A 72,089-nucleotide genomic window follows, 5' to 3' on the forward strand; every position below is an offset into this window, starting at 1 on the left:
GCTAGAAAATGAATATAATGGGTTGGTTCCCCTATGGTACCAGCTTGTTAACGTTTGTTTCTCCAAGTGTAAACCACCCTCACCTGCTAACTAACCCTAGCAAGCTGTGGATATGCAACTTCTTTAGTTTGAGTAGCCTATAGGGAGGTCAGAGACCTGGCAGTGTGGTGCCAAGATGCCAAAGGAACTGGTAGTGGACTACAGGAAACGGAGGGCTGAGCCCTTCCCTGCCAGGAGGCTAAAAGGATTGGTATCAGCCCTCCGATTCTGAATTCTACACCATTGAGAGCTTTTTGACTGGCTGCATCACCACTAGGTATGGCATTTGACCACAAGGTGCTACAGAGGGTATTGCGTACCACCCAGTACATCAGAGGCCGCGCTCCCTGCATCATGATTTCGACACCGTGTTTCGGCAGGCCCTACATTGTCAATGACTCGCGCCACCCAAGTTATACTGGTCTCTGCTACTCCATAACAAATGGTACGGATGCACCAAGTCTGGAACCAACAGGACGCTGAACGGCTTCTACTTCCCCCAAGCCATAACTGCTGAATGACTACCCGACTATCTGCATTGACCCTTTTTGCAGTAACTTTTTTTGACTTGTCTCATATGCTGCTGCTGTTCGTTGTTAAATTGACATATCTAGCTCAATTAGCCAGCAAGAACATGGAAGGGAAGTATCTCAAGCTTATTTGATGCTTGTGCACTTAATCTGGTTTACCATGTTTCAGTGAATGGTAACTAGCTAGCGCAACTCCCACAGTTTTGTAGTGTTTATAGCCAATCTGACAGATGGCACAAACTGCACAGATTAGGTGTAGCGGGTTGACTTTATTTTTTCACCCGTTTAGGTCTAGCCAGCCAGTTTCCTTAAAATGTTAGCATTTCGAGAACTGCTCATAAGGAAGTGAAACTAAAAGGTAATGGTGGAAGATGACGCGCTTAACTTTTTGTACTTTGGTTCATGCTAACGAGTTTATAATGACTTTTAGAAAATGCACCTGAAATCAACATTTCCTGGTAGTGCCCATCACTAACACTTCACCAGGCTAATGTATGTCTTAATTTGTCTGGCCGGTGGTGTAACTCCTGTGTTGTCTTTGCAGTAAGCAGCATCATATGTGAAGGCTCTGATTCTCAACTACTATGTGGTAAGCTGGTCAACACTACCGTACAGTTTTAATCGTGTGGTGACGTGTATATTAGTCACTAGCCCACACCAACACCAAGGTTTGTCCTTTCTCTTCCTCAGATCGAGGTGAGATCCGTATTCAGCGTGCCAACTATGGTCGTCGTCAACACGATGTGTGTTCCATTGGGCGCCCACATCAACAACTCAAAAACACCAACTGCCTCAGCCAATCCACCACCAGCAAAATGGCAGAAAGGTACTGAAACCTTCAGTGTGCATTTAGCTGTTGGAAGTCATTGGCTGTGGTGTTAACCTCTCCCTGTTGACACACAGGTGTGATGGAAAGCGCCAGTGTATCGTCAAGGTATCCAACTCTGTGTTCGGTGACCCCTGTGTCGGAACCTATAAGTACTTGGATGTGGCTTACACCTGTGACTGAATGTGAGTTTTGTATAGGTGCACGTGACTGGGAACTAGAATTCGTGTTGTATTTTACCTTTATTTACAAATTCTTAATTTCAATGACTGCCTAGGAACAGTGGGTTGACTGCCTGTTCAGGGGCAGAACGAAATATTTGTACATTGTCAGCTCATGATTTGTACTTGCAACCTTTCGGTTACTAGTCCAACTCTCTAACCACTAGGCTACCCTGCTGACGATTTTGTCTTGCAGGACATCTTCCTGGGGAACCTGAAAATGTACAAGGCTTCTGGGATATCTTCATCAGGTCGTGCTGTTTTCCTCCAACCTCTAAATCAACTTCAATGACCATTGTAAACCTGTGTACATTGTGCTGAAGCATTACTTAAACAATTTCTGAACTGTGGTTGTTGGTCTGAATATAACGAAGCGGCAGGAAGACGATACTAGTTGCCTCTTGTACATTAATAAATGTCACACCAATATTACTGAACATGTGTCCTTTATTCTCTCTTACTGGTCCTAATTCGTATGCATCAACAGCTAATCTGGTCACAAAGCAGGCCTGGATGGGTAAACATTTTAATACAATGTGTAGACCCTACAAACCTTGATCGTTAAGTGGTTGGCTCATGAACCAAATGTTCCCTTGATGTGAAGATTCAGTTCGACTATTTAATCTGGTAATACACATACTTGCAGGGAAGCTGCCCAACCACATCACATTCGTCATCCAACAGCCTCTTAGCCAGAGACACAAAGGGTCAACGGCACATCGACAGATCTCCCACTGTCAAATGGGGACCTGACCGATACAGCCCTCAAGCGCTGCCCCTCAAGCATCAGATTCCACCCTGAGAAATACATTGAATTCCATTCCCTGCCCCATGCACCACCAATGAACGAGAAACATACAGGCCAATTTCACAGCAAGGCCAACGATGTATGGAACCATGTCCATCTATGAGCATTTTTGTTGGAGTTTATTTTACATCTGTCATTCTATCCTTCGCCCAGCAACTCCCCTCCCCCTTATCTCCAATTCCACATCCCAAACATCAGCTTCCCTTAGCCCATCCCACCTGTCTCTGCTGGCCATACACTTTGGATTTCTACGCAGCATATATTTCAACTATGCTGTGATTAACATACAATTTCTATTGAATAGAAACTATATATTAGTAATTGACCTGGTCTCCAGATCTCAAAGGATATTTAGTGTCAATTTTAGATCAATGTTTTGCATTTTCAACCATTCCTGAGAAGCTACTTGAGGGCAATACTAAAATAAATGGTCAATTGAATCTGTATTCTCACAACAATCTGCATTAGCTGAAAAGCACAAGTCTTGAATCAACTCATACACCCTGTCCCATGGAATCGGTAAATCAAATATCGCTTCCCAACTATTTTGCAATATAAATGACATATCAACATCCTGGTCCTCAAATGAAACTGGTAAACTTTCCTATTTATGCTATTTGTATTCCTCTGCAAGTTCTGATCATTTATATTGGGCAGACAGACCACTTCCCTACCTCCTCCTGTCTCCATTTTTGGGGTAATGCTGTAATCAATTGGTTATCATCTTGGACTGAGTAGACCTTTCCAAATAATTCTTATAACTCCATGAAAGACAAGTCAACCATTCCAATTTACAATATCATTTAAATACAAAATACCCTTTTCCAAACTTGTTTCCCATAAATACAGGTCTTTCATCACCCAGCACATTTATATTCAGCCATAATGTTTGTTCTATCTTTTCAGGGGGATGAAATTGAAATTGTAGCCAGCTCTGCAATGCTTGTTTGAAAAAGAGAGCTACTTTGAAAAAGGTATCATTTGCAGTCAATCAAAAATGAGACATCGAAATCTGTACACAGGCAAAAGGCTAAAAACAGTGAATTAGCTTTTCTTAGTAGTTTACTTGAGAACCATTTAGGGTTCAAATGAAACTTTTGAATAAGTGAAGATTCTAGAGATGTTTAGTGCTTTTATATTGAATAATCTCAAAACACCCAATTCATACTCATTATATAGCCAGCTAGTCCTGCATACCACCCATCATCCCACTGCTGGTTTGCTTCTAAAGCTAAGCTAAGCAGAGTTGGTCCTGGTAAGTCCCTGGATTGGAGAACAGATGCTTCTGGAAGTGGTGTTGGAGGGTCAGTAGGAGGCACCCTTTCCTCTTGTCTAAAACATATCCCAATGACAAAAGGCAGTAGGGTGCCGTCTTTGGACGTTAAAGGGATGTCCTGACTCTCTGTGGTCACTAAAGATCCCATGGCACTGATCGCAAGAGTAGGGGTGTTAACCACAGTGTCCTGGCTAAATTCCCAATCTGTCCTTCATACCGTCATGGCCACCTAATCATACCCGGTTTATAATTGGCTCATTCATCCCCCCTCTTCTACCCTGTAACTATTCCCCAGGTTGTTGCTGTAAATGAGTATGTGTTCTCAGACAACTTACCAGTTTAAATAAAAATATACAAATGTATAAATATAGATAGGCACACTGTTTCTTGTCTGGTTTGTTGGTTGTTTTATATACTACTTCACCGTCAGCCCATTTTAAATATGAACTGCATAGTTATGTACAAGTTGTATTTTTTTAACGATCAAATACGTAATATTGTACACTTATCATAATTAGGTTTTAGTCCAGAGAGTCCAGAAAAGTTATCTAGATCTTCAATGAGACATTGCAGGGATCTAGCTAGCAGATTAAATATAAAACTTGAATCATCGGCATACATGGACACCTTTGTTTTTAAGCCTTGGATTTATAATCCTCTAATGTTGCTATTTGATATGATTTAATAGCTAGCATTTCAATGGCCATAATGAATTGATATGGTGACAGCGGACACCCTTGTTTCACCTTTTTGGAATAGGGGGCAGCATTTTCACTTTTGGATGAATAGCGTGCCCAGAGTGAACCGCCTCCTTCTCTGTCCCAGATGCTAATATATGCATATTATTATTAGTATTGGATAGAAAACATTCTCAATTTCCTAAAACTGGTTGAATGATGTCTGTGAGTATAACAGAACTCATATGGCAGGCAAAAACCTGAGATAAAATCCAACCAGGAACTGGGAAATCTGAGGTTTGTAGTTTTTCAACTCAGCCCCTATTGAAGATACAAGGTGATATTAGTTATATTTCACTAGCGGAACCCCAGTCAGCTAGTGGAACCCCAGTCCTAGACAGGTTAAATCTTCTTGACAATTCAAAACACTCTGAGAAGTAGCCGCTATTGACTATTTTACACCTGGGGTTGCTATACAGTACTTTTACCCATTTCTAAGAGAATCACCGAAATTGTAAACATCCAGGCATTTTATGAATATATTTGTAGTCCGTAATTACCTGTAGACCCTGCCACATACGTCGCTTGTCTGGGTCATTGAATTGCGACTCCATTTTGTCCCTATACTGACATGCTGCTTGTTTGATTGCCTTGCGGAGGGAATAACTATACTGGTTATATTCAGCTTTATTCCCGACCTCTTTCCATGGTTGAATGCGGTGGTTTGCGCTTTCAGTTTTGCGCGAATGCTGCCTTCTATCCATAGTTTCTGGTTGGGGTAGGTTTTAATAGTCACAGTGGGTACAAGCTCTCCAATGCACATCCAAATAAATTCACAAACAGAGTCGTCGTATAAATTGATTTTATTGTCTGAGGCTTCCCGGAACATTTTCCAGTCCATGTGATCAAAACAATCTGAAGCGTGGATGGGTCAGACCAGCATTGAATGGTTTTAGTCACGGGTACATCCTGCTTGAGTTGCTGCCTATAGGGCGGTATGAGCAAGATGGAGTCGTGGTTGGATTTGCCAAAAGGAGGGTGGGGAAGGGCCTTGTATGCATTGCAGAAGTTAGATTAGCAGCAGTCGAGTGTTTTGCTCGAGCAGGTACGAAAGTCAATGTGCTAGTAAAATTTCGGTTTTCTTGTTCTCAAATTAGCTTTCTTAACATCCTCAGCTTCAATAAATGAGGCCTGAGGATATATTGTGGGGGGGTATACACAGCTTTGACTATAATCAAAGAGAATTGTCTTGGGAGATAATGCAGTCGGCATTTGATTGTAAGGATTTCTAGGTCAGGTGAACAAAAGGACTTGAGTTACTGTATGTTCATAAACCCCCGCCCTTCCACTTACCAGAGAGATGTTTTTTTCTGCGGGCATGAAGAAACCCGATGGCTGTATCGTCTGACAACATATCCCGACTGAGCAATGTTTCCGTAAAACATAGAATGTTACAATGTCTGATGTCTCTCTGGAAGGAAACTCGTGCCCTAATTTCGACCACCAATTACTGCATAATTTCCAAATGACTTGAAGCGAGGCGACCGTCTCTGTCTGCGCCATCTGTTGATCATTTAGCTTCCTAGTAATGGACATTATGGAACAAAACAACGATTTATTGTGGAACTAGGAGTCCTTGCACTGCATTCTGATGAAAGATCATCAAAGGTAAGGGACTATTTATGATGTAATTTCGTATTTCTCTTGACTCCAACATGGCGGAGAAATATATTTACGTCTTAGCGCCGTTTTAGATTATTGCATGGTATGCTTTTTTTGGTAACGTTTAAAAAAAATCTGATACAGCGGTTGCGTTAACTTCTTGCGTCGAGCCATCCCGGATCCGGTATCGTGACTACAGCCTCAAGCTCATTACCATAACGCAACGTTAACTATTCATGAAAATCGCAAATGAAATGAAATGAATCTATTTGCTCTCAAGCTTAGCCTTTTGTTAACAACACTGTCATCTCAGATTTTCAAAATATGCTTCTCAACCATTGCAAAACAAGCATTTGTGTAACAGTATTGATAGCTAACGTAGCATTTAGCGTAGCATTTAGCGTTAGCATTCAGCAGGCAACATTTACACAAAAAAAACTGAAAAGCATTCAAATAAAATCATTTACCTCTGAAGAACTTCAGATGTTTTCAATGAGGAGACTCTCAGATAGCAAATGTTCAGTTTTTCCTGAAAGATTATTTGTTTAGGACAAATCGCTCCGTTTTCTGTGTCACGTTTAGCTACGAAAAAAAACCTGTATCCAGGATTGTGTAAATCTATCCGCAAGCTCATTAGCATAACACAACGTTAACTATTCATGAAAATCGCAAATGAAATGAAATGAATCTATTTGCTCTCAAGCTTAGCCTTTTGTTAACAACACTGTCATCTCAGATTTTCTAAATATGCTTCTCAACCATTGCAAAACAAGCATTTGTGTAACAGTATTGATGGCTAACGTACCATTTAGCGTTAGCATTCAGCATGCAACATTTTCCACAAAAACCATAAAAGCATTCAAATAAAATCATTTACCTTTGAAGAACTTCAGATGTTTTCAATGAGGAGACTCTGTTAGATAGCAAATGTTCCGTTTTTACAAAAAAACATTATTTGTGTCGACTAATCACTCCATTTTGTTCATCACGTTGGGTAAGGAAAAAAGAATAATAATAAGTCATTAAAACGCAAACTTTTTTCCAAATTAACTCCATAATATCGACAGAAACATGGCAAACCGATGTTTAGAATCAATCCTCAAGGTGTTTTTCACATATCTATCGACGATAACTGCCACGATGGATTTTTACTTTCTCTTCTGAAGAAATGGAACGCCCATGGACCTACAGATTACGCACACAGGACACCGGGCGGGACACCAGGTAAATGTAGTCTCTTATGGTCAATCTTCCAATGATATGCCTACAAACACGTCACAATGCTGCAGACACCTCGGGGAATAGACAGAAAGCGCGGGCTCATTCCTGGCGCATTCACAGCCATATAAGGAGACATTGGAACACAGCGCCTTCAGAATCTGGGGCATTTCCTGTATGAAGTTTCATCTTGGTTTCGCCTGTTGCATTAGTTCTGGGGCACTCACAGATAATATCTTTGCAGTTTTGGAGACGTCAGAGTTTTGTCTTTCCAAGGCTGTCAATTCCATGCATAGTCGAGCATCTTTTCATGACAAAATATTGCGCATCAAACGGGCACGTCTTTTTATCCAATAATGACACAGCGCCCCCATAGGTTCAAGAGGTTAAGAACCAATGTATCTTTAATTATATGTAAAACATGTATCTTTCGTCAAAGTTTATGATGAGTTTTTCTGTTATCTGGCATAGCTCTCTGTAATTACTCCGGATATTTTGGAGGCATTTCTGAACATGGCATCAATGTAAACTGAGATTTGTGGATATAAATATTATCGAACAAAACATAAATGTATTGTGTAACATGATGTCATATGAGTGTCATCTGATGAAGATTATCAAATGTTAGTGATTCATTTTATCTCTAATTCTGCTTTTGTGACTCTATCTTTGGCTGGGAAAAAGGCTGTGTGTTTTTTGGATTTGCTGGTGATCTAACATAAATATATGTTGTGTTTTCACTGTAAAACATAAAACATAAAACATTTTAAACATTTTAAACATTTAAAAAATCGGACACGATGGTTAAATAGCGTGCCCAATTTCAACTTCCTGCTACTCATGCCAGGAATATAAGATATGCATAGTATTAGTAGATTTGGATAGAAAACACTCTGAAGTTTCTAAAACGGTTTGAATCTTGTCTGTGAGTATAACAGAACTTATGTAGCAGGCAAAACCCCAAGGACTAACCGTTCAGATTATTATTTTATTCTTAGGAACCTGTTTTCAGTTCCTACCACTTCCACTGGATATCACCAGTCTTTGGAATTTGGTTGAGGTTATTCTTTTGTGCAATGAAGAAGTAGGCCATTTGGGAACTGGGTAACACTGTAGAGAGTTGAGCAAGATGTGAAAAGTAGCAGGGTTTGTTATCTTCAGGTATTGAACACAGATAGACCGGTCTACAATTGATTGATTATTAACGTTTAAAAATACCTAAACTTGTATTACAAAAGTAGTTTGAAATATTTTGGCAAAGTTTATAGGCAACTTTTGAAATATTTTGTAGTGACGTTGCGTTTTTGGAAGCTGTTGTTTTCTGGATCAAACTCGTCAAATAAATGGACATTTGGATATATATGGACGGAATTAATCGAACAAAAGGACCAATTGTGATGTTTATGGGACATATTGGAGTGCCAACAAAAGAACCTTGTCAAATGTAATGCATGTTTTATATTTTATTTCTGCGTTTTGTGTAGCGCCTGCAAGATTGAAATATGCTGCTCTCTTTGTTTACTATTGGGCTATCATCAGATAATAGCTACCTATGCTTTCGCCGAAAAGCCTTTTTAAAATCTGACATGTCGGCTGGATTCACAACGAGTGTAGCTTTAATTGAGTATCTTCCATGTGTGATTTAACCCTTTAATGCGTGAGTTCCAAATATCTCTAACTGTCGCCCCAGTGTGAGTTTTTTTATGCACGTGATGTTAGAATGTTCTCTCCATTCCAGAATGTGATTGATACGTAAACAGTACATTTTATCCACGCTGCCCTCAAACTAAAGCACGCAGCCTGTTTATATTTATAGGTTGTTTTAACTTCAATTTCAAATCATTTTCTAACAAGTTTTTACTTTCTAAAAACAGTTTGAATTTAGGTGTGTTCAGCCTCCTCATTCATTCACATAAAAATAGTCATTTTTACTTTTGCGTATAATACAATTTTTGGGACATTTCTGACACCGACAAAATTCCCCAAGCACTTCCCAATTGTTTGTGCAGTTCACGTCTGCAGACATTTGCTCATCTCCCGTCAGAACAGGATCTGCACACGTGTTCACATTTTCCATTCCACATTTCTATTGTAGCGTACTGTATGTATGGAGCATAATATATTTGTGTATATTCTTTATCACCGCAGACACGTGAGGAAACGTTACTCATTTTATAACCTTTATGGTGTTATAGTCAATCGTGCTTATGTAGCCACATTCTTCTATTAGCTCTGTAAAACAATGCTAAATGCGTCAGAAGTATTATCTTGTGTAGCATTTTGAAGCTACCATGGCCTTATGACTCCCAAGTGGTGCAGCGGTCAAAGGCACAGCACATCAGTGCTAGAGGCGTCACTACAGACTCCCTGGTTCAAATCCAGGCTGCGTTTCTATCAAAGTAAGTGTCTTATTACGTTATAATAGTTATAATAATAGTTTCCGTATGCCGTTTCTGCTGTAGCTGTAGATCATAATATATTCCTTATAACTGCGGACACGTGAGGTAATGTTACACATTTTATAACCTTTATGGTGTTATTGTCAATCATGCTTACCTAGCTACATTATTCTATTAGCTCTGTAAAACAATGCTAGTTGCATCAGAAAACTATTAGCTTGTGTTGTATTTTGAAGCTACACTGGCGTTATGACTCCCAAGTGGCGCAGCGGTATATGGCACTATATCTCAGTGCTAGAGGTGTCACTACAGACACCCTGGTTCAAATCCAGGCTGTATCACAACTGGCTATGATTGGGAGTCCCATAATTTGTTCTTAAATTACTTGCCTAGTTAAATAAATAAATAATATGACCATGGTTTGTTTATTTGTTCTATTCAGCATAGCTCTGTGCTGCCCTGCCTTGCCCCCTTGTGGAGCTCAAAAGTTAGTTTCTTACTGTTATAACTCAAATCTGTGATTTTGTCAATGCAATAAACTATTTTTATAGCAGTGTTTATTATGTTACTTCTTTGTAGTATTGTTTTATTGCTATATCCTTATATTGTATTCTAATGAATAATTCCTCTTTATTCTGTACTTTCAGAAACTAGAAACATTTTTTGCCAATATCATAACTGGAGCTGGACATCTTTGGAGCTGAAGATTGAGGACAGCTTTTGTATGCTAACGTACACTCTTTAACAGTTTTACTGGATGAAAACACAGCAAGAAAACACATATGCCAATATGTATTAGTCATCTATTTTATTGCAGTATTGGTAGTTGGTTCAACAACTTGTTTTACTAGAGGACAAAAAACTGAATATGCATAACCCATATTTAATATCCATGCAGTGACTGAACAACAACTGCATTTCCACCCCCATCTCTAAAGGCATAGTATCATGCCAGGTCACCTGTCAGGTCAGTCAGTCACTTATTGCTGCAGATGTGCTCAATAATGCTTGAGCATGTGATTCTCCTCAAAGCATGGTGAAATACATAGAGGTGTATCACAAGCTAAACACATGTATTTTGTCATCTTCCTCTGCTTACTTCTCCTGGCGCCAGACAGGCAGACTTTGCAATGCCTCCGTGTGAGACTACCTTGAGAAGCAGTTTGAGGGACTTTGCAGGGAAAATGTTTATCATGTCCGCCTTATCCACGGCCCCCATTTTGAGGTTATAATCAAGCACACAATCTGGTTTGATCAATCTCTCTCCGGTCAGGTGGTCCACCTTCCCTGTGACCGACATGGTTGCTGTATGGACAGTGGAGAGGACATGGACGTCTCGCTTGTCATGCCACTTTACTGCCAGCTGTTGACCGTTGCCGAGATGAGGAGCCAGCATGGTCATCACCACAGACCCTGACACCCCAAGCCCCTCATAATGTTTGATGTCAGTGGTGGACCCTGTGTAAACTATAATGTCCTGGACAAATCCTGTCTTCACGTCGCACATGACAAAGAACTTGACTCCAAACCTGTGCCTTTTGGAGGGAATATATTGACGGAACGCCAGCCTACCTTTCCATAACATCAGGGACTCATCAATGCATAGGTCCTTGTATGGCACAAAGAGCTGACCAAATGCTGATGTCAGGCTGATAAGAACATTTCCTATTTTGTGTAACGGGTCATTTAGGTTGGCAGTAGCATTGTTGACGAAATGCAGGCATCGCAGCAGAACTAGGAAGCGATCTTGGGAAAAGAGGGTGGCAAAGAAGGGAGTTGCAAACATAGGATCTGTGCTCCAGTATTCTCTTATGGAGTTCTTCTTTACTATCCCCATGAGAAGGACTGTCACCAGGAAGGTATACATTTCACTAACTGTGGTTGTCACCCATTTAGCGAGTTTCCCCCTCACTCCTGGCTCTCTCTTCTCCTGTAGCTCTAAGGCATAGCGATTGGTCTCCTCAACTATGTCTCCCACCAGCTCCTCTGTCAGAAACAACTTGAAGCACTCTGCCTCAGTTGGAAATGGCAAGGGCGTTGCACTCCAGACTGGGACTCATCAAAGCAAACAGCAGGGCCAGGAGGGGTGAAATGACTGGTGGCCTTCCAGCTACCACAGAACTCCTGTACTTTATCCACTGTCGGTCTGCCTCCATCACCACCAGCATCTTCAAAGGGACATGGTACTTCGTCAGTGGACAAGGGAAATTCAGATTCGGGGTTCTCAATGGCTACAAGGTTGGGGGGCAGCTCCTCACTGTAAGAATCTGATATGATCTGATCTCATACTCAGACTCATTGTCAGAATTTTAAAAAATCTCCAGAATTTCCACATTTGTGAGTTGTTTCCTTTTGAAAGACATTGTTAATGCTACAGCTTAGCTCACTAGCTACATACATAAACAACACTGAATGGCCCAGAGTGGGAGGTTACATGGTTGACTGCCGGCACGCGCCACTTGTATCAATAAATCACTATCAGAAAATGTTTTGTGTGGCAATTATTTGTGTATTTACGGTTTTATTCACATGTTTTCAATTCTAGGTGACAAATCATGCATTCCGATTCTTGCACAGATGGGCACATATTATGTGTGTAAAATACTTTTTTGAAGGTTGTACTGATTATGATGAGCTAAGCTAATTCCAGCTGTGTAGCCATGTTTGTTGACATACAATGCATTCTGGGATTCACGTATGTTTGACCAAAGATGTTATAACAAAATGAGGTGAGTAAGAGTTCACTAATTTTTGGAGGACTTCCGGAAATTAATGGTGGGATGTGAACGACGGTAGATGACACACCCCTTCAACATGCATACTATAAACAGACCAAACTCATCTCGTCTTCTCTTATTAGCTTCGGTTTCTGTGAGGAAAAAATGCATGGCTGCCTGCTGAAACTAATCGTCGGATTACTTTCGATTTCTATAATGTGTTTTACCTAGTTATTTCGATCAATGGTGAGCTCACCCGTGATGTGATTAATTATATATTGCTATTAGCTAATTCATATTGTAGTTTATGTCAGCCGAGAGTTAGAAAATATGACTGCTTGTGTTGGGTCAATCTTTCCTCAGCGCTAGGACAAATGTAGCCTACATTTTTCTGGTTAGGATGATTGTGTTATGCTATATTTACTTCTGTGATTATCTGAACAATGCATCCAAAAATAAACTGCTGACATTCTGGACATAACTTTGTAAGGACTGTGTTTGTGTAAATAGTTTCTGAAAAAAAGTGTGGCCAGCTCAAACGCTGATTGTTGCGTCATTCGAAACTGCCGTTCTAAACGAGCATTCTAAATGAGTGTTCTAAACACACGGGTGTGATCATACGCTTCAGGGACCACTGTAGAACGATCACATATCATTATATAATTTTTTTTTATTTGCCGCACTGCATTTTCACTGTTTTTTGCCCAAGTGGGACGCAACTGTCCCCTATACCATAAGAAGTTAAGGAGACAGTGACTCAACACAGGTGACCCCCAGGGGTGTGTCCTCAGTCCATGTTCACCCATGACTGCGTGACTTTTCACAACACCACGGTTGTAGGCCTGATAACCAGTAGGCCTGATAACCAACAACGACGAGTCAACCTGTATGGAGCAGGTGTGTGAACTGGCATTGTGGTGTCATGACAACCAGTAGAGAGAGTCACAAGTTTTAAGTTTCTCAGCGACCACTTCACTGCGGACTCGTCATGGACCAACATGACAACAGCGTCTCTACTAGGTGGCTGAAGAAATTTGGCATGCTGCCTCCTCTCTAAATACTACTACTGCACCATTGAGAGTGTCCTGAGCGGATGCATCATGGCCTGTTATGGCAATATCTCCGTCCACAACTGCAAGGCACTCCTGCACGTTGTGAAGATGGCACAGTACATCACTGGGACCGTGCCCTCACCCATCCAGGACATCTGCCAGAGGAAGGCACGCAGCATACTCAAGGACCCCACACAAATCCACCACAAACTCTCCCTTATCGTCGGGCAGACCGTATTGGTGTATGCAATCAGATTCCAACTGGCTTAGAGACCGTTTCTTTCTACTGACTACAGACATTTTGCAGATGTTATTGCAGGTGCAGCAAAATGTGCATGTTACAAGCTTTAGTTAAAGTGCTGTAACACCTAACAATACAAAACAATAAACACAAATCCCCAAAATGTTAATAAAGGAATTAAGAAATATCAGAATGAGCAATGTCAGGGTAAAAAAAAAATATGAATAAAAAATATATATATCTACAGTATATATACACTGAGTATACAAAACATGACATAGACTGACCAGCTGAATCCAGGTGGAAGCTTTGATCCCTTATTGATGTCCCTTGTAAAATCCACTTCAATCAGTGTACATGAAAGGGAGGTGATTGGTTAAAGAAGGATGTTTAAGCCTTGAGACAATTGAGACATGGATCAGCAGGACTCTGTGTAGTAAAAGGGTCCAGGCCAATTTTCAAAATATGTACAGTAGCCCCCAAAAAATGGTCTGATGAACTTCTTCAGCTAACAGTCCGGTGTGCTCTGGACAGCTAGCGAGCCACGGATTGCAGGCTAGCAGATGGGCATTCAGGGGACGTCGCGACAGCGGAGCCAGTTGAAACCCCCTCGGGCGGATTACGTCAGTTGTCCAGTCGTGATGGATCGGCAGGGCTCCATATCGGCAATTAAAGGGGTCCAGGCCATTTGGCAAAATAGGTATTGTAGCTTAAGGAGTGGCAGATTGACCTCTTCAGCTAGCCGGGAGATGGGCCTAGCATAGGCTAGCTCCAGGCTAATTGGTGGTTGCTTCGGGACAGAGACGTTAGCCAGGAGAAGCCAATCGGATAGCAGCTAGCTAGCTGCGATGACCTAGGTGAAAAGGTTCAGAGCTTGAGGTAGGAATCCAGAGATATGGAGAAAAATAAGCCCGATTTGCTCTGGTTTGATATGTCCTTGCTAAAGGTAGTTGATGACCACTAGCATTGGCATGCTGCCTCCTCTCTAAATACTACTACTGCACCATTGAGAGCTTCCTGAGTGGATGCATCATGGTATGGCACACTGCAAGGCACTCTAGCGGGTTGTGAAGTACATAACTGGGACAGTGCCCTCACCCATCCAGGACATCTGCCTGAGGAAGGCACACATCATTATCAAGGACCCCACAAAAATCAACCACAAACTCTTCTCTCTCTTATCGTCGGGCAGACCATATTGGTGTATGCAATCTGATTCCAACTGGCTTAGAGACCGTTTCTTTCTACGATCCATCAGACTGCTGACTACAGATATTTTGCACATGTTATTGCAGGTGCAGCAAAATGCGCATGTTACAAGCTTTAGTTAAAGTGCAGTAATAACTAACAATACAAAACAATAAACACACATCCCCAAAATGTTAATAAAGGAATTAAGAAATATCAGAATGAGCAATGTCAGGGTAAAAAAAAAAAGAATTAAAAAGAAAATATCCAGGTGGAAGCTTTGATCCCTTATTGATGTCCCTTGTAAAATCCACTTCAATCAGTGTACATGAAGGGGAGGTGATTGGTTAAACAAGGATTTTTAGGCCTTGAGACAATTGAGACATGGATCAGCAGGACTCTGTGTAGTAAAAGGGTCCAGGCCAATTTTCAAAATATGTACACTAGACCCCAAAAAATGGTCTGATGGACTTCTTCAGCTAACAGTCCGGTGTGCTCTGGACAGCTAGCGAGCCGCGGATTGCAGGCTAGCAGATGGGCATTCATGGGACTTCGCGACGGGGAGCCAGTTGAAACCCCTCGGGTGGATTACGTCAGTTGTCCAGTCGTGATGGATCGGCAGGGCTCCATATCGGCAATTACAGGGGTCCAGGCCAATTGGCAAAATAGGTATTGTAGCTGAAGGAGTGGCTGATTGACCACTTCAGCTAGCCGGGAGATGGGCCTAGCATAGGCTAGCTCCAGGCTAATTGGTGGTTGCTTCGGGACAGAGACGTTAGCCAGGGAAGCCAATCGGATAGCAGCTAGCTAGCTGCGATGACCTAGGTGAAAAGGTTGGATTACAGTAGACAGCAGAAATCTAGTCCCGATCCACTTCTACAGGGTCGCACTGGAGAGGACGAAAAGCTTCAAGTTACTCGGTGTGCACATCAAAATCAACCTGAAATGATCCATTCGAAGAGAAAATGTGATGAAGGCGCAACAGCACCTACTCAACCTCAGGAGGCTGAAGAAATTTGGCTTGTCCTGTAAGGCCCTCATGAACTTCTACAGGTGAACCATTGAGAGGATCCTGTAGGGCTGTGTCAACGCCTAGTACGGCAATTGCAACCAAAGGGCTCCCCAAATGGTGGTGCGGTCAGCCCAACGCATCACCGGGAGCACACTGCCTGCCCTCCAGGACACCTACAGCGCTCGGTGTCACAGATAGGCCAAGAAGATCATCAAGGACCTCAGCCACTCGAGCCATGGCCTGTTCACCCCGCTACCATCCAGAAGGAGGTGATAGTACAGGAGCATCAAAGCTGTGACCTAGAGACTGAGAAACTGGAGATAGAAGTTTCTTACTCCAGTCCATCGGACGTTAAAATCGTCTCCTCTAGCCGGCCTCATCCCAGTACCCAGCCCAAACTTAGCCACTGTTAAAAGCAGGGTACTGGGTTGATACCACCTGGTACTCTACCCTGTACCATAGAGACTGCTGCCATATATACATGGTCATTCAACACGGTTCAGTTTAATAATGTTTACAATAGAGTACCTCTACTGGGGTTCTGTGGTCACCAAACTGCCTTCAAGCGCAGCGGTCTCCTTCACAGGAGTGGCAACTGGGAACATATAAATGCACAAAATGACTAGGACCAGCCTTTCTGGTCCATGGCGGTGAAGCCTGATAAGTGCAACACCCAAAGGGCTGCAACGTTGACGGGCAAGGCACCTGTCCAGCAGCCCTGAGAATGGACAGTTGAGAGGAAGAGGACACACACTCAGCCACCAGAACAACACATCGTAGGGATCGGACCATAGAGAATGATAGTCACAGTATATCATCTTTATATGTGTCCCATTATGGCGTACGTGAGCGCAAGGGCAGCTCCATTCAAATCAAATAACAAATGTAATTCCATTAGAGACAATAGAGGCAATATTCATTTTATTAAAGTAGTCCATTGTCTTCTATAATTTCTATGAGTTGGCAAACAAACTTAAAGGCTGCACACCATCACAGAGTGTGTTGTTTGAAAAGGTACTGTATGAAGCCAAAGTTGGCAATTTAATGCCACCTACAGTTATGCAGTGTTTGCTCAAGAGTATAATTAATTGGCTGATCCCTCCTGATTACCCGGATTGAATAATGGGGAGCGTTAGGCAGGATGCAACCTTTTGGAAGGTTCAGATAAAAATATGCTATATTGAACAAATATGTCTCCCAGACATGGAGATTATTAAGGAAATACGTTGTCTCTATTCATGAAATGTATATCTGCAATGCTCAAAGGTTTTGCGACTGAAAGTGGCCCGTGTGATTCTTCCTTAACGAAGAAGCTCCACCTAGATGGCTACTTTGTTGGAAGCCCTCAGTGGCAATGTTCATGCCAACATGGATTTCATCCATCTAGAGTCCTCTATCTAACTCCATGAGACTGACTCAATAGCCAGGTTTTGACCGGCAAACCCTGGCCCCTAATTGCAATGAGGTGCACCTGGAGACAAATAGATACACCTGGGTAAATTAAGACATGTCACATAACATAAATACCAGGTGTATTGAATATTCTTATCATCAGTTGCATTTTCTCTGTTAGTACCACTCCTGTGCCTGGCATCATGCGCATGTTGAGACTGACGGTGGTCACATGTGAGTATACAAAATCTGTATCTGATGCAGATTAGAATTTAAATATATATATTATATTTGTGAGTAAAAATAAGTACATGTAATATGATTTGAGGGACATTCAGTTCCTTTTGGCCAAAAAGGTATTCAAAGCATGGAATATGAGACCAAATGCTGAACTTGACTATAATACACTTAGTATAACTGAAATGCTTGAGTATAGAGACCATTGCTGAGTTGTAGCTTCATGGTCCAAGTGCATATGATGTTGCTGAATGAGCTGTGTGATGTCGTTTCAGTGCTGGCTACAGCTTGCTGCACACTAACAGATGGAGGTACTGTATGTAATAATGATGATACTACTTAACCAAGCTAATGTGAGTGGTGTGTAATTCCTGTTTATTTGTCCTGGCAGCAATCAGCATCACGTGTGAAGGCTCTGATGCTTTACTGCAATGTGGTAAGCTAGTCCACACTGCTGAACAGTATACTCACTGACCACCTATGATCGTTTATACTGTAGATTAGCGTCATTAGCCCACACCATAGAGACCCATACTTGGCTCTCCTTCGTGCCTCACTGTTCTCCATCTCCCTCAGATGGAGGTAAGATCCATATCAAGAGTGCGAACTACGGTCGTCGTCAACACGATATTTGTTCTATTGGGCGCCCTGATAACCAACTCACCGACACCAACTGCCTCAGCCAATCCTCCACCAGCAAGATGGCAGAAAGGTACTAGAACCTGTAACTCCTTGGCTGTAGTGTAAACAACCACCAGCAAGATGGCAGAAATGTGCTGGAACCTGTTGTGTTTACCTGTATGAACTCATGACCTCAACATGTCTTTGAAACACAGATGCGGTGGGAAGAGCGAGTGTATTGTCCCTGCATCCAATTTCGTTTTTGGAGACCCCTGTGTCGGGACTTATAAGTACCTGGACACCAAATACTCCTGTGTCCAACAGCAAGAAACAAGTCAGTCTCAATGTGTGCTAATAATATTTAGTGGTGGGCACCGATATCCATATTTGGATTCGACGTAATGTCGGTATGACTGTGGCATGTTGGGATATTGTTTAATTCTCCTACCCACTTAATCTTGTAAAAAAGTAAGCTCAGCTGATTGCTAGAAAATGAATATAATGGGTTGGTTCCCCTATGGTACCAGCTTGTTAACGTTTGTTTCTCCAAGTGTAAACCACCCTCACCTGCTAACTAACCCTAGCAAGCTGTGGATATGTAACTTCTTTAGTTTGAGTAGCCTATAGGGAGGTCAGAGACCTGGCAGTGTGGTGCCAAGATGCCAAAGGAACTGGTAGTGGACTACAGGAAACTGGAGGGCCGAGCCCCTCCCTGCCAGGAGGCTAAAAGGATTGGTATCAGCCCTCTGATCCTGAATTCTACACCATTGAGAGCTTTTTGACTGGCTGCATCACCACTAGGTATGGCATCTGACCACAAGGTGCTACAGAGGGTATCGCGTACGGCCCAGTACATGCATCAGGATTTCGACACCGTGTGTCGGCAGGCCCTACATTGTCAATGACTCGCGCCACCCAAGTTATACTGGTCTCTGCTACTCCATAACAAATGGTACGGATGCACCAAGTCTGGAACCAACAGGACCCTGAACGGCTGCTACATCCCCCAAGCCATAACTGCTGAATGACTATCTGCATTGACCCTTTTTGCAGTAACTTTTTTTGACTTGTCTCATATGCTGCTGCTGTTCCTTGTTAAATTGACATATCTAGCTCAATTAGCCAGCAAGAACATGGAAGGGAAGTGTCTCAAGTTTATTTGATGCTTGTGCACTTAATCTGGTTTACCATGTTTCAGTGAATGGTAACTAGCTAGCGCAACTCCCACAGTTTTGTAGGGTTTATAGCCAATCTGACAGATGGCACAAACTGCACAGATTAGGTGTAGCGGGTTGACTTTATTTTTTCACCCGTTTAGGTCTAGCCAGCCAGTTTCCTTAAAATGTTAGCATTTCGAGAACTGCTCATAAGGAAGTGAAACTAAAAGGTAATGGTGGAAGATGACGCGCTTAACTTTTTGTACTTTGGTTCATGCTAACGAGTTTATAATGACTTTTAGAAAATGCACCTGAAATCAACATTCCCTGGTAGTGCCCATCACTAACACTTCACCAGGCTAATGTATGTCTTAATTTGTCTGGCCGGTGGTGTAACTCCTGTGTTGTCTTTGCAGTAAGCAGCATCATATGTGAAGGCTCTGATTCTCAACTACTATGTGGTAAGCTGGTCAACACTACCGTACAGTTTTAATCGTGTGGTGACGTGTATATTAGTCACTAGCCCACACCAACACCAAGGTTTGTCCTTTCTCTTCCTCAGATCGAGGTGAGATCCGTATTCAGCGTGCCAACTATGGTCGTCGTCAACACGATGTGTGTTCCATTGGGCGCCCACATCAACAACTCAAAAACACCAACTGCCTCAGCCAATCCACCACCAGCAAAATGGCAGAAAGGTACTGAAACCTTCAGTGTGCATTTAGCTGTTGGAAGTCATTGGCTGTGGTGTTAACCTCTCCCTGTTGACACACAGGTGTGATGGAAAGCGCCAGTGTATCGTCAAGGTATCCAACTCTGTGTTCGGTGACCCCTGTGTCGGAACCTATAAGTACTTGGATGTGGCTTACACCTGTGACTGAATGTGAGTTTTGTATAGGTGCACAATTCGTGTTGTATTTTACCTTTATTTAGCATGGCAGTTAAGAACAAATTCTTAACTTCAATGACTGCCTAGGAACAGTGGGTTGACTGCCTGTTCAGAGCAGAAAGAAATATTTGAACATTGTCAGCTCATGATTTGTACTTGCAACCTTTCGGTTACTAGTCCAACTCTCTAACCACTAGGCTACCCTGCTGACGATTTTGTCTTGCAGGACATCTTCCTGGGGAACCTGAAGATGTACAAGGCTTCTGGGATATCTTCATCAGGTCGTGCTGTTTTCCTCCAACCTCTAAATCAACTTCAATGACTATTGTAAACCTGTGTACATTGTGCTGAAGCATTACTTAAACCATTTCTGAACTGTGGTTGTTGGTCTGAATTAAACGAAGCGGCAGGAAGACGATACTAGTTGCCTCTTGTACATTAATAAATGTCACACCAATATTACTGAACATGTGTCCTTTATTCTCTCTTACTGGTCCTAATTTGTATGCATCAACAGCTAATCTGGTCACAAAGCAGGCCTGGATGGGTAAACATTTTAATACAATGTGTAGACCCTACAAACCTTGATCGTTAAGTGGTTGGCTCATGAACCAAATGTTCCCTTGCTGTGTAGATTCAGTTTGACTATTTAATCTGGTAATAAACATACTTGCAGGGATGCTGCCCAACCACATCATATTCGTCATCCAACAGCCTCTTAGCCAGAGACAAAGGGTCAATGGCACGTCGACAGATCTCCCACTGTCAAATGGGGACCTGACCGATACAGCCCTCCAAGCGCTGCCCCTCAAGCATCAGATTCCACCCTGAGAAATACATTGAATTCCATTCCCTGCCCCATGCACCACCAATGAACGAGAAACATACAGGCCAATATAACAGCAAGGCCAACGATGTATGGAACCATGTCCATCTATGAGCATTTTTTGTTGGAGTTTATTTTACATCTGTCATTCTATCCTTCGCCCAGCAACTCCCCTTATCTCCAATTCCACATCCCAAACCTCAGCTTCCCTTAGCCCATCCCACCTGTCTCTACTGGCCAGACACTTTGGATTTCTACGCAGCATGTATTTCAACTATGCTGTGATTAACATACAATTTCTATTGAATAGAAACTATATATTAGTAATTGACCTGGTCTCCAGATCTCAAAGGATATTTAGTGTCAATTTTAGATCAATGTTTTGCATTTTCAACCATTCCTGAGAAGCTACTTGAGGGCAATACTAAAATAAATGGTCAATTGATATTGTATTCTCACAACAAAATCTGCATTAGCTAAAAAGCACAAGTCTTGAATCAACTCATACACCCTGTCCCATGGAATCGGTAAATCAAATATCGCTTCCCAACTATTTTGCAATATAAATGACATATCAACATCCTGGTCATCAAATGAAACTGGTGTACTTTCTTATTTATGGTATTTGTATTCCTCTGCAAGTTCTGATCATTTATATTGGGCAGACAGACCACTTCCCTACCACCTCCTGCCTCCATTTTTGGGTTAATGCTGTAATCAATTGGTTATCATCTTGGACTGAGTAGACCTTTCCAAATAATTCTGATATCTCCATGAAAGACAAGTCAACCATTCCAATTTACAATATCATTTAAATACAAAATACCCCTTTTCAAACTTGTTTCCCATAAATACAGGTCTTTCATCACCCAGCACATTTATATTCAGCCATAATATTTGTTCTATCTTTTCAGGGGGGTGAAATTGAAATTGTAGCCAGCTCTGCAATGCTTGTTTGAAAATGAGAGATACTTTGAAAAAGGTATCATTTGCAGTCAATCAAAAATGAGACATCGAAATCTGTACACAGGCAAAAGGCTAAAAACAATGAATGAGCTTTTCTTAGTTTACTTGAGAACCATTTAGGGTTCAAATGAAACTTTTGAATAAGTGAAGATTCTAGAGATGTTTAGTGCTTTTATATTGAATAATCTCACAACACCCAATTCATATTCATTATATAGCCAGCTAGTCCTGCATACCACCCATCATCCCACTGCTGGTTTGCTTCTAAAGCTAAGCTAAGCAGATTTGGTCCTGGTAAGTCCCTGGATTGGAGAACAGATGCTTCTGGAAGTGGTGTTGGAGGGTCAGTAGGAGGCACCCTTTCCTCTTGTCTAAAACATATCCCAATGACAAAGGGCAGTAGGGTGCCGTCTTTTGGACGTTAAAGGGATGTCCTGACTCTCCGTGGTCAATAAAGATCCCATGGCACTGATCGCAAGAGTAGGGGTGTTAACCACAGTGTCCTGGCTAAATTCCCAATCTGTCCTTCATACCATCATGGCCACCTAATCATCCCTGGTTTATAATTGGCTCATTCATCCCCCCTCTTCTACCCTGTAACTATTCCCCAGTTTGTTGCTGTAAATGAGTATGTGTTCTCAGACAACTTACCAGTTTAAATAAAAATATACAAATGTATAAATATAGATATGCACACTGTTTCTTGTGTGGTTTAGCATCCCAGATAAAGCTAAATATTTTTTGCTCATACGATGTGAATTTTTTTTATCAGGAGTAGGCAGAGCCATAAGTAAGTGAGTAAACTGAGATATGACTAAGGAGTTAATCAGGGCAAATTTTCCATAAATAGACAGATATTTACCTCTACATTGTTGCAGGATATTGTCGGTTTTCTATTGAAATTCATTGTGTAGGGCTGATTTAATATTGTTTTATATACTACTTCACCGTCAGCCCATTTTAAATATGAACTGCATAGTTATGTACAAGTTGTATTTTTTTAATGATCAAATACGTAATATTGTACACTTATCATAATTAGGATTTAGTCCAGAGAGTCCAGAAAAGTTATCTAGATCTTCTATGAGACATTGCAGGGATCTAGCTAGCAGATTAAATATAAAACTTGAATCATCGGCATACATGGACACCTTTGTTTTTAAGCCTTGGATTTATAATCCTCTAATGTTGCTATTTGATATGATTTAATAGCTAGCATTTCAATGGCCATAATGAATTGATATGGTGACAGCCGACACCCTTGTTTTAACCTTTTTGGGATAGGGGGCAGCATTTTCACTTTTGGATGAATAGCGTGCCCAGAGTGAACCGCCTCCTTCTCTGTCCCAGATGCCAATATATGCATATTATTATTAGTATTGGATAGAAAACATTCAGTATTTTCTAAAACTGTTTGAATGATGTCTGTGAGTATAACAGAACTCATATGGCAGGCAAAAACCTGAGATAAAATCCAACCAGGAACTGGGAAATCTGAGGTTTGTAGTTTTTCAACTCAGCCCCTATTGAAGATACAAGGTGATATTAGTTATATTACACTCGCGGAACCCCAGTCAGCTAGTGGAACTCCAGTCCTAGACAGGTTAAATCTTCTTGACAATTCAAAACACTCTGAGAAGTAGCCGCTATTTACTATTTTACACCTGGGGTTGCTATACAGTACTTTTACCCATTTCTAAGAGAATCACCGAAATTGTAAACATCCAGGCATTTTATGAATATATTTGTAGTCTGTAATTACCTGTAGACCCTGCCACATACGTCGCTTGTCTGGGTCATTGAATTGCGACTCCATTTTGTCCCTATACTGACATGCTGCTTGTTTGATTGCCTTGCGGAGGGAATAACTATACTGGTTATATTCAGCTTTATTCCCGACCTCTTTCCATGGTTGAATGCGGTGGTTTGCGCTTTCAGTTTTGCGCGAATGCTGCCTTCTATCCACAGTTTCTGGTTGGGGTAGGTTTTAATAGTCACAGTGGGTACAAGCTCTCCAATGCACATCCTAATAAATTCACAAACAGAGTCGGCGTATAAATTGATTTTATTGTCTGAGGCTTCCCGGAACATTTTCCAGTCCATGTGATCAAAACAATCTGAAGCGTGGATGGGTCAGACCAGCGTTGAATGGTTTTAGTCACGGGTACATCCTGCTTGAGTTGCTGCCTATAGAGCGGTATGAGCAAGATGGAGTCGTGGTTGGATTTGCCAAAAGGAGGGCGGGGAAGGGCCTTGTATGCATTGCAGAAGTTAGATTAGCAGCAGTCGAGTGTTTTGCTCGAGCAGGTACGAAAGTCAATGTGCTAGTAAAATTTCGGTTTTCTTGTTCTCAAATGAGCTTTCTTAACATCCTCAGCTTCCATAAATGAGGCCTGATGATATATTGTGTGTGTGTGTGTGTGTGTGTGGGGGGGGGGGGGGGGGGTATACACAGCTTTGACTATAATCAAAGAGAATTGTCTTGGGAGATAATGCAGTCGGCATTTGATTGTAAGGATTTCTAGGTCAGGTGAACAAAAAGACTTGAGTTACTGTATGTTCATAAACCTCCGGCCTTCCACTTACCAGAGAGATGTTTTTCTGTGGGCATGAAGAAACCCGATGGCTGTATCGTCTGACAACATGTCCCGAGTGAGCAATGTTTCCGTAAAACATAGAATGTTACAATGTCTGATGTCTCTCTGGAAGGAAACTGGTGCCCTAATTCCGACCACCAATTACTGCATAATTTCCAAATGACTTGAAGCGAGGCGACCGTCTCTGTCTGCGCCATCTTTTGATCATTTAGCTTCCTCCTTTAAAATATAATTTTAGTAATGGACATTATGGAACAAAACAACGATTTATTGTGGAACTAGGAGTCCTTGCACTGCATTCTGATGAAAGATCATCAAAGGTAAGGGACTATTTATGATGTAATTTCGTATTTCTCTTGACTCCAACATGGCGGAGAAATATATTTACATCTTAGCGCCGTTTTAGATTATTGCATGGTGTGCTTTTTTTGTAACGTTTAAAAAAAATCTGATACAGCGGTTGCATTAAGAACCAGTGTATCTTTAATTATATGTAAAACATGTTTCTTTCGTCAAAGTTTATGATGAGTATTTCTGTTATCTGGCATAGCTCTCTGTAATTACTCCGGATATTTTGGAGCCATTTCTGAACATGGCTTCAATGTAAACTGAGATTTGTGGATATAAATATGCATATTATCGAACAAAACATAAATGTATTGTGTAACATGATGTCATATGAAAAATCAAATCAAATCAAATCAAATTTTATTTGTCACATACACATGGTTCGCAGATGTTAATGCGAGTGTAGCGAAATGCTTGTGCTTCTAGTTCCGACAATGCAGTAATAACCAACAAGTAATCTAACTAACAATTCCAAAACTACTGTCTTATACACAGTGTAAGGGGATAAAGAATATGTACATAAAGATATATGAATGAGTGATGGTACTGAGCAGCATAGGCAAGATACAGTAGATGGTATTGAGTACTTTATATACATATGAGATGAGTATGTAAACAAAATGGCATAGTTAAAGTGGCTAGTGATACATGTATTACATAAGGATGCAGTAGATGATATAGAGTACAGTATATACGTATGCATATGAGATGAATAATGTAGGGTATGTAACATTATATAAGGTAGCATTGTTTAAAGTGGCTAGTGATATATTTTACATCATTTCCCATCAATTCCCATTATTAAAGTGGCTGGAGTTGAGTCAGTGTCAGTGTGTTGGCAGCAGCCACTCAATGCTAGTGGTGGCTGTTTAACAGTCTGATGGCCTTGAGATAGAAGCTGTTTTTCAGTCTCTTGGTCCCAGCTTTGATGCACCTGTACTGACCTCGCCTTCTGGATGATAGCAGGGTGAACAGGCAGTGGCTCGGGTGGTTGTGAGTGTCATCTGATGAAGATTATCAAAGGTTAGTGATTCATTTTATCTCTAATTCTGCTTTTGTGACTATCTTTGGCTGGGAAAAATGGCTGTGTTTTTTTGGATTTGGTGGTAATCTAACATAAATATATGTTGTGTTTTCACTGTAAAACATAAAACATGAAACATTTTAAACATTTTAAACATTTAAAAAATCGGACACGATGGGTAGATTAAGGGGGCAGCATTTGGATAAATAGGCGTGCCCGATTTCAACTTCCTGCTACTCATGCCAGGAATATAAGATATGCATAGTATTAGTAGATTTGGATAGAAAACACTCTGAAGTAAAACGGTTTGAATCTTGTCTGAGTATAACAGAATTTATGTAGCAGGCAAAACCCGAAGGACTAACCGTTCAGATTATTATTTTATTCTTAGGAACCTGTTTTCAGTTTTTTGGAAGCTGTTGTTTTCTGGATCAAACGCGCCAAATAAATGAACATTTTGGATATATATGGACGGAATTAATTTTATATTTTATTTCTGCGTTTGCGTCCCAACTAGAGCTCTGAAAATGCAAATGCGCTACGCTAAATGCTAATAGTATTAGTTAAAACTCAAAAGTTCATTAAAATACACATGCAGGGTATCAAATTAAAGCTACACTCGTTGTGAATCCAGGCAACAAGTCAGATTTTTAAAATGCTTTTCGGCGACAGCATGAGAAGCTATTATCTGATAGCATGCACCAATACACTACAACAGAAAAGCACAGCAGGGGACGTAAACAAAATAATTAGCATTTCGGCGTTACACAAACTGCACAATAAAATAGAAAACAGTCATTACCTTTCACCATCTTCTTTGTTGGCACGCCTAGATGTCCCATAAACACTATTGGGTCTTTATTTCGATTAAATCGGGCCATATAAAGCCAAGATATCGTTATATGTAGACTGTGTGATAAACGAAAAAAACAGCGATTTCACAACGTAACGTCATTTTTTAAAATTCAAAAAGTAGACGATAAACTTTCACAAAACACTTCGAAATACGTTTGTAATGCTACTTTAGGTATTAGTAAACGTTAATAAGCGATAAAAATCATCCGTAGGCGATGTATATATCATTAGCTGTCGTCTTGGAAAAAATTTCAGGAGAGAGCTCTTCCGGAATGATCTGGGCGGAGACCGGAGGTAAGCGGTGCCCCTCTTTCGGTTCAACCAAGAATCAAAGATGATTAAATTCACAAGATACTCGACTACATGGGGATGCTGTGGGAGTTGAATGCTCGGTCTTATCTAATTCGGCTCACTGTTAACAATTGCTGGAAGTGGCGCAAGGATATTTATTTCCATTTTCTGTGATCAGGTTTTCCTGCGCTTTCCGATGTAACGCACGTTATGTAATAGCCACAGTCGTGATTTAACCAGTTTTAAAAACGTCCGAGGGTTTCCTATACACACATTCTAAACATATGAACGTACTATATTCCTGGCATGAGTAGCAGGGCGCTGAAATGTTGCGCGATTTTTAACAAAATGTTCAAAAAAGTAGAGGGTAGGAGCAACTAGTTAAAGGGGTCCAGGCCATTTGGCAAAATAGGTATTGTAGCTTAATAACTGGCTGATTGACCTCTTCAGCTAGCCGGGAGATGGGCCTAGCATAGGCTAGCTCCAGGCTAATTGTTGGTTATTTCGGGACAGAGACGTTAGCCAGGAAAAGCCAATCGGATAGCAGCTAGCTAGCTGCGATGACCTAGGTGAAAAGGTTCAGAGCTTGAGGTAGGAATCCAGAGATATGGAGAAAAATAAGCCCGATTTGCTCTGGTTTGAGTCGCGCTGTGCAGACTGGCGAGATATGTCCTTGCTAAATGTAGCTGATGACCACTAGCAGTGGCAAGCTAACTACTAGCTAGTTAGCTGGCTAGCTTCTGTTGGGGGTTCCGGATCAAATGTAAAGAAAATAGCAGAATCATACCACATCACCAAGCTTGGACAATTGGTCTCAACCCCGCCCTTTGCAGCTGGGCAGACATACCGACCTCGGGTGTGAAGGTAGGCAACAACACCTTCGCCACGCTGATCCTCAAGACTGTGGAACAACAAGGGTGTATGCTCAACCTCCTCCTGTACTCCCTGTTCACCCATGACTGAGTGGCAACTCAATCATCAAGTTTGCTGACAACAGTGGTAGGCCTGATATCCAACAACGACAAGACGGCATACAGGGAGGATGTGAGGACCCTGACGGAATGGTGCCGGGAAAATAACCTCTCCCTCAATGTCAACAAAACAATGGAGATCATAGTGGATTACAGTAGACAGCAGAGAGATAGGTGTGTGTTCCTTTTGTCCAGGTGGGAAAGGGCAGTGTGGAGTGCAATAGAGATTGCGTCATCTGTGGATCTTTTGGGGAGGTATGTGAATTAGAGTCAGTCTAAGGTTTCTGGGAGGAGGGTGTTGATGTGTGCCATGACCAGCCTTTCAACGCATTTCATGGCTACAGATTTGAGTGCTATGCGACGGCCATAATTTACGCAGGTTACCTTGGCGATCTTGGGCACAGGGATTATGGTAGTCTGCTTGAAACACAATTGCCTGGAACAGCTGGTGCTCTTATGCATGCTTCAGTGTTGCTTGCTTCGAAGCGAGCATAGAAGGCATTTAGCTCATCTGGTGAGCTTGCTTCACTGAGCATCTCACAACTAGGTTTCCCTTTGTAATCTATGATAGTTTGCAAGCCCTGTCACATCTGACAAGCATCAGAGCCAGTGTAATAGGATTCGATCTTAGTCCTGTATTGACATTTTGCCTGTTTGATGGAGGTCGTAGTGGGATTTATTATAAGTATCCAGCTACTGAAAGCTTCAGCCTTTAGCTCCATGCGGATGTTGCCTGTAAACCATCATTTCTGGTTGGGATATGTACTGGTCACTGTGGGGGGGACGTTGTCGATGCATTTATTAATTAAGATGGTAATTAATGTGTTATACTCCTCATTGCCATTGGATGAATAAGGGGAACATATTCCAGTATGTACTAGCGAAACAGTCCTGTGGCTTAGCATCTGTTTCAGTGCATCACTGATACTTCCTGTTTGAGTTTTTGCTTTTAAGCAGGAATCAGGAGTTGTGGTCAGATCAGGTCAGTTGTGGTCAGATTTGCCAAATGGAGGGCGAGGGAGAGCTTTGTACAGTACATGTTTCCGTGTGTGGAGTAAAGGTGATCCACAATTTTTTTCCCTCTTGTTGCATGTGCTGGTAGAAATGAGGTAAAATGGATTTCAGTTTTTCTGAAATAAAGTCGGCCGGGGTGCTGCCTCTGTGTAACGGCTTTCTTGTGGAGAAGGAGAAGCGGACCAAAATGCAGCGTGGTGGTTACTCATGTTCTTTAATGGAAAATGAACGATACATGAAATAACTTAAATCTACAAAACAACAAATGGAACATGAAAACCTATACAGCCTATCTTGTGACAACAAACACAGAGACAGGAACAATCACCCACAAAACACTCAAAGAATATGGCTGCCTAAATATGGTTCCCAATCAGAGACAGCGATACACACCTGCCTCTGATTGAGAACCACTCCAGACAGCCATAGACTTTGCTAGATAACCCCACTAAGCCACACACCCAACACCCCACAAAACCCCAAGACAAAACACACCACAATAAACCCATGTCACACCCTGGCCTGACCAAATAAATGAAGACAAACACAATATATTACGACCAGGACGTGACACTCTGGATGAACATTTTGGATGGATGAACATTTTCCAGTTTGCTTAGGGCCTTATATAGCTCGTTCAGTGCGATCTTAGTTTGTGTTGGTAAATAGACAGCTAAGAAGAATATGGATTAAAACTCTCTTGGTAAATAGTGTGATCTACAATCAATAGGTACTCTAACTCAGGCGAGCAAAACCTAGATACCTCCTTAATATTAGAGATTGCGCACCAGCTGTTGTTCACAAAGACACACATACCCCCCCCCTGATCTTACCGGAAGCTGCTTTTCTGTCTTGCCGATATCCTGAAAACCCAGCTAACTGTATATTATCCATGTCCTTGTTCTGCCACGACTCTGTGAAACATAGGATATTACAGTTTTGAATGTCCCGTTGATAGGATAGTCTCGAACGGAGCTCATCCAGTTTATTCTCCAGTGATTGTATGTTCGCCAATAAAACGGAAGGTAAAAGCGGATTATCTTTTTGCCGACGCAGTCTCGCCAGGCATCCGAGTAGTGGAGTTCTAGGGCAAAAAACAAAATGTGCACCCAGGGTGACAGCAAATTGGTAACATTCTTTGACAACAACACATAATTGACAGAGTTAGTACATTAGCAAGCAAGGGCCTTTGGCTATGGCCATTTTATTTCTCCAGAAAACATTAGTACACAAACTGAAATTTTGGTACAGTACGTTAGTGTCACGCCTTTAACATAGAGAACCTTTTTATTCTCTATTTTGGTTAGGTCGGGGTGTGACTAGGGTGGGTGATCTAGTGCATTTATTTCTATGTTGGCCTGGTTTGGTTCCCAATCAGAGGCCGCTGTTTATCGTTGTCTCTGATTGGGGATAATATTTAGGCAGCCATTTCCCCACAGTGTTTTGTGGGATCATGTTTCTGTGTAGTTGCCTGTGAGCACTGCTTGAGCTGCACGTATCGGTTATGCTTTATTGTTTTTTTTGTTCGGTTCTCTTATAATAAAAGGATGTCGAACCGATTCCGCGCTGCGCTTTGGTCTGAGTATGAATACAACAACGATCGTGACAGTTAGTTAGCTAATACTGTCTGCTAGGCTGGGGTTGGAGACACATTTACAAAAACTAATATTTTGCAATAAAATATTTAGATAATTAGCTAAATAATTAACATAGTGAAATATTATGTTAGCTAGTAGCTAGCTCCCTACCTGGAGGTGAAGACAGACAGACAACGTTTAAAAAAAATAGAAATTCAATGGCTGAGTTGAGACCTCAACAGGCAGACAGGACTGATATTTTTTTCCAATGTGCGAGCACAATGCAATGATTTCTTCACTTTAAAAACAACAAACGACTTCTAAACGTTATTCCATCCTAAACTAAATTGTAACATTTCTAAGATATTGATGCATTAGTTCCGTGCAGTTCTTGCTTATCTGCTGTGCTGTTAGCTAAAAGCTTTAAATATAACAATTAAGCTACATTCAGCTGGAAACATTGTAGCTGCAGGGGCAGAACCTTATTTTTGTATTTAGCATGTGTGGAATGTAAACTACATGGCTGAAAGTATGTGGACACCTGCTATTCGAACATCTCATTCCAAAAAAATGGGCATTAATATGGAGTTGGTCCCCCCTTTACTGTTATAATAGCCTCCACTCTACTGGGATGGCTTTCCGCTAGATGTTGGAACATTGATGCAGGGACTTGCTTCCATTCAGCCAGAAGCACTGATGTTGGGCGACTAGGCCTGGCTCGGAGTCGGCGTTCCAATTCCAATTCAAGTTCTTCCACGCCGATCTCGACAAACCATTTCTGTATGGACCTCGCTTTGTACACGGGGGTATTGTCATGCTGAAACAGAAAAGATCCTTCCACAAACTGTTGCCACAAAGTTAGAAGCACAGAATTGTCTGGGATGTCATTGTATGCTGTAGCATTACGATTTCCCTTCACAGGAAGTAAGGGGTCTATCCCAAACAATGAAACATAACCCCCGGCCTCCTACACCAAACTTTACAGTTAGCACTATGCATTGGGGCAGGTAGCATGGCATCCGCATGGCAACCGCCAAACCCATATTTGTCCATCGGACTGGCAGATCGTGAAGCATGATTCGTCACTCAGAGAATGCGTTTCCACTGCTCCAGAGTCCAATGGCGGCGAGCTTTACACCACTCCAGCTGACTCTTGGCACTGCGCATGGTGATCTTAGACTTGTGTGCGGCTGCTCAGCCATGGGAACCAATTTCCTGAACCTCCCGCCAACAGGTATTGTGCGGACATTGCTTCCAGAGGCAGTTTGGAACTCGGTAGAGAGTGTTGCAACCAATGTCCCATTCAGTGAGCTTGTATGTATATCACTTCACGGCTGAGCCGTTGTTGCTCCTAGACATTTCCACTTCACAATAACAGCACTGTTGACCGGGGCAGCTCTAGCAGGGCAGAAATTTGACGAACTGACTTGTTGGAAAGGTGGCATCCTATGACGGTGCCATGTTGAAAGTTACTGAGCACTTCAGTATGGTACATTCTATTGTCTATGGAGATTGCATGGCGGTGTGCTCGATTTTATAAAACTGTTAGCAACGTTTGTGGCTGATATAACAGAATCCACTCATTTGAAGGGTCCATATATTAACAGAGAAATTGAAAGTTACATCATACCATAGTTAAATATTTATTTTCTTAATTTATGGTTAGGCATTATACTAATTGATGGAAACATTGTAGCCTAGGTTAGCCAATTCATTCAAATAATCCAATAGCTGTGTATGGGGATACTTTATTTTATAATTAGGCTGCAATAAATAAATACAGACCTGATCCAGATAAAATGACAGCTTGTGTTCAGTTATTGGATTTTCTTTCTCCTGAATACATTAATTTAATTATATCATAATATCTCTCCTTGCTATATGAACACAATATTTTTTGGGGAAAAAAAGAACAACATAAAAGTGTTACAAAACCATTCACATCATGGTCATCATCCATGTATGAAACGCATGATTGAAAGTGTGTCTTTGTTTAATTATGTCAAAATGCCACCTTCCAAGTCCCTTGAAAATGAGGATGACGACAAAAACATATTGTCTGTTCCCTCATGGATCAGGGTACCGTCACAGGACAACAAATAATCCATATCAATTTTCATTGGATCGAACAATTGATTCCTGCGTTAACGATGACACGTGTCTTTGATCTCAGGTTTTTTAAATGACTTGAAAAATAAGTCCAAATCTAGCAGTATGTGATATACTATGTCATTTTGCAATATAACGTGCAATTTCTTCCAGGATAAGGTTAAACCTTCAGGACTTAAGAACCAATTGATGCTGTATATACAATGTAGTCGGAGACTCTGTAAGGAGGGTGTGAGGAAATAGCGGGGCATCTGGAGGCATGCAGAGGCCTAATTGAGCCCTGTACCTCCCAAATTTTGTAACATTGCGGAGGGCTCTGCATAGACATGATGGGTTGATGGTAATTGGGGGGCGGGAAGTCCTGTACAAACACAAACTTACTTCCTTGACAACTTCCTTCACACCAGCTCTGCTCAAAAGCTCTGCGCTGCTCCTCGAAGCTCAAAATGTATGAATGCCCGGACTTCTGCAGAGTCCGTATCACTGTAAAGGCCAATGCAGACTGCAGATTGACCATGTAGCGCCTTATACTGTCATTAATGTAACAGTAAATACTGACACCTAGTGGAAAGAAATAGATAATGGGTTAAGACGAATGTATTGAATTGAATTGTAAATAAACCCTGGATTGAGGATGCTATGTATTGGCCGTTGTGAGGCTTTGAAGCCACAGGTCGGCCATATTGTCACTCCCCAGTAGGAGCAGTCCTCCATAGGATTGAATGGAATTCTACAGTGTTTCAGGGATGAAATTACATATATTTAGGTATTGTTTTGCATAGCTCACAAATATAATTTCAAAGTATGCATTAAGGAGGCAAAAATTAATGTAGACATTAATACATGCATTTCTATAGCTTCCAAAATATTTCTTACAACGGTGGGTGAGTGCCAAGATGGAGGCACGGTGGCTTCAACACAGCACCCTCTATCAGTCATCTCTTGAACATACACTATATATACAAAGTATGTGAACACACCTTTAAATTTGTGAATTCGGCTATTTCAGCCACACCGTTGCTGACAGCTGTATAAAATCGAGCACACAGCTATGCAATCTCCGTAGACAAACATTGGCAGTAGAATGGCCATAAAAATAATCCTCCTCGGTTGCAACACTCACTACTGAGTTCCAAGCTGCCTCGAAGTAACGTCAGCACAGGAACTGTTCGTCAAGGGAGCTTCATGAAATAGGTTTCCATGGCTGAGCAGCCCTACACAAGATCACCATGCGCAATGCCAAGTGTCGGCTGGAATGGTGTACAGCTCACTGCCATTTGACTCTGGACCAGTGGAAACGCGCTCTCTGGAGTGATGATTCACACTTCACCATCTGGCACTCTGACCGACAAATCTGGGTTTGGAGGATGCCAGGAGAACGCTACCTGCCCCAATGCATCGTGCCAACTGTAAATTTCGATGGTGGAGGAATAATGGTCTGGGGCTGTTTTTAATGGTTCGGGCTAGGTCCCTTAGTTACAGTGAAGGGAAATCTTAACGCTTTAGCATACAATGACATTCTAGATGATTCTGTGCTTCTAACTTTGTGGCAACAGTTTGGGGAAGGCCCGTTCCTGTTTCAGCATGACAATGCCCCAGCGCACAAAGCGAGGTCCATACAGAAAAGTTTTTTCGAGATCGGCGTGGAAGAACTTGACTGTCCTGCACAGAGCCCTGACCTCAACCGCATCGAACACCTTTGGGATGAATTGGAACGCTCAACTGCGAGTCAGGCCTAGTCGCCCAACAGCAGTGTCCAATCTCACTAATGCTCTTGTGATTGAATGGAAGCAAGTCCCCACAGCAATGTTCCAACATCTAGTGCAAAGCCTTCCCATAATAGTGCAGGCTGTTATGGCAGCAAAGGGGGGAACCAAATTCATATTAATGCCCATGATTTTGGAATGAGATGTCCACATACTTTTGGACATTAATTGTAGAAATGATTTGTTAAGGCAGGAAATAATTGTTGTTAAGTTGTATTGAATAAAATTGGGAATACATGTCACATCAAGAGACGACACCTGACTATTCATGTAACTCACTAACAGTGTTACTTTAAGAACAGGTTTCTAGAAATGCTTTCAGAGAGAAAGAAACCTGACATGACAGTGTGAACAAAATGTTATAGTGATTTATTAAAGGTTCTAAAAGTTATAGCAGTTCCATTTTTTCACAGAATAATAAATTGCAGTTATATAAAGTGCATTTATGAAATTCCAAACACAGTATAAACAAATGACCTGTATCTAATAATATTCAAAAATATATCACAACACTTATGCAGAAAATGGACCATCTGGAGTCCAGATTGATAACATAGAGTATATTTTTGCAGGGCGGCAGTACATGTCAGTAGAGATTGCATGTCTATATCATACACAAGTGTATCTTGCTCCAGTCATATTATACTAATAATACATTATTCAATGACAGAAGTGGAAATGGGGCTGAGAATTATCTTTACATGAAATCTGCTAGATGGCAAGGACTTGAACTGAATGAATTTGATGTCTACATTATCTTAATTGACTGTATTGCGATGACATCAAATTCACACATTCATATGGTAATGAGAGTTAGACTGTGTCTTCCGCAGTTTTTGCCTCATCAAATGCTCTCAACCTGTCGTTGCTGGCTTCTTTGGCAGCATTGTCCTTGTTGGACTCTTCCTCTTTTTCCTCCAGATCAGCCTTCCTTTCCTCCTCCTTTTTCTCTTTGTGCAACAACTGGTAGTTGATACCCATCCCCACGAACAGGAACACACTGGCAATAATAAGGATCACACCACAGCTCTGGTAGGTGTATTGGTAGTCGTTGTAAATGTCTTTGAATTTACCTGTGGAAAAACAAAAGATTAATTCTAAATTGTATCATAAGTTAAATAGTCTTTACTTTTCATAAAAATGAACCAGTTAGATGATTGTGTGTCTTTATATAGAAACAAGGTGCTTAACTAAACTACAAATACATGTACGTGTGCACATACTCACCTAGCAAAGGGGGTCCTAACAAGACAGGCCCACACTCCACGATGGTGACCAGTCCCACTGCACTGGAGAAGCGCTGGGTTCCCACCAGGTCCATGAGTGTCTCAAACAGCACCGCACTCAGCCAGCCGAAGGCAAAGCCAAAGAAGATGGCGTAGATAACAAAGCCTGTGTAGTCCACGGAGATGGGGGCCAGGATGTGGCACACGCCATTCAATAGCACAGAGCAGGCAAAGAAGTACTGCACCCTGGGTCGTATCCACTTGGTATTGGCCACAATGCCCATGGAGGGCCGGGCCACCATGTCCACAAAGGCCAGAACAGACAGCAGGAAGGCTGCCTTCTCTTTGGGGATGTCCCTGCTCTTGGCGAAGTTACTAAGGAACACCAGTGGGGAGAAGAGACCAAAGAACATGATGACGTTACCCATGAGGTAGAGCACGAAGCCCCGGTGTTTGAACAGCGAGAGGTCAATAAAAGTGTTGCACTTCTGCCCACATGTCATACTCTCTTTGGCAACATCTTCACTTTTCAAGGAAGACTGTGGTTTGGTTTCGATGGGTCTCATGAGAGAGCCAGCCACGCAGCAGTTGAACAGCAGGCCTCCCAGGATCAGGAAGCTGCCCCTCCAGCCAAACTGGTCAAATAACCAACTGTTGAGAGGGGCCAGGGTGGACAGGAACACCGGGCTGCCTGCCATGGCGATTCCATTGGCGATGGGCCGCTTATGGTAGAAGTACTTCCCAATCATAGTAAGGGCTGGGTTCAGATTGAATGCCAGTCCCAAGCCTGTTGAAATACATTTATAACAGTTCAAAACATATTTATGTTTAGTGATTTCCCATTGGTTTTAGTCTAGACACAGGATACTAGAGTGGTGATAGAGTTCCTAAAGAGTTCACTAGAGGGCGATAAAGGTCCTTAACAGAAAAAACAAATTGTGATCAGAAATGAAAGAGGCCTACCTCTGAACAAAGGTTGAAACAGTACTCGTACTTAAGTAAAAGTAAAGATAACTTAACCTCGGATCTGACCCTTTTTTCAATTTTCGCCTAAAATGACATACCCAAATCTAACTGCCTGTAGCTCAGGACATGCATATTCTTGATACCATTTGAAAGAAAACACATGAAGTTTGTGGAAATGTGAAATTAATGTGGGAGAATATAACACATTAGACCAATCCTGTAGAGGTTAGAAAATTACTCAAGTAAAAGTCACCCAGCAAAACACAACTTGAGTAAAAGACTCAAATATCTGGTTTTAAATGTACTTAAGAACGGTGGTGGAAAAATTACTCAATTGTCATAAAAGTAAAACATAAAAGGAAATGCTTATACATCAAGTTCCTTATGTTACGCAAACTAGAAAGCACCATTCTTTCTTTCTTTTTTTCTTTCTTTTATTTACGGACGGCCAGTGGCACACTCCAACACTCAGACATAAAAAAGTATTTATGTTTACTGAGTCTGCCAGATTAGAAGCAGTAGGGATGACAACGCGTTATATTGATAATTGTGTGAATTGGACCATAATGTTGTCCTGTCGGAGCAAGTATTTTTGGGTGTGAGGGAAAATGTATGGGAGTAAAAAGTACATATTGTCTTTAGGAATGTAGTTGTCAAAAAATATAAATAGTAAAGTACAGATACCCCACATATCTACCTAAGTTGTACTTCAAAGTATTTTTGACTTAGTTACTTTAGATCACTGACCTCCGACCACTCCCACACAGAAGTACAGTCCTTCCACTGAGTTACAGAAGGAGGCAGATATCAGTCCACACCCAGACAGTAATCCTCCACACATCATGACTGGACGACTCCCATACTTATTAACCAGGATACTGCTGATAGGACCTGAGACAAACACACACACACATCACAAATGACAAATGCAATACCAAACAGTCAAGATGGTTCACGTGTTGGGAAAAGTTACATTAGGCAACTATGCCCAAGCAAAACTGACTATACCATTATGACTATTGAAATCAAACGTTGATGACCTTTATAGGATGGCATTCCTTTCTCTTTATTATTATTTATTCACGTGGTTTTAAATATGTTCATAGAGAAGATTCCTTTCTTTATTCAAAATGTGAAAAGGGGAAAGTGTATAATAAGAAAAGCCAGATAACTTGAGAGGGATGTTATATTTGACCACTAGAGTTCCCCAAAGCCACAGTTCTGAGAAACACCGGCGCAACCAGAGAATCAACACAACTTGTGCAATGATTTCTCTCACTGCAGCACTGCAGCAATTTCTCTGGTCTAGCGACTGTTCGCAATGCAATCTCATACAAAACAAGACAATCACAATGAAATTGTGAGGTGTCGCTGCGGCTTGTGTGCTCCTAACGTAGGTGCTGAGAATGACAAAAGAAGACGTCTCTAAAGAGCCCTTCAGAACAAGGCTACTGTAAAATCCTGCTTCATTCTGCTCTGTGGGTGATCCTGTGTGTGCAGGATGATGTGTGTGTGTGTAAGAGAGAGGTTTTGTATAGATAAAAAAAGTTGAAAGTACTTGAACACAGGATACAATTAGGACTGAAACCATAAAGTACATTGCATTTTATGTCCACTGTCTCCAAGCAGCATACTTAGCACAACATAAAAACAGCAGAGTAGGCAACACTTAATGCGTCCACATGCTTACCAGACAAAACAGTTTGTGCATACATTATGACGACATTTGGTGACATTTTCGTTCATTTTGGACTTTGGTAAGGGTTTTGTTGGCTGTTTGGGAGTCCCCACCCCTTTGTCGGTGACTGGTCAACATTAGGGATTCTTAAAGTCGTTGTTGTCATTCATAGAGAGACAACTAGTTTTCGTGAAAAATACTGCATCAAACATCATGTTAGTCATTTAGCAGACACTCTTATCCAGAGCGACTTACAGTTGTGCTAATGAGTGCATACATTTATCGTACTGTTCCCAAGTGGGACCCTGATGTTGCAAGAGCTATGCTCTACCTACATCTTAATTAGATGTACAATTGCGCAACTAAGGTCTCCTTGGCAAAAAAACGTAAAAATGCGTGACAGATTTCTTGAGTTATCTTCAATTAATTGTGACTATTTTGAGGACTGGCTATCACGTCTCAAAATGGACAAACAGTACTCTTGCCGATTTCTTCATTTTTTCCAAGCAAAGGTCTTTTAAAAAGAGTATGCAAGCACACTTTTCGGTTTGCCTAGCCGACATCAGCTAGCCACCAGCCGCACTGAAACACGGTGACTCCTTTAGGCAGACTCAGTATCCTACCATGAGTCCCATGTAATAGCAAATACTATCCCTTCATTTTGAAAGATGGGAACAATACATTGAAAGGGAAATTACTTTGTCCCACACATTGTCCCACCAATTGTCCCACCCATTGTACCACCCATTGTACCACCAATGTCTGAATATACAGTTCATTGTCTATTGATGTGACTTGATAAACATGCTCCACATTTTTCTAATCAATGATGGCCTCAGGTTCACCCCAGAGTCTACTACTACAGTACATGCCCTATTATCTTCCCTACTGGAAACATTGGAGGCTGTTCACAAGATCATAATTTTGTTATTGTCTTAGCCTGCAACATATTCATTCCATTAAGGTGTGGCTGAATCTGAGGTTTTGGCAACACCAATTCAAGGTAACTACGGATTATAAACTGAGCCTAACCACAGCTCGCTCACTACACTATGTGAACATATGCCTACTCTCTGTCTGCATGCCCACCCCCTGTCTGGCTTACAACAACAGGGCCTAAATGGGAGCGAAGATCGACGTGGAAGATGCTTCAGCCTCCCTGCCAAATCTCGGCACCACTGAAGGAACCTAAATAGAATGTGACGGTTTTTATTTAGAGGTTGTCCAGACTCATTTGCCAGCTCGGAACACGACAAAGGCTTCTTAGATTCTAATGCAGGCAAGGCTAAACTCCAACAAAGAGCCTGTCCCCGCCCTTTTCAAAGATGAGCTGGTGGGGGGAGAAAGTCTGAGGAGGTAGCCTTTGACCAAACCATTCATGGATCACACACATATACTATTCAATAAATTGTTATGGCGACTTACAGTTAAATAAGGCAAGCAACACAAGCCATTTTCTGTTGTGCAAGAACGCCTACCTATCAAAAATGTTACATGTATGGATTGCCACTGTGGTGCTGCTTGGTCTTTGGGAGTCTAGGCAGGTTACTGTTAAGTACTTCAAGACAATTGTAAAAAAAGGTTTTTCTAAAGACAATTGATACAATGACTCATTGACTCATTGAACTACAATCTAGAAGAACACATATTGTGTGCCGTGTACCGTTGGACATCACCCCCACTTTAAGGCTTACCAGGACTGGGTCGTAGACGTCATTAGGGTCTGAGTTTGACAGGGCCTGTGTATTCTGGTCCTGTACAGGGGTTAGAGGTAAGCCCATACAGTAATGTGTTCCTCATCATGCACAGGCAGTGATGTGTCCAGAACCTAGCTAACAGGCAACCTACTCAGAGCTCAGTGAGGGAGAACTGGAATCTACTGGGAACCATCTGAGACAATCTTACTGCATGACCCGGTGACCTGGCTTTCACCCATGCAGCTCCTGAATGTGTGCCTGAGCTAGGTGTTATCTTTTTAAGGAATGTACTGCTGAACAATAAATAGCAGTGATTCACTGATCTGGTGGGGGCCAGCCACGGCAGCTTTGTACTTCAGTAGGTTAGTGACTGCTTATCTGTCTGAGTGGACTATACTTACACACATGATGCAGGTCGCTTATATACTAAATTAGGATTATGGTTCCGAAATCATTCAAGAATTCATAAAGTGCTGCTATTACTGAAGCTTGACCTACTATACTGTGTATGTAGTTTGTACTACTACACGTGAAACATACCGGCACTAATCCTCTCATGAGTTCAGTGTTTTGGTAATTACTCGTACAGTTGTTTATCTTACACGTTATTCTAAACAGGCACTACTACTAAGCTGGCTGAAAACGCTGGCAATTTGTGCAGTTAATAACAATGTTTAGTAACTTTTATGAGACAACACCACGCCAGTTTATCTCCCCTCCTGGAGAGAAAACAGACAATGCCGACAACGCTTTGTTATCTTAAGCCAGACCTCGTCTTGAGGGACAAGGAGCATGAGAAGGAGAGTCCCTCTGATTGCTGTTCTGTGTGTGTGTGTTGAATGTCATGCAGATGAAAAGAGGCGTATCACCGGTTCACGCGGCAGACCTGTTTAACATCACCCAGCATTTGATTCACCCCAGTCCCCGCTGGTACAGGAAGCCAGACCAACCGACACACTCACAGTGGTCTGCCTGACTTTCATGTTGGCCATTTCATCTCCTCAGCCTCAGATGTCACCTGGGACAACATTGACATGATCAGAGCATTAACAAGCACACTGGAAAGAGAGGAACCACATCCACAGAGAATCAGGAGACAGCTACCGTTGCACTGTTAAAGACGATGCTTCTGAAGAGTAAAAGCATTCCCATTTCGTTTAATTTCAAAGACAGTGGTTTGATTCATGCCTCGCCGTCTCGTTTTGGACAATACACTTCATCTTGATGTGATGCCCAGTGACCTCACGCCACATAGTCAATGGGTGGGAAACTATGGGAGCTCTGTGTGACTGAAGAAAAGAAGGTGCATGAACGGTCTACTGAGCAAAAGGTAGAGTGTATTTTTCAATCGCATTCGCCATGAAAGGTATACAGAGAATACGGAGGCCTAATATAGGCTTCCAGATTACATTCATGTTACAAGGAGCAGTCAGAGCATGAAGGACGATGGTAAACATTTTCTAAGTTGTTGTCGTATCTATCATTCACATTTTTTTGCATCAAATTAAATATCTAAAAGAAAACCAAGTTGAAGTTTCCGAAGTCTCAAACGTCATCTTGAGAGCTTGTAGGAGGATATAGTGCGACACGATTTGGGACACATGCTTAATGAGCTACAGTAGCTAAAAGGTGTCAGTAGCACTTAAAACTGATCATCACCATTCCCTTCATGGGATGACCAAGCTTTAGTAGGACACTATTAGGGTGTTCAGCAGCTGTTATTACTGATGACAATATCAATGTAGCTAATGTGCTCTTAGGCAGCGGTTACACGCTGCCAACAACAGGCCTGGGTTGAAGTAGTGTTTGTTTTCTATAAAATATTTTAGCTCTGCTTGATTGAGTTATGCCTGGTGCAATGGAACCAATTCAATGGTCGCTTGGTCCGTTCCCTGCCAAGGCTCAATCAAAAGCTCATTGTATTGGAAAGAAAGCAAATACCCTTTGAACCCAGGTCTGTTACACAATGCTCCACTACTCACTCTGGCTGTGCATCTTACAGCTCACTTCTGCCACACACTATCTCATCACACCAGCTCTTCCTACTGGGAAATTAACACATTCCGTTTGCAATTCTAATATGTTCCATGGCATGTAAAATGTGTAATGTATTTAGGAACAAAAAAATGCACCCCATTCTTGCTTTTCAGGCGTTTGTGAAAGCAAAGATGGCTGGAGTACACATTTAACATGTTAGAATTTAATTTGTGTGAAAAAAAACATTATTGTGTTATTACTGTATATCCAAAACGTTTTTAATTAACATGTACATTTCTGGGAGTGGTGTACTATTCCATCTTCCAGCTCACCTCCAGCATACATGACTGCCAGCATGATGGAGGAGATCCAGGACACCTGGCTGCTGGAGCAGTCGAAGATGACCTCGATCTCCTTGAAGAAGACAGTGATGGACTTGGGAAAGGCAAAGGAGAAGCCGATGGAGATGAAGGCTCCCACCACCACCGCCCAGCCCCAGCCCCCCTCTGGAGGGGTGTACCCCTGGGGTCCTCCAGTGGCAGGCGGCATGGCTGCTGCTCACCAAGCTCCTCTGCACAGGACCCTACACAGCAATGGGCACCTGTTGGAGAAAGATGAATAAAGCTTTCAGAAACATGTCATCGTTTAAACAAAGCTAGAACTGTATGTTTTATTAGTTATTTTTTATGAATCAAACTATGTTAAAAACAATGTTTCACGAAGTGAACATGAACATTAATCACAAAAGTAAATATGTATGTTCAAGGAAGACTTGTTCTTTACTGTTAAGGTCAGATCAATTAAAATATAACTTCATTTGTCACATGCTTTGGAAATAACAGGTGCAGACTAACAGTGAAATGCTTACTTACGGGCCCTTCTCAACAATGCAGAGAGAACGAAAATAGAGAAATAATAGAAAAGTTCATTAAACACGTGGCAATTTTTTTTGTTGCCGTGCTGATGACATCTATATCGGTCCACTAATTCAGGACTAGTAAAGGCACAGTCCACTACTTTTGTGATAAAAATTTAAAAAGCTAAATGTATTTAAGTGTTTACCAGCATTTGTAACGTGAGTCTGATAATTATCTGTACAAAACAGTTAATCTGATAATAGTTGTGGAATATAAAACATTCTAACTGAAATGGTCTCTTCATTTATTTTCCATAGATGCTTTTATTCAGAGCAACTTACCATAGTGAGTACTTACATTTTCATACTTTTTTTGTACTGGTCCCCCATGGGAATTGAACCCACAACCATAGCATTGCAAGCAGAATGCTCTACCAAGTGAGCCACATCCTCACCTCACAGCATTACAAACCACTTGATGTCTCAATTACTGTATTGTGTTTTTCTTCATGGTTATGAAAAGTCTACAGGTACAAACCTAGATGACCAATCTATATACAATACAGTAGTGCACATTTACATTAAGTGGTTTGTAAGGATGGTAAACTAATACTGCACAAAAAGTGGTTGTTGCCCGTAACTTTGCACCTTTTTGATGTACATGTTTGAGGACAGGGACTTGTTCCTTCTGGATTCCATTAGAATGACAATCACAGAGAATGGGACAGGGCAACAACTCTTACAATTACAACTATTGAATCCTGAAAGATACTGTTCTTAATTATACAACTACATTTTTTAAAATACTAGTAAAGGCCCAGTGCACTACTTTTGGGAACAGTTTTTCCTGCAGCATCGTCAGCACCCCTACTTCCCGCGGCTATGTTTGGTAGATATCACAGGTGTGTCATGACAATTTGCTTCAGTGAATCAATGTTATTGCAACAATAACTAAATATCAAACAGCGAGAGGGGTAAAGGCACGCATGAAAATGTCCTGTTAACATCAATGGCTTGATCATTTAAATGTTGACAATCAGCAGCGGGCAATCAGCCGTCGCTTATTAACGCATAAACGCTTCATGAGCTTAGTTCAACTGTCGTACCCCATCAGAGCCAGAATTATAAGCTTGTTTTACTTCAACGTTTGTAAACAAGGTCAATCTAAATGAACAGGCTCCACTGTCTGTTTGTTTACATTTTGGTAAGAAGCCTCAAAACATCGTTAAAACTATCATTTTGAAATCATGGATGGTCAGTCCTTGCATCCATCGTTCCGTCTATGAATTTGATAGAGGTGACATTTCTCCAGCCCCACCCCTCGGCGTCTTACCAAAACAGGGTTTGGGGAGTACGCTTTGTTATTGGTTTACCTGCTGGTTGCCAACTTTCGATAGTTTCAACTTTAGGCCATTTGCATGATTATTTCTTGCCAGTGTATGAAACGCAGAATCCATAACTTCATCCTCCGGGATTTCACAAGTAAATGGATGAATTTGATTTGCCAAAAAGACGCATCCTAAAAAGCCCAATATTGACTGTGTGGGTGGCATTTCTGGAGCTGCTTTTCTACACCTCCTGTAATTCCAGCCGTCCATTATACTCCCACGACTCCTCACTTCTGAGCTGCTGAATACAGGCCCATCTCCAGAGTCACATTGCTTATTGTATTGTTTACACTGGGGAGCCCATCCGCAGTGCAAATGGATCAAACCGTGAACATGTGTTATATTTAGCTTCCGCCAAAGCCAAGGCTTTCATAAAGAGGGAGATGATTTAGAGTTTCTGCATGTTCAGCGGAGAGGACTCTTGATCTAAACAAAGTGGTGGTGGTAAAAACAACATGGGATTAGCAGTTTGGTGTACGGTGCAGCGGTGCCTCGGCATGGACCGTATCTTTCCAGAGTTTTGAGAAACTGTGACGCCAAGCTGAGAGTTGAGCTGGGGGGGGGGGTGATAGGATTGCACTGATTGAATGCTGAAGTCTGGAGGAAAGTGGGTGTTTTTTGTTTTGTTTTTCAAAAGCCCATTATTTCCTCCTAACACTGTCCAGACAGAGCTTTGATGCAAAGGTAATATAACGAGTCAATGACCGACGGTGGACTTTATGTATGGCAGCCTCTGAAAAAAACATTTTTTTCAGGGTGGGACTACGTCTTATACAGAAAACCCGTTAATGTCGGCTACGACATATTGCATGTTGGACAGTGTAACAGGAATTTCCAGGTAAACAAAAGGAGAGCAGCCATTGATAATATCAATCAAAGAGCTGTCTGTTTACTTTTGTTTTTATTTATTTTTTTACAATTTGCAGAGTGAGAATTTAACCTAGATTTAGGGAAGGTTAAGGTTGTACAACTGAAGGCTGCCATTGGAGTCTCTTAAAGTCATTCACAGTGCCATGCTGGTTTACAACGTTCCTTTGTTAGCGGCTGTAGAGAGAGAAAGGAAAAATAAGACGGCATTTCCCTATTAACTTCAACTAAACCAGGCCATGCAGTTATATTGCACAGGAGTTTGTACATATCGAAAGTGCACTTATCAGGAGTGGACTGCACTGTTTAATAGGTGTGAGAATGCAATGTACGGGGTGTCCTCTTACAGCCGTCACTTCCTGCCCTGGGAACAAAGGTCAGCAAAAAAGACATGTCTCTATCTGAAAATAGTCTTTACACTTTCAACAGGCAGTCTCTCAATCCTTACATGTTTGTGCTAGAGCACAGGGCACACACGCCGCGTACATTTTGTACATTCTGTGCATGGGGTCAGGGAGTTCGTTGAGTCCCACACAAACAACACCGTGTAATAATATTCTGTTTAAATTCATGAATGGAGGAGAAAATCAGGACAAAGACTAACGTATATTAACGATTTATAAACCCATCAAGGTTATGAATAATGAAATAAACAAGGGCAGCAATTTCCTCCACTCAAGAAGACTGAAAACTTTGCAGACTCTTGAGTTGAAAACTCAATTTGATCCTGCTTTCTAGGTTTACCATGTGCAGACAGCATGCATGGAGGATGAAATATGAGTCAGGGGAACAGGGGGAATGGAGAATGGCCCCCTCATTGGCTTAAGTTCTGTAATAAGCAGCCAAAGTGGGAGGCCTGACAGTGCCACTTGAGATGGAATATGCTGCTTCAAACGTGCCAGCGGCACATGTGCTCGGCGCTACAGGGTATTAGCTGTGCCACAACAAGGTCTATGTCTTATCTTATACAAGGTTCAATCCCTAGCAGACATCTTGTCACTTCAGAGAGGCGCACAAGCCCGGGGATCAGAAGCCCCAGGACTTTAAGCGAACATGGCCCCCCCAAATGGATGTGTGACTAACAGAAACTAATGTGGATCAGGTCAGGACAAAAGTTGGGTTGTTGGACCAATATTAGGTTATTTCAGTATGCTCTTCTAAAGCCTACGATACAAGCAGTGGGATTTAGGTTGAAGGCTTGGTAGGAATGAGTTGGAGAGTTCAGGTCCTGGCCTATGGTTTTGTAGTAGGCGATCCCCATTGATTTCCATTGCAGCCATGCCTCAAACATCCTCCTCAATACTATAACGACCCCAAAGTGAGCCATCGTGATCATGACCATCTGTCAATGCTTTTCAGGGCATGAAGAATGAAAGAAATTGCCATGTTTTTTTCTCGCACCCGTCACTCACATAACAACCTGACATACTATGTGTGTCACATCAAACGTATAAGTGAGATGCCCCTTTCTTTTCCCATGTCGACAAATCGACATCTCAGAGCTAATGCAGATGGATGTATGGGTTGCGTCTTACCTTGCCAGCAGATCTTTCTAAATCCAGATGAGCTCTGCAGGCTGAGATGGGGAGCTCTCACCGAGGCACTTCAGCGCAGGACAGACTGCATACTATACTATATCCTAAGTGGATCTGTGGAAGAAGCAGAGACCTCTTTCTGGTCCAGAAAGTCCGAGAGACAGTCCCAAACTATAATTAATACTTCAGAGTCAGCATAAGGGCTAGTCTGTGAAGTGGAAGGGAAGTGGACAAAAGTTTGGTTCATTCAGTGGCCAGATCAAACAGCTGGGCCGGCCAAGGCACTAGAGTGCGAACTGGTGAGGTCAGTCCAGCCAGCCAGCCTCTTATTGGTTGTTTGAAGATTAGAGCCGTGCCCCTGAAATGTTTTCCCCTCCTCCTTGTCATGTGTCTCCACTCCAGCCCACACCAACTGCAGTACTGACCCTACAGGAGACATCTAACAGTGGGATACACACTAAAGTCTGGGCTTAAAAATTGAATTAAATGTATTGGTCACATACACATATTTAAACAGATGTTATTGCAATTGTGGCAAAATGCTTGTGTTCCTAGCTCCAACAGTGCAGCAGTTTCTAACAATTCACAACAATACACACAAATCTAAAAGTAAAAGAATGGAATTAAGAAATGTATAAATATTAGGGTGATCAATGTTGGATAGGCATGAACTAAATACAGTAGAATAGAATATATCTGTACATACTCCTTAGCCAGATTTAAACTCAGTTTTTCACAATTTCTGACATTTAATCCTAGTAAAGATTCCCTGTTTTAGGTCAGTTAGGATGACCACTTTATTTGAAGAATGTGAAATGTCAGAATAATAACTGAGAGAATGATTAATTACAGCTTTTATTTCTTTTATCACATTCCCATTGGGTCAGAAGTTTACATACACTCAATTCGTATTTGGTAGCATTGCCTTTAAATTGTTTAACTTGGGTCAAAGGTTTTGGGTAGCCTTCCACAAGCTTCCCACAACAAGTTGGGTGAATGTTGTCCCATTCCTCCTGATAGAGCTGGTGTATGTAGCCTCGTGGGGTGGCATGGTAGCCTAGTGGTTAGAGCGTTGGACTAGCAACCGGAAGGTTACAAGTTCAAACCCCTGAGCTGACAAGGTACAAATCTGTCATTCTGACCCTGAACAGACAGTTAACCCACTGTTCCTAGGCCATCATTGAAAATAACAATTTGTTCTTAACTGACTTGCCTAGATAAATAAAGGTAAAGAAAAAACTGAGTCAGGTTTGTAGGCCTCCTTGCGCACACAGACTTTTTCAGTTCTGTCCACAAATTTTCTATAGGATTGAGGTCAGGGCTTTGTGATGGCCACTCCACTACCTTGACTTTGTTGTCTTGAAGCCATTTCTACTTTGGAAGTATGCTTGTGGTCATTGTCTATTTGGAAGACCCAAGCTTTAACTTCCTGACTGATGTCTTGATATGTTGCTTCAATATATCCACGTAAATGTCCTCCCTCATGATGCCATATATTTTGTGAAGTGCACCTGTCCCTCCTGCAGCAAAGCACCCCCACAACATGTGCTTCATGGTTGGGATGGTGTTCTTCAGCTTGCAAGCCTCCCCCTTTTTCCACCAAACATAATGATGGTCATTATGGCCAAACAGTTCTATTTTTGTTTCATCAGACAAGAGGACATTTCTCCAAAAAGTACGATCTTTGTCCCCATGTGCAGTTGCAAACCATAGTCTGGCTTTTTATTGTGGTTTCGGAGCAGTGGCTTCTTCCTTGCTGAGCGGCCTTTCAGGTTATGTCGACATAGGACTCGTTTTACTGTGGCTACAGATACTTTTGTGCCTGTTTCCTCCAGCATCTTCACGTCCTGGCTGATTTCTTTTAAATTTCCCATGATGTTAAGCAAAGAGGCACTGAGTTTGAAGGTAGGCCTCGAAATACATCCGCAGGTACACCTCCAATTGACTCAAATGATGTCAATTAGCTTATCAGAAGCTTCTAAAGCTCAATATATCCACATAATTGTCCTCCATCATGATTCCATCTATTTTGTGAAGTGCACCAGACCCTCCTGCAGCAAAGCACCCTAACAACATGATGCTTCCACCCTTGTGCTTCATGGTTGGGATGGCGTTCTTCTGCTTGCAAGCGTCCCCCTTTGTCCTCCAAACATAATGATGGTCATTATGGCCAAACATTTGTATTTTTGTTTCATCAGACCAGAGGACATTTCTCCCAAAATTACGATCTTTGTCCCCATGTGCAGTTGCAAACCGTAGTCTGACTTTTTTTATGGCGGTTTATATATATATATATATATATATAACTCAGCAAAAAAAGAATCATCCTCTCACTGTCAACTGCATTTATTTTCAGCAAACTTAACCTGTCTAAATATTTGTATGAACATAGCAAGATTCAACAACTGAGACATAAACTGACATAACAAGAGATATAAACAAGTTCCACAGACATTTGACTAACAGAAATGGAATAATGTGTCCCTGAACAAATGGGGGGGGGGGGTCTCTTTAGTGTCCTAAGTTTGCATAACTGTGACCTTAATTGCCTACCGCCTGTAAGCTGTTAGTGTCTTAACGACCGTTCCACAGGAGCATGTTCATTAATTGTTTATGGTTCATTGAAGCATGGGAAACAGTGTTTAAACCCTTTACAATGAAGATCTGTGAGATCTGTTTTACGAATTACCTTTGGAAGACAGGGTCCTGAAAAAGGGACATTTCTTTTTTTGCTGAGTTTATATATATAACTTGTATATTTATATTGTATTATACAGGGCATATTTGGAAAAGAGACCTAGGCCTATATATGTCTTCCCTGTTAAATTAAAGGTTAAATAAAAATAAATATATAGGATATCGAGAGTCAGAGCAGTCAGACAACTTTCTCCCTCACAAGCAACTTGTTTTGCTCACTTCTGTCCTCATAGAAAATAATGTCAGAAATCATTCTGATCACTTCAGAGATTAGCTTTAGGCGAGGCCTTAGTCCAACTCCCTCAGGTGTTTTTTTGTTTTCTATGCTCAGGGCCTGGGAAAGGAAACATCTCCGAGCACTGCAGGAGGTTAAACAAACACAGAGCACTACTGTATTGTAATCAGCACTGATTGCTTGTAGGAAACCACCAAGTGACATCATAGCACTGACTGCTATTGAACAGCAACCTTTGGTCCTAAGGTTAATTTCGTTGTCCCGCCCCTCATTAGAATCTAATGAGGACTTCTGAGGCATTTCATAGGGAGGATGGAGGATGTGACTCTGTCTGCTCCACCCACTACACAACAGTTGCACAACTACCAGCCAGGTTATCAGCTATATGACATGTTCACAAAAAAATATGTCCTCCTATACATTTCAGTGAACAGTAGTTTTGCATATCATGGCTTTGGGGCAATTCTTTCTACTAAGTAATTCAGGTAATACCGGATTGCATAATTAATCCTTCCCATAATCTTTTTCTTCACTTCCAGTCAGGGCCATTTCTTCCTATCTGCTCTGCTCTCTTTTTGAAAATAAATATTTTACCATTGCCAATGTGGTATAATAGATTAAACCACCACATCATCACAGGGTGCTCTCCTCTTGCTCGCTCTCTGAGAAGATACATTGTTTCAGGCTGTTATCATGCATGCAGCACCTGTTGTACATGCAGTGTGGATCACAATGAGCCATGCCTTGTTGGCCCTGCTCATCAGTCCAATCATACACTCACAATAGCCACCACTAACCTGTACCCCTGCACACTGACTAGGTACCGGTGCCCCCTGTATATAGCCTCGTTACTGTTATTCTTATTATGTTACTTGTTATTCTTATATTTTACTTTAGTTTATTTGGTAAATATTTTCTTAACTCTTCTTGAACTGCACTGTTGGTTAAAGACTTGTAAAGTAAGCATTTCATGGTAAGGTCTGCACTTGTTGTATTCGGCGCATGTGACAAGTAAAGTTGGATTTGATTTGATTTAGTCAGCTACCGGCTCCCACTGACCACATCAAATCACATGTATTTATTAAGCCCTTTTTACATCAGTAGATGTTAGAAAGTGGTCATACAGAAACCCATCCTAAAACCCCAAGCAGCAAGCAATGCAAATGTACTGTAGAAGTACGGTGGCTCGGAAAAACTCCCTAGAAGGACATGAACCTAGGATGAAATCGAGAGAGGAACCAGGCTCTTAGGGGTAGCCAGTCCTCTTCTGGTCGTGCCTGGGTGGAGATTAAAAGAGTACATGTGAGTGTAAAACTCTCCAATCTAATCATTATAATCATAGACTGTCCAATCAAAGGTGGATCTACACTCAGAGACAATGACATCATCCCTTCCCAGTTCAAGATGCAGTAACTGGATGTCTGTTGGCTATGTAGTGTTTTTCCTGGCCAAAGCGGTTAATAATTTTATTTATTTTATCTTTATTTAACTAGGCAAGTCAGTTAAGAACAAATTCTTATTTATAATGATGGCCTACCCCAGCCAAACCCTAACACGGACAACCCTGGGCCAGTTGCGCGCCGCCCTATGGGACTCCCATTCACGGCCAGTTGTGATACAGCCTGGAATCGAACCAAGGTCTGTAGTGACGTCTCTAGCACTGAGATACAGTGCCGTAGTCCGCTGCGTACTCGGGAGCCCACCGAGTGATTATTAGTTAATAGGAATAAAGAAGTTGACTACTAAATTTCACCTGGCTGCGGTAATCAAGGCTGTATTTTTTTTTTCTCCAACAACAGGCAGTATCTAATAGTATCTGGCAAAGGGGAGTTGTATACAGACAACCCATAATGACAAAGAAGCAATAAAGGGGAATGGTTTAAAGATAACCCTTAATGACAAAGAAGCAGTACTCATACAAAATGTACAAGCAGATACTGGGAGGTTCCTATATGAGGGGTATCTTTCCAATTCCACCGTAAAACTGGAGAATATATTGAATGTATATAGCCTCCGGATCACATTTAGTGGGGTGTTCCTTATGTTAAAAAGTGCATTAGTCTACTAGGGCAGTGTTTCCCAAGCCTGGTCCTCGAGTACCCCCAACAGTACATGTGTTCATTGTAGCACTGGACAAGAACACCTGATTCAACTTGTCAACTGATCATCAAGCCCTCCATGAATGAGATGTGTTGGTCCAGGGCTTCAACGAAAATGTGTACTGTTGGAGGACCAGGGTTGGGAAACACTGTTAGGGGTGTTCCTTACTAAATGGTGTTCCTTCCACTTGATTCTAGAGTGTTTGTTGGGAAGTTCATTACCTTTAGAGGGGTGTTCCTTAACTTACGAAGTGCATTACTTTTCAACTTTCGATCGCAATCCACGATCTTCCACAATACTTTACATTTTAAATGGCCCTATAATTATTTAAGTGGGCTTACTGTACATTTTAGAGGGATGCTTCTTATGTTCTAAAGTGCATTACCTTTAGAGGGGTGTTATTAAATCTTCCTCTTTTCCAAAATGTCAGTACTTGACATCCTGAAATGCAGAATATTCATCCTAGCCCAGACCTGGCTCTCTAATTGATGTGTGTGAGAGAAGGAATTAGGACCCTCTGCCAAACACTAACAGTAGTGCACATGGTTTTATCTGTAGGATTACATCTGATTAACACAGCTATGTGAAAATAAGACCCTGCATTAGCCATTGACTTCCCAGGTCTGGATTTGCTAAGTTTCCCTATAGAATGATACGCTTCATGATAATAAGCTCTGGGGTTATTACCACGGCAGTTGACTTACTCCACCATCCTGCTGCTGCACTAAATGAATAAAAGAGAGTGTTGATTAAAAAGCCTCTGTCTGAACCACGGTGACAGGTTTCGCTAAACATTCCAGTCCCTGGACAGGAGCATGACCACCCGTAGTGCAGCTACCGAGCAAAGATGATAACACTTAATGATATTTCATGAATAACCATGCAACAAGCAGGACTTGTATACTATATACAGTTACTGCTTGTCGAACATCTCATTACCAAATCATGGGCATTAATATGGAGTTGGTCCACCCTTTGCTGCTATAACAGTCTCCACTCTTCAGTTGGTGTTGGATCTTGGAACATTGCTAGAGGACTTGCTTCCGTTCAGCAGCAAGCATTAGTGAGGTCGGGAACTGATATTGGGCGATTAAGCCTGGCTCTCAGTCGGCGTTCAAATTCATTCTGTCACGCCCTGATCTGTTTCACCTGTCCTTGTGCTTGTCTCTACCCCCATCCAGGTGTCGCCCATCTTCCCCATTATCCCCTGTGTATTTATACCTGTGTTTTCTGTTTGTCTGTTGCTAGTTCGTCTTGTTTGTCAAGCTTACCAGCGTTTGTCCTGTCAGCTCCTGGTTTTTCCCAGCCTCTCTATTGATGTCCTCCGTGACATCTTGAACTGGATCGTCTTTGTCTTCGTCTACATTGATATCATCCTCGTCTTCTCCGGCTCCCATCAAGAACACGTGCTCCATGTCCGGCAGGTCCTTCAACGCCATCTGGAGAATCAGCTGTTCGTAAAGGTAGAGAAATGCGAGTTCCATCGCTCCACCATCCCCTTTCTGGGTTACATCATCTCTGTGGGAATGTCACCCGGGAAGGTGAGAGCAGTGATGAATTAGCCTCAGCCTACGTCCAGGGTACAGCTGCAACGTTTTCTGGGGTTCGCCAACTTCTATCGCCGCTTTATCCGGGATTACAGTGCCCTGGCTTCCCCACTATCAGCACTCACCTCGCCCAAGGTTCCGTTCATGTGGTCCCCAGCTGCTGACCGGGCGTTCCCGGGACCTCATAACACTTCACTACAGCTCCCATCCTGGTTCATCCTGACCAGGCTCGTCAGTTCGAGGTGGAGGCCGATGTTTCGGCTGTTGGAGTGGGGGCTGTCCTGTCCCAGCGTTCTGCCTTCGACCTCAAGCTACATCCCTGAGCCTTCTTCTCCCATTGCCTCAATGCCACAGAAAGGAACTACAATGTGGGGAATCGTGAGCTTCTCATGGTGAAGATCATGATGGAGGCACTGGCTGGAGGAGGCGGAACAATCATTCATCACATGGACTGACCACAAGAACCTGGAGTATCTCCGCACAGCCAAGTGCCTCAACTTCAGCAAGCCAGATGGGCCCTGCTGTTCACACGGTTCAACTTCTCCCTCTCATACCAGCCGGGATCAAAGAATGTCAAGCCAGATGTACTATCCCGCCGCTAAAGGCACAGGACTACTACCCCCGGAATCCGAGGGTTCCCGAGTTTTTCAGTCTCTCAGTCCCAGCTTTGATGCACCTATACTGACCTCGCCTTCTGGATGACAGCGGGGAGAACAGGCAGTGGCTCGGGTGGTTGTTGTCCTTGATGATCTTTTTGGCCTTCCTGTGACATCGGGTGTTGTTAGGTGTCCTGGAGGGCAGTTGCGCCTTCTTCACCACACTGTCTGTGTGGACCATTTCAGTTTGTCCGTGATGTGTACGCCGATTAACTTAACTTTCCACCTTCTCCACTACTGTCCAGTCAATGTGGAAGAAGGGGTGCTTCCTCGGCTGTTTCCTAATGTCCATGATCACCTGTTTTGTTGACGTTGAGTGAGATTATTTAACTGACACCACACTCCGAGGGCCCTCACCTCCCTGTAGGCCGTCTCGCAATTGTTGGTAATACCACTTTAGTTTTGTCTGCAAACTTGATGATTGAGTTGGAAGCGTGCATGGCCACGCAGTCATGGGTGACCAGGGAGTACAGGTGAGGGCTGAGAAAGCACCCTTTTGGGGCCCCAGTGTTGAGGATCAGCGGGGTGGGGATGCTTCCTACCTTCACCACCTGGTGGCAGCCCGTCAAGTCCAGGACCCAGTTTCTCCAGATTGGATAGAGCAGTGTAATGGCTATTGCATCGTCAGTGAACCTATTGAGGTGGTAAGCAAATTGGAGTGGGTCTAGGGTCAGGTAGGGTAGAGGTGACATGATCCTTGACTAGTCTCTCAAAGCACTTCATGATGACAGAAGTGAGTGCCAAAGGGGCAATAGCCATTTAGTTCAGTTACCTTGGCTTTCTTGGGAACAGGAACATTGGTGAGCATCTTGAAGCCTGTGGGGACAGCAGACAGATAGGGATTGATAGAATGTTTCCATAAACACACCAGCTAGCTGGTCTGCGCATGCTCTGAGGAAGCAGCTAGGGATGCAATTTAGGCCGGCAGCCTTGCAAGGGTTAACAAGTTTAAATGTTTTACTCACGTTTGCCACGGAGAAGGAGAGCCCACAGGCTTTGGTAGCGGGCCGTGTCAGTGGCAATGTATTGTCCTCACAGCGAGCAAAAAAATTGTTTAATTTGTCTGGGAGCAAGACGTCGATGTCCGCTACGGGGCTGGTTTTCTTTTTGTAACACGTGACTGACTGTAGACCCTGCCATATCCGTCTTGTGTTTGAGCCATTGAATTGCGACTCTACTTTGTCTCTATACTGACGCTTTGCTTTGCTTGTTTGTTTGCCTTGCGGAGGGAATAGCTGCACTGTTGGTATTCAGTCATGATTCCAGTTGCCTTGCCATGATTAAAAGCGCTGGTTCTCTCTTTCAGTTTTGCGCAAATTTTGCCATCAATCCAAGGTTCCTAGTTTGGAAAGGTTTTAATAGTCACAGCGAGTACGACATCTCCGATGCACTTGCTAATAAACTTGCTCACCGAGTCAGAGTATATACATCAATGTTGTTGTCTGAGGCTATCCGGAACATATCCCAGTCCACGTGATTGACGCAACCTTGAAGCGTGGAATCCGAATGGTCAGACCAGCGTTGGATAGACCTGAGCACGGGCGTTTCCTGTTTTAGTTTCTGTCTATATGCCGTGAGCAACAAAATGGAGTCATGATCAGATTTGCTGATCGCAGGGAGGGGGATGGCTTTATATGCATTCGGAAATTAGAGTAGCAATGATCTAGAATGCAACCAACTTGTGTTGCATCTCTTATTCCAGTGGAACAGTAGTGCATCTAAATCTTTCAGGGGGGTAAGAGGGGATTACTATCCTATCCTAGGTATTCCTTAAAGAGGTGGGGTTTCCCAGCTCCGGAAGGTGGTGATTGACTTCAATATGCTGATAGAATTTAGGAAGTCTTGTTCTCAGGTTAGCTTTGTGAAAATCCCCAGCTACAATAAATGCAGCCTCAGGATGTAGGGTTTCCAGTTTACAAAGAGTCCAGTGAAGTTCTTTCAGGGATATACACAACTATGACTGTAATCAATGAGAATTCTCTTGGAAAATAATGTGGTCAGCATTTGATTGTAAGGAATTCTAGGTCAGGTGAACAAAAGGACTTGAGTTCCTGTATGTTGTTATGAGTAACGACTCATGGTGTAATCACAAGTCATACACCCCGCCCTTCTTCTTACCAGCGAGATGTTTGTTTCTGTCAGCGCGATGCATGAAGAAACCGGGTGGCTGTACCAACTCTGACAACATATCTTTAGTGAGCCATGTTTCCATGAAACAGAGAATGTTACAATGTCTGTCTCTCTGGAAGGCAACTTGTGCCCTAATTTCATCCATCTTGTTATCTAGAGATTGGACATTGGCGTCATCTGCAGAGTAATACAAAGAGCTTGAATTTAGAGTGGTAGAAAGGGCTTTAGCAGCAGAGAGAAGATGGTTAAGGGGAGGCAGATGCTTGGATGCTCGGAAGCAATGGATGGTGTGCTCGCCTTCTGAGTCTTACCAGTTGAGTTGTTCTGGGTCGGCCACTGGGATAAGATCCCATGTCCAGTGTGGAGGTCCAAACAAAGGATTTGCTTCGGGAAAGACGTATTCCTGGTCGTAATGTTGGTAAGTTGACATTGCTTTTATATCAAAAGAGGAGAGGAGTGGAAAGAAGGAGGCAATGAGTTCTTCCCGGCTGTATGTAATAAACCTGGAGGGCTAAATGAGATTTTCAATGTAACTGAAATCATACATAAAAAAGAGAGAATGACAAAAAGCTGCATAGTTTCCTAAGGACCTGTTGTCTGTGGTGATCCATGCGAAGGCTGACCATCTCTGTTGTTGGCCGCAGATCGCAGTTCCAGCCATCTTACCACCAGATTACACACATGGTGGCATCCTGTGCAGAGAGGAGAGAACAGGGATGACGGTGCCACGTTGAAAGTCAATTAAATCTAAAGTAAGGCAACATTCTACTGCCAATGTTTGGATGTGGAGATTGCATGGCTGTCTGCTCAATTTTATACACCTGTCAGCAATGGGTGTGACTGAAAAAGCCCAATCTACTAAATTGAAGGGGTGTCCACATACTTTTGTGTATATAGTGCATGTCCATAATCTTTCAAAATGCTAAAATCCAGTATGTCTAAATGTTGAAATCAGGTGTGAACCAGAACTGTAAATTGTTTTGCAGCAGTAAATTATATTATCATTCAACAAACACAAAGCAGGATCAAATCAATGGAGGACACAAAGTTCAGAGGTTTGATGTGACAAGCCAATCCCAAAAAAATGTGTAACATGTTCCTGAAAATAATGGGTCAGCATTTGATCTAGGTCAGGTGAACAAAAGGACTAGTTCCTGTATGTAGAGTAACAATGGTGTAATCACTCTTCAATGTTTGTTTCTGTCATAGTAAGAAACCGGGTCAGTCAAGCCATGGTTTGTCTGTCTCTCTGGAAGGCACACCCATCTTGTTATTCATTCTACGTTGTATAATAATAGTGAAGACATCAAAACTATGAAATAACACATATGGAATCATGTAGTAACAAAAAAAATGATAAACAAATCAAAATATATTTGAGATTCTTCAAATAGCCACCCTTTTCCTTATTGATAGCTTTGCACACTCTTGGCATTCTCTCAATCTGGAATGCCTTTCCAACATTCTTGAAGGAGTTCCCACATATACTGAGCACTTGTTGGCTGCATTTCCTTCACTCTGCAGTCCAATTTATCCCAAACCATCTCAATTAGATTGAGGTCGGGTGATTGTGGAGGCCAGGTCATCTGATGCAGCACGACATCTCTCTCCTTCTTGGTCAAATAGCCCTTACACAGCCTGAAGGAGTGTTGGGTCATTGTCCTGTTGAAAAACAAATGATAGTCTCACTTAGCGCAAACCAGATGGGATGGCATATCTCTGCAGAATGCTGTGGTAGCCATGCTGGTTAAGTGTGCCTTGAATTCTAAATAAATCACTGACAGTGTCACCTGCAAAGCACCATCACACCTCCTCCTCCGTGCTTCACAGTGGGAACCACACATGCAGAGATCATCCATTCACCTACTATGTGTCTCACAAAGACACGGCGGTTGGAACCAAAAACCTCAAATTTGGACTCATCAGACAAAAGGACACATTTCCACTGGTCTAATGTCCATTGCTCGTGTTTCTTGGCCCAAGCAAGTCTCTTCTTCTAATTTGTGTTCTTTATTAGTGGTTTATTTGCAGCAATTCAACCATGAAGGCCTGATTCACGCAGTCTCCCCTGAACAGTTGATGTTGAGATGTGTCTGTTACTTGAACTCTGTGAAGCATTTATTTGGGCTTAGATCTGAGGTGCAGTTAACTCTGATGAATTTATTTTCTGCAGCAGAGGTAACTCTGGATTTTCCTTTCCTGTGGCAGTCCTCATGAGAGCCAGTTTCATCATAGCGCTTGATGGTTTTTGCAACTACACTTGAAGAAACTTTTAAAGTTCTTGACATTTTCCGGATTGACTGACCTTCATGTCTTAAATTCACCTTAAATTAAGTCTTTTTCCTTTGCTTATTTTAGCAGTTCTTGCCATAATATGGACTGTCTTTTACCAAATAGGGCCATCTTCTGTATACTACCCCTACCTTGTCACAACATAACCAATTGGCTCAAGGAGGAAAGAAATTCCACAAATGAACTTTTGTCAAGGCACACCTGTTAATGTATATGCATTCCAGGTGACTATCTCATGATACTGGTTGAGAGAATGCCAAGGGTATGGAAATCTGTCAAAGGCAAAGGGTGGCTAATTTGAAGAATCTTGAAAAAGGAAGAAAGCCGCACACTGCGTTTAGATGGAATATTTTAACCTAATAACCAACATTGACAGACAAGCTGTCTTCATCAGGGTATACTTTGAAGAATCTCAAATATATTTTGATTTAACACTGTTTACTACATGATTCCATGTGTTATTTCATAGTTTTGATGTCTACACTATTATTCTACAATGTAGAAAATTGTTCAAATAAAGAAGAACCCTGTAATGAGGTGGTGTGTCAACCTTTGACTGGTACTGTAGGTTGACGATTAATCCTATTTTTTGGGATGAACTTATCAAAATAGGTTTTATACATGTTTTCAGATTTTCACAGACCTTCACGCCACATAGCTGTGACTTTCCAAATGAAATATCAGCTGCAATTATTTTCTAGCGAGGGCTTCTCAGGTGAAAGAGGGGGTAGATCCTGTCTCTATCCTCAAAAGCCAATCAACCCACTGACAAATCATGAGACATATTTTCTACTTTACAAAAACTGAACACGTAGCCTTGTTACACCCCCTTCACACTCACCTGCCTCCTTCTGTGTTTGGGCTTTTATTTGCAGATTGGGGACAGGTGGAGCTGATTGGGTCGTTAAGGTGACAAGTTGCACCTGGGTTTGGGATCAACTAGAAGATAAAAGTTCCTGGTGCCCAGTCCAGGCTCTCTCTCTTCACAAGCACCATTTTGTTTTGTGATCTGGTTGATTATGGTTTTTGATTAGGTGCACCCTTCAACACTTACACACATTCTACCTTCATTCATGCATCTCCATTACACCCCTAACATGTCTCCTTCCACACTTCACAAGTTAGTTTTCCTTTGTAGTTATATACTTTATTAAGTTATTTAATACATATTTTTGCTTCTTAAATGCCAACATGTGGACTCCCTTGCTTGTCACCTTCTAAGAGCCAGGTTGTGACAGCCTACACAATACACTTCAGTATACAGTGTCTGATACATTAATTCGGTAACACTTTTGTATCTGATAATTTTTCTGCACTGCAGGAAATGCAGATGAGTTTTGTAATTAACATACATTTACTGAAAACCAACACTAACACAAGGTTATATAAACAGTACTGCACTGTTCATGTAGCTTACTTTTGGCCAGATAAGTCTAACCACCGATCAAGCAACATTCTGGACTAAACGTTCAAATCCTGTTGCTGCAAGATGATTTTGCTGTGACAATATAGGTGAAATGAAGATCCTAAATCTGTATGATACAATATGGGTGAAAATGTGTTATACACACCCAGACACACACAAGGAGTATGAGATCTTCCACAAAGCTTTTCTCAACCAAGGATTCAGGTTAGTCACTAGGAGGCATTCCTCATTGTGGAGCAATACGGGACATGTAATGTCGCTTTTACCATTGCAGGGCCACGCTGTGCTGTGCTGTGCTGTGAATATCATGGTTCCTATTTCATTTCCATTGGCCCATGGCCCACTTTATTCCTGGAACCAAGCAGGATATTTAGCCCCGTTTCAAATCTGGTACTGACCCTGAACCAAGTAGCCCGGTGCATGGGGTAACAAATGTCATAGTGTTGCGTATGTTGTTAATAGTCAAGCACGAGTATTAACAATATAGGAGAAGGCAAATCTGACTACGAACAGTACAGCCACAGATACAGTGCATTTGGAAAGTATTCAGACCCCTTAACTTTTTTCACATTTTGTTATGTTACAGCCTTATTCTAAAATAGATTAAATTACATGTTTTCCTCATCCATCTACACACAATGCTGATATGGAGAGACAAATTGAAAACAGGTTTTCAGACATGTTTGCATATTTAAAAACAGATACCTTATTTACATAAGTATTCAGAACCTTTGCTATGATACTCGAAATTGATCTCAGGTGCATCCTGTTTCCATTGATCATCCTTGATATTTCTACAACTTGATTGGAGTCCACCTGTGGAAAATGTAATTGATTGAACATGATTTGGACCTACACCTTTGTACCTACACCTGTCTATATAAGGTCCCACAGTTACTTACACCTGTCTATATAAGGTCCCACAGTTGACAGTACATGTCAGAGTAAAAACCAAGCCACGAGGTCGAAAGGAATTGTCCGTAGAGCTCAAAGGCAGGATTGTGTCAAGGCACAGATCTGGGGAAGGGTACCGAAACAGTTCTGCAACATTGAAGGTCCCCAAGATCACAGTGGCTTCCGTTAGTCTTAAATGGAAGAAGTTTGGAACCACCAAGACTCTTCCTAGAGCTGGCCGCCCGGCCAAACTGAGCAATTGGGGGAGAAGGGCCTTAGTCAGGGAGGTGATCAAGAACCCGATGGTCACTCAGACAGAGCTTCAGAGTTCCTCTGTGGAAATGGGAGAACCTTCCAGAAGGACAACCATATCTGCAGCACTCCAACAATCAGGCCTTTATGGTAGAGTGGCCAGCAGGAAGCAACTCCTCAGTAAAAAGGCAGATGAAAGCCTCTCAGACCATGGAAAAACTAAATTCTCTGGTCTGATGAAACCAAAATTTAACTCTGTCCTAAATGCCAAGCGTCACGTCTGGAGGAAACCTGACACTATCCAATTAGATAGGCAGGGTATCCTAGTGGTTAGAGCGTAGGACTAGTAATCGGAAGGTTTCAAGTTCAAATCCCCGAGCTGACAAGGTACAAATCTGGCGTTCTGCCCCTGAACAGGCAGTTAACCCACTAGGCCATCATTGAAAATAAGAATTTGTTCTTAACTGACTTGCCTAGTTAAATAAAGGTATAAATAAATGGTGGCAGCATCATACTGTGGGGATGTTTTTCAAGGGCAGGGACTGGGATACTAGTCAGGATTGAAGGAAAGATGATTGCAGCAAAGTACAGCAATATCCTTGATGAAAACCTGCTCAGGAACTCAGACTGGGCTGGGCAACTCCAGCCCTCAGGTGCTTGATTGTTGTCACACTTTTTGTCCATCCTAGCATCCCAAGCAAACACAGCTGATTAATCGAACTGAATTCTAAACTGAAGATAATGATTAGTTGATTATTGGAGTCAGGTGTGTTAGCTGGGGCTGAGGCAAAACTGTGACACCAATCAGGCCCCCGAGGACTGGAATTGCCAACCCTGTAGTAACAGGACAACGACCCTAAGCACACAGCCAAGACAATGCAGGAGTGGCTATGGGACAAGTCTCTGAATATCCTTGAGTGGCCTAGCCAGAGCCCGGACTTGAACCCGATCGAACATGTCTGTAACTGCTGTTCCATGTGGGGTTAAGGTATCATGTGGACAGTGTGATTAAAGCAGAGCCACTACAATCTCTGCATTTAACATTGCAGGTTATTTTTACGCACTTTACTAACATAATTATTTCACTTGATTGTGATTTAGACAGATTCTTACTTTCATGATGACTTCACCTTGCGATGATTTCCCTCTTACATTATCCTATTTTAAATGGAAGTTTTGACAGAATAAACAATCCCAAATTAGTTTACTTTCACCAACACTCACCAACTTTTAACCAATGTCGCCAACCTTTTGGTACCGGGAGTTGGGTTCTGATAGAGTTGTTAGGGTAGTGAAGTGTATAATTACGGTAGTGGTGAAGAGTGCTGCAGGGCCAGAGAGATCTGACGACAGATGTTTCCAGGGGTTTTGAGAACGGACAGCGAGGCCTGCCTGGGGTTGCTGTGGAGGTTCAATAACCAGACTGCCGGGATCCAGTGAGCGCCGTGGATCATCACAGACCAACACAGAGGACTATATGCCATCATCTCCGTCCATCCAGCAACTTTTAGAGACTGTTTCTACTCTACAGTATATCCTTAAACTGAGTTTGAGTACATACTGTACATTATGTCAGAGCCAGCAGGTTATGGTAACACCCCCCCCTGGTGGTGAGGGTAACCCTGTAGTTGACTTACAGCCACAGATTGCAGAGCTATATAGGAAACATGATGAAGCAATGGCAACTATTGACGCTCTGGGTAATGGTCAACATGGCCATATGTGTATGTACCTAGAGAGCGTCTTTAAAGATGGTTGGTCAGTTGACGAGTTCATTGAGGAGGTTGTATGTGTAATTTGAGCCAGAGATCAGAGTACTGATGAAAAGGTAGATTTCATACTGTCTCTGTTGAGGGGTCAGCCTTAGAGGAAGTGCGGTTACGCATGGGTGGGGAGTCAAGCCAGCCCAGTGACCTGTTCTCGTATCTAAGGGGGCTAATATAGAGAAGTGTAGCAGAGCGAGGGAGAGGATTTTGGTGATTTCTCACATGCACTCTCGCAGATGCTTAGCTTTGTACTGAAAAAAGAACAAGACTCCGTTTCCGAGGATAAAATTGATAAAAATGTCATAAACCAGTTCCTTGAGGGCGTCATAGATCCTGCCCTCAAGAGAGAGCTGCGGAAGTTAGTCAGGAAGAGACCTCAGTCTACTCTGTTTGATGTACATGAGGAAGCCATCACCTGCTCACTGGAGGACCAGCCCTGTAACACTAAAGTTGTCAATAGCAGGAAAGTGCTGTGTGACAAGAGAGGGAGGGATTCTCAGTGTTCTGACCTTGAAGCCAGCTGTCTCTTTGGAAGATGTTCTTAAAGTGGTGGCCGAGCATTGTAATGTCATTGGGTAGCTAATAAATGCAGTCCGAGGTCTTGCTCTGAAGAATGGTAATGATACAAACCGAGCCAAACCGAAGTTTACTGATGATGGTCAGACAATTTGCTTTAAGTGAAAAGGGGTGGGACACATTGCTAAGCAATGCACAAAGAAGAGCATGTCAGTAAACAATCAGTTCCAAGAGCCGGACAATTCGGGGAAGATCTGTAGGCTTATGCAACAGTACTTGTGATTGTGGCAGGTGTCTTGAGCGTGCAGTTGGCTAATTAAAAATCTTTCGAAGGTAAAAAAGAAAATACAATTTCTGAACTTAAGCAGGAATATGATCTTTTACTTTTGAATAGAGCCAACAGCTTAAACTCAAATAAAGTATACTACTTAATGGCAAAAAAACCTGCCAAACATCTCACAGCCCTCACAAAACTAATACATGCCAAACCAGTTATATTTTTAAAAGATAAAGATGCAAATGTGTTAATTAGAAACAACAATGTGATTTATGACAATTTCAAAAGCTTCTATGAAAATCGATATAAATCAGAATTATACAACAGTTGGACTGATTCTACAGCCTTCTTTGACTTCAACAACCCTGAAGCAATTATCAGCAGACAAAAAATAATCATAAATAACCACAAATAAATATTAGACACTGTTAAAATATTTTATATATTTATCTTGGCAAGTCGGCTAAGAACAAATTCTTATTTGCAGTCTATCACAGTGCCATCCGTTTTGTCACCAAAGCACCTTATACCACCCACCACTGCGACTTGTATGCTCTAGTCGGCTGGCCCTTGCTACATATTCGTCGCCAGACCCACTGGCTCCAGGTCATCTACAAGTCCATGCTAGGTAAAGCTCCGCCTTATCTCAGTTCACTGGTCACGATGGCAACACCCATCCGTAGCACGCGCTCCAGCAGGTGTATCTCACTGATCATCCCTAAAGCCAACACCTCATTTGGCCGCCTTTCGTTCCAGTACTCTGCTGCCTGTGACTGGAACGAACTGCAAAAATCGCTGAAGTTGGAGACTTTTATCTCCCTAACCAACTTCAAACATCAGCTATCCGAGCAGCTAACCAATCGCTGCAGCTGTACATAGTCTATTGGTAAATAGCCCACCCATTTTCACCTACCTCATTCCCATACTGTTTTTATACTGTTTTTTATTTATTTACTTTTCTGCTCTTTTGCACACCAATATCTCTACCTGTACATGACCATCTGATCATTTATCACTCCAGTGTTAATCTGCAAACTTGTATTATTCGCCTACCTCCTCATGCCTTTTGCACACATTGTATATAGACTGCCCATTTTTTTCCACTGTGTTATTGACTTGTTAATTGTTTACTCCATGTGTAACTCTGTGTTGTCTGTTCACACTGCTATGCTTTATCTTGGCCAGGTCGCAGTTGCAAATGAGAACTTGTTCTCAACTAGCCTACCTGGTTAAATAAAGGTGAAATAAAAATAAAAAATAAAATTTACAAAGACGGCCTAGGAACAGCAGGCCTTGTTGAGGGGCAGAACGACAGATTTGTACTTTATCAGCTTGGGGATTCGATCTAGCAACCTTTCGGTTACTGCCCCAATGCTCTAACCACTACGCTACCTACCGCCCCAAAATGGAGAAAAGCAGCAGGAAAGGACGGCTTTCCCGTAGAATTCAATTTAACATTTTGGGACACAAATGACAACACACGTCATTTAATTCATTACTTACTAGATCCATGTATCAAACAGTTATTTCAGTTATATTAAAACCAGGAAAATCTGGAGAGTCCCCTGCTGGTTACAGACCCATAAGTTTAATAAATTGTGACAATAAAATAATAACAAATTAGATAAGCAATATTATGCCAAAAGTCTTTACCAGACTTGATACATATCAAACAGGGGTTGTTTAAGAATAGACACTTAAACAAATAAAATATGTTTCAGTTTAATACAATATGCTGAAAAACAATATATAGATTTATCAATAATGGCTATTGATGGCGAAAAAGCTTATGACCGTCTTGAATGTATAGTGAATGTATAAGTACAAAAGTTATGAGCTGAGTTAGAAAGTTGGCTGTCAGAAGTATTACAATGTTAATCTACGTTTAATCCGTCTGTCTATATATACATATAGATGTAATAAAGCTCAAGAAAATAGTTTTGTTATTTTGGACAGATATTTAACCCCTTATTTTTGTTGCCACAAAACTACCTTCATACTTCCATTCATTTGTATGGGTTAACTTCAGACGAGTCTTGTGACAACTGTGGTTGTGAGTCTCATCTTTCCATAGAGTGGTTATATTAGTTTGTAGGCCAAACTGTTCGGACGATGAAGACTTCATCGTGAGAAGATCGATTTTCGGGATGTTGCTTAGTCTGACAAACACTGATGGATTTGAATCGAGATTTTTTTATTATGTTACGTAGATTGTCACATGGGTAAATGCCATAATCTGTAATTGTTTTTATTAAATCAATCACTTTTATTTTTAGCTGTTACATACAAACAACTTGAAAAACAAATATTTTGGGTTGCTAATGCTTTTGCACAATTGTCTCTTTGTTCCGATTAGAAACCCTGGCACAAGTCCTTGAAATGCAGGTTCAAGGCAGAACCTGCACCACTTGTCCACGGCCATGAACTTCTTAAGCCTAGGCATCCCGCCAGTGGCTTACATTCTTGTTAATCTAACTGCACTGTCTGATTTACAGTAGCTATTACAGCGAAAGCATGCCATGCGATTGTTTGAGGATGGCACCCCACAACAAAATATTTTCCACTGGCACAGGTTTCATAAATTCACAAATAGCGATTAAATATTCACTTACTTTTTGAGAATCTTCCTCTGATTTGTCATCCAAAGGGTCCCAGCTATAACATGTAGTGTCGTTTTGTTAGATAAAATCCTTCTTTATATCCCAAAAAGTCTGTTTAGTTGGTGCCATTGATTTGAGCAATCCACTCGTTCAACATGCAAAGAAATGAGTCCAAATATCTACCCCTAAACTTTGTTTCAACAAGTCAAAATGCATGTATATTTATTCCTCAGATACCCTAAAATGTAATCAAACTATAGTATTTCTTACGGAAAGAAGTATGTTCAATAGGAAACTGATTTTAGCAGGTGCGTCTTGTCTTCTTGGAGCGCGCACAAACACGGATTTCCAAGCCGGTGTCCTTGTACTAAAACTGTTATTTCTTCTTATTTGTTATTCAAGATACAAGCCTGAAACCTTGAACATAGACTGCTGACACCCAGTGAAAGCCATAGGAATTGCATCCTGGGAGGTAGAATTTGGTATTTAGAATTTTCCAATGCCCTTATACTGGCCATTGGAAGAGCATGGTGCTTCAAAAAAAAATTCTGGTTGGTTTTCCTTTGGATTTTCTCCTACCATATCTATTGTGTTATATGTTATTTTAACATTTCTACAACCTTCAAAGTGTTTTCTTTTGGTACCAATTATATGCATATCCTGGTTTCAGGGCATGAGTAACAGGCAGTTTACTTTGGGCACGACATTCAGATAGGAAGTGTAGAAAAAAGGGGGCCTTGCCTGATTTAAAAGGACCAAAGCAATGTTTGGCCATGGGAAGAAGTCTAAGCAACCTGAGGAAACAACAAACACCGGTCGGGGAATAGAGCAGTCATCAGTAAGTTTAATTCTATCAGACTTGATTACTCTCCAAGGGGCAATCCATAATCCAAAATAAACAAAAGGATAGCCCCGCCTCACAAAGCCTAGGCATTTGTTTGGAGAAATATTATCACTCTAATATTTGGTGTGAAACCTTTCTCTCGCTCTCTCAAATTCAAATGCAGATTGCTTTATTGGCATGAAATACAAATGGTAGATATTGCCAAAGCAGTATAGCGATACAGCATTTCAGTAAATAAAGTACAATGTAATGAGGATAATGAAATACCGTTAGTTTCAATATTAATAATAACAGTACATACTGCTGTTGTATTGTGTATTCTTTGGTCGATACGTTTAAATAAATACAAATAAGGTTATAAAAAGCATTATTTTGAAAGAATGACTAATAAATAAACAGCAAAATGTACATGGATGATGGTTACTCTGTCTATGACTTGTACAATGCCTTGCAAAATTATTCATCCCCCTTGGTGTTTTTCCTATTTTGTTGCATTACAACCTGTAATTTAAATAGATGTCATGTAATGGACATACACAAAATAGACCAAAAGTGGTGCAATTCAAGAAATGTCAAATAAAAAATGACAAAAAAGTGGTCAGTGCATATGTATTCACCCCCTTTGCTATGAAGCCCCTAAATAAGATCTGGTGCAACCGATTACCTTCAGAAGTCACATAATTAGTCCACCTGTGTGCAATCTGTGTCACATGATCTGTCACATGATCTCAGTATATATACACCTGTTCTGAAAGGCCCCAGAGTCTGCAACACCACTAAACAAGGTACACCACCAAGCAAGCGGCACCTTGAAGACCAAATAGCTCTACAAACAGGTGCGGGACAAAGTTGTGGAGAAGTATAGATCAGGGTTGGGTTAGAAACAATATCTGAAATGTTGAACATCCCACGGAGCATTATATTTTTTTAAAAAATTGAAAGAATATGGCACCACAACAAACCTGCCAACATAGGGCTGCCCACCAAAACTCACGGACCAGGCAAGGGGGGTATTCATCAGAGAGGCAAAAAAGAGACCAAAGATAACCCTGAAACAGCTGAAAAATTGAAGGAATGATGGATGGTGCTAAATACAGGGAAATTCTTGAGGGAAACCTGTTTCAGTCATCCAGAGATTTGAGACTGGGACAGAGGTTCACCTTCCAGAAAGACAATGACCCTAAGCATACTGCTAAAGCAACACTCGAGTGGTTTAAGGGGAAACATTTTAAGGTCTTGGAATGGCCTAGTCAAAGCCAAGACCTCAATCCAAATGAGAATCTGTGGTATGACCTAAAGATTGCTGTACACCAGACGGAACCAATCCAACTTGAAGGAGCTGGAGCAGTTTTGCCAATAGAAAAAATACTTTACATCTTCAAAGTGGTAGGCATGTTGTGTAAATCAAATTATTCACCCCCCCCCATTAATCTATTTTAATTCCAGGTTTTAAGGCAATAAAATATTGCAAAATGCCAGGGGAGTGAATAATTTCACAAGCCACTGTAAGATATATTACAATGTAAATACTTCAGAGACTTGATGGTAATGGAATGTAAAGCTATGGCAATCATACAGTATACTGGCAGTAATATCTGCGGTTTCTCCCTTACCCAGTATAATTCCCAGCTTTGTCATTAGTAAATGCACAGAAGTAGGGAATTGATTGAGATATTTTCTTGAATTTTTTAAAATGTTGTATTATTTCTCACATTAGAGGAAAAGGTGCATTTGTCTCTACTTCCCCTGCTGTGCAGCGACCACATACACTCTTTCGGTATCCATGTCTTTTTTTTGTCTCCCTTTTCTATAGTTAATTGGTGGTGGCTGAGCCTGTATTTGGTCTGAATCTGTCTGGTAGAGATATTCTGCCAATTGGTATTCACTTTTGAGGGCCAAATAGCAATTTAGTTTATTCTACGTTTTTGTGTCATTTTCCCAATTTGTCAAATAGGAGGCTTTCAATTCTGTAACAATTTGATTGATTTCCGTGTGTTTGGATAATAAGGTTGTTTAGTGTTTCTAACTAACAGGGTTCAGCTCTTGGGTTTCCACTGCTTTGAATTGTAAGGATGTTTTGGGGCTTAATTTGAAATGGTGCAAAAATGTTTGTCCTTTTATTTACAATTAAAGGGAATTTTCCAAGTTCCGCTCCGCATTTATTATTTGGTAATTTATTTTGGATATAACATAGCATATTCTGTATTTCGATTTTCCATTTGATTTCTCTCAATGCTTGTAATAATAGTTAAAGGTTGGACCCCAAACCTCACTTCCACATTTTATTTGATAATTTTATTTTTAATGGAGTAAAATGCTTTGCAGGCTTTTCTGATGAACATGCTGGTTCATTGGTGTGTGTAATATGTGTATGTGGTCTTTCGTTCTGTGTTTGGGTAGAAAGCCAATTTGTTTTTGCTGTGAGCGTTATGTTGTGTGAGGAAGGTCTGTATTTGGTCATTGAGAATACAGCAGAACAGTTTCCCCTTGTAGACATTATTATTGGAGTCCAGTTTGTCAACTTTTTTTTATATATGGGGGTTATGAGCCCCTGGTTCTAAATATCAGGTAAGCAAGCCACTCTAACACCAGGTTGAATAGTTTTAATAAGGTATCCTGCAGCTCAGGATTACTGTTTAAGCATTTAATTCCTGATGCTGTCAGGGCCACATGCCTTTCCAGGTTTAAGACTTTGTATTTCATTTTAAAGTTCAGCCTGTGTAATTTGGTAGTCAATTGGGTTCTGGTTGTTTTTATATGTGGGTTCTATGGAGCTGAGTTTGTCTTGTTTAAGTAAAGTCTTCTAATGTAATTATTATTCAATATTATCTTTCCAAATGTTGCCATTTTAAATGGTTAGGTTGTTACTCTGTTTTCCATTCAGACCATTTCATTTCTCCCAGAACTGGCTTTCCATCAATCAAATCTTCAATCTCTTTCAGGGTGTTATCAAAATGCTTCTGTTTCTTCCCATCTTAGGTTTGGTTTTATTCGTTCAATGTGTCAAAATATTGTTGCCGACCGTTTCTATCCTGTGGTTGGTGATGTTTTCTATTTTATAAAGATCTCAGGTTTGATCCTTATGAGATTACGTTCACCATCAAATCATTTGTCTTTTTGAGGTTTCCAATTAGAACAGTATTTTTCATTTTCCATACATTTTCCCTCAGCTGGAAACTGGTTGGTCTCTCTTTGGAGATTATCATAAAACGGACGAATCTGACGGAGAAGCATACATCGCAGAATCTACAGTATTCTGCAATTTTCTATGTACCGGGGGGGATATGGTCAGTCTCTCCTATCTGGTAAAGTTATCCCGTCTTATCTGATGTCCTGTGTGAACTTAAGTATGCTCCCCTCTAATTCTCCCAGCTCTCTCCCCTCCCAAAGGACCTGAGCCTTAGTACCATGCCTCAGGACTACTTGGCCTGATAATTCCTGGCTGTCTCCATTCCCGGTCCACCTGGTTGTGCTGCTGATCCAGTCTCTGCTGTTTTTCCTGTGGCTATGGAACCCTGACCTGCTCAGCAGACGTGTTACCTTGTCTTGCTGCTGCTCCAGTTTCAACTGTTCAGCTAGCGGCTATGGAACCTTGACCTGTTCACCGAATGTGCTATCTTGTCCAGGACCTACTGTTTTCGACCCTCTATCTCCCTCTCAACCTCTGAATGCTCGGCTATGAAAAGCCAACGGACATTTACCACGGACGTGCTGACTTGCTGCACCCTCTATACTGGCCTTCTAGGCTGAGTTGCAAAGAAAAAGCCTTATCTCAGACTGTCCAATAAAAATAAAAGATTAAGATGGGCAAAAGAACACAGGCACTGGACAGAGGAACTCTGTCTAGAAGGCCAGCATCCCGGAGTCGCCTCTTCACTGTTGACGTTGAGACTGGTGTTTTGCGGGTACTATTTAATGAAGTTGAGAACTTGAGGCATCTGTTTCTCAAACTAGACACTCTAATGTACTTGTCCTCCTGCTTAGATGTGCACCGGGGCCTCCCACTCCTCCTTCTATTCTGGTTAGTCAGTTTGCGCTGTTCTGTGAAAGGAGTAGTACACAGTGTTGTTTCTTGGCAATTTCTCACATGGAAAAGCCTTCATTTTTCAGAACAAGAATAGACTGATGAGTTTCAGAAGCAAGTCCTTTGTTTCTGGCCATTTTGATTCTGTAATCGAACCCACAAATGCTGATGCTTCAGATACTCAACTCGTCAAAAGAAGGCCAGTTTTATTGTTTATTAAACAGAACAACTGTTTTCTGCTGTGCTAACATAACTACAAAATGTTTTTCTAATGATCAACTATCCTTTTAAAATCATAAACACAGGAGTGATGGTTGCTGATAATTGGCCTCTGTACACCTACAGTATCAATTTAAAAAATCAGCCGCTTTCCAGCTAAAATAGTCATTTACAACAATGTCTACACTGTATTTCTGATCAATTTGATGTTATTTTAATGGCCAAAAAATGTGCTTTCCTTTAAAAAAAAAGACATTTCTAAGTGACCACAAACTTTTGAACGGTAGTAAACTCAGCAAAGAAAGAACCGTCCCTTTTTCAGGACCCTGTCTTTCAAATATAATTCGTAAAAATCCAAATAACTTCACAGATCTTCACTGTAAAGGGTTTAAAAACTTTTTCCCATGCTTGTTCAATGAACAAATAATGAACATGCACCTGTGGAAAGGCCGTTAAGACACTAGCAGCATACAGACGGTAGGCAATTAAGGTCACAGTTATGAAAACTTAGGACACTAAAGAGGCCTTTCTACTGACTCTGAAAAACACCAAAAGAAAGATACCCAGGGTCCCTGCTCATCTGTGTGAATGTGCCTTAAGCATGCTGCAAGGAGGCATGAGGACTGCAGATGTGGCCAGGGCAATAAATTGCAATGTCCGTACTGTGAGATGCCTAAGACATCGCTACAGGGAGACAGGACAGACAGCTGATTGTCCACGCAGTGGCAGACCACATGTAACAACGGTACAGGATCGGTACAGCCGAACATCACACCTGCTGGACAGGTACAGGATGGCAACAACAACTGCCTGAGTTACACCAGAAACACAATCCCACCATCAGTGCTCAGACTGTCCGCAATAGGCTGAGAGAGGCTGGACTGAGAGCTGGCAACAATGTTGCATATGGACACAAAC

General features: G+C 41.7%; 3 protein-coding genes across 3 annotated transcripts in view; 2 read left to right on the forward strand and 1 right to left on the reverse strand.

Annotated features, from left to right (window-relative positions):
- LOC135574742 (L-rhamnose-binding lectin CSL3) overlaps nucleotides 1-2,053 on the forward strand; it is a 3,205-nt gene extending 1,152 nt beyond the window's left edge. The window contains exons 6-9 of the mRNA XM_065026734.1: nucleotides 1,114-1,158; nucleotides 1,260-1,395; nucleotides 1,473-1,580; nucleotides 1,813-2,053. Coding sequence (XP_064882806.1) covers nucleotides 1,114-1,158; nucleotides 1,260-1,395; nucleotides 1,473-1,578 — 287 coding nt within the window. The 3' untranslated portion in view covers nucleotides 1,579-1,580; nucleotides 1,813-2,053. The remainder of the gene's footprint in view (nucleotides 1-1,113; nucleotides 1,159-1,259; nucleotides 1,396-1,472; nucleotides 1,581-1,812) is intronic.
- Nucleotides 2,054-17,408: 15,355 nt separating this feature from the next.
- LOC135572579 (L-rhamnose-binding lectin CSL3-like) lies at nucleotides 17,409-20,629 on the forward strand. The gene is made up of 9 exons (XM_065020849.1): nucleotides 17,409-17,492; nucleotides 17,771-17,806; nucleotides 17,887-17,931; nucleotides 18,072-18,207; nucleotides 18,332-18,450; nucleotides 19,690-19,734; nucleotides 19,836-19,971; nucleotides 20,049-20,156; nucleotides 20,389-20,629. Exons 1-8 carry the CDS (start codon nucleotides 17,462-17,464, stop codon nucleotides 20,152-20,154), a joined length of 654 nt encoding a protein of 217 aa, XP_064876921.1. The 5' UTR covers nucleotides 17,409-17,461; the 3' UTR covers nucleotides 20,155-20,156; nucleotides 20,389-20,629.
- Nucleotides 20,630-34,856: 14,227 nt separating this feature from the next.
- Nucleotides 34,857-47,000, reverse strand: LOC115135956 (monocarboxylate transporter 1-like). The gene is made up of 5 exons (XM_029671218.2): nucleotides 46,697-47,000; nucleotides 42,383-42,651; nucleotides 37,446-37,589; nucleotides 35,734-36,519; nucleotides 34,857-35,579 (listed from the first exon to the last, which is right to left on the reverse strand). Exons 2-5 carry the CDS (start codon nucleotides 42,597-42,599, stop codon nucleotides 35,320-35,322), a joined length of 1,407 nt encoding a protein of 468 aa, XP_029527078.1. The 5' UTR covers nucleotides 42,600-42,651; nucleotides 46,697-47,000; the 3' UTR covers nucleotides 34,857-35,319.
- Nucleotides 47,001-72,089: the final 25,089 nt, after the last annotated feature.

Source organism: Oncorhynchus nerka, linkage group LG2, assembly GCF_034236695.1.
Source record: "Oncorhynchus nerka isolate Pitt River linkage group LG2, Oner_Uvic_2.0, whole genome shotgun sequence".
Taxonomy (NCBI): Eukaryota; Metazoa; Chordata; class Actinopteri; order Salmoniformes; family Salmonidae; genus Oncorhynchus; species Oncorhynchus nerka.

What these genes read in the sequence shown, in the direction of transcription:
- LOC135572579 (XM_065020849.1), top strand. Translation starts at nt 17,462, where the DNA reads ATGCGCATGTTGAGACTGACGGTGGTCACAT. An exon ending in CTGCACACTAACAGATGGAG is followed by an intron (nt 17,807 to 17,886) that starts GTACTGTATGTA and finishes TTGTCCTGGCAG; the next exon opens with CAATCAGCATCACGTGTGAA. An exon ending in TGTCCAACAGCAAGAAACAA is followed by an intron (nt 18,451 to 19,689) that starts GTCAGTCTCAAT and finishes TTGTCTTTGCAG; the next exon opens with TAAGCAGCATCATATGTGAA.
- LOC115135956 (XM_029671218.2), bottom strand. Translation starts at nt 42,599, where the DNA reads ATGCCGCCTGCCACTGGAGGACCCCAGGGGTACACCCCTCCAGAGGGG. An exon ending in GGCAGTCATGTATGCTGGAG is followed by an intron (nt 37,590 to 42,382) that starts GTGAGCTGGAAG and finishes TGTTTGTCTCAG; the next exon opens with GTCCTATCAGCAGTATCCTG. An exon ending in GTTAGGACCCCCTTTGCTAG is followed by an intron (nt 35,580 to 35,733) that starts GTGAGTATGTGC and finishes GTTTTTCCACAG; the next exon opens with GTAAATTCAAAGACATTTAC.